Here is a 72,089-nt window from a genome sequence, read left to right as displayed (position 1 = left end):
GAGTGGCAGAGGGTATTTGTTGCAAATTGAGATGGAATTTAACCCCCGATAGTCCGTACAGAGTCAAAGCATGCCATCTTTCTTTTCCCGGAAGAGCACAGATGCCCCAACTGGGGAATTTGCAGGTTCAATAAACCCCCTTGACAGATTTTTGTCAATAAAGTCCCGTAATGCCTCAAGCTCCTTCTGAGTCATTGGATAAATTTTTGGCTTGGGCAATTGAGCATTGGGAACCAACTCTATTGCACAATCAGTTTTCCGATGGGGGGGTAGCTGATCTGCTTCCATTTCCCCAAAGATGTCTGCAAAGTCTTGGTATCGATCAGGCAAGCCTTCTAAACGTGCCAAACTAGGGCGCGGCATGGCAATTGCAGCCCTTCCAACCCCCGCACTTGAAGCTCTCTCCGCGGTAGGGGCTTGGTAAAACCCATCCTTAAAAGTCAGAGTTCTGTGTTCCCAATTTATATGTGGGCTTCGATAGGTCAACCAGGGAATCCCCAGAATTACCAAGGGGTTGCCAACAGGTGCCACTACAAATTTTAAAGTCTCACGATGGCTGCCCATGTGCATTGCGACAATTCCAGTGAAATGGGTTGCCGCCCCCCCCCCCCGCCGTTGAACCATCCAACTGTGTGAAGATCAAAGGCTGCTAGAGGGGGAAGCTAGGCAGGTCCAAAGCAGCAACCAGATCAGGGTGAATCAGACACCTGGAACACCCAGAGTCAACTAAAGCCCAGACCTCTGTAGTCTTTGTGCGGGAGCCCAATTTCACTTTTACTGCTAAAGTGGGACAGTCAGCACTCAGCATAGCATCTTCGCGCCCATCCTCCTCCACCTGCCCGCAGGCACTCTTCATGGCAGGTGGCTAGCATTTCCCGCGGGCTCCTTAGAGTCATCTTCAGCCTCTCCCGAGAAGTAGAATACTTCCTCAGCATCGGCTGCGCCCTTGGCTGCTGTCATCCACCGCGAGGGGGACAGTGATTTGGCCGGCAGCTTGCCCACTCGATCTCCAGCCTTGGCTTTTGGGCAATCAGCTGCTCGATGCCCTTCCTTTCTGCATCGGAGACACTGACCCTTTGCATAGCGCCGATCTCTCTCCTCTTCCCAGGCTCTATAGCCTGGCCGGGTAGCAGTTGCAGCACTTCGGGGTCCCCTCATGGTGGCTGGTTGTTTTTCAGGTCGTTTGGTTTGCATGAAGGTATGCTGGGCATGCTCAGCCTTGCCGGCCAGACAGATCCATTCATACAATGTCTCTGGGTCGTCTCTACACAACGCCCACCGCAGGACGTCCCGGTTGAGTCCCTCTTTAAACCGTTCTATTAAGGTTGACTGAGACCAGTCGGGGATTTTCCCAGCTAAAGCCTTAAACTCCAGGGCGTAATCAGCTACAGACAGTTGGACCTGGGTAAGATCCTTCAGTGCCTTTTTAGCTCTTGCCTTGGCTAGAGGATCCTCAAAATGCAGCTTTAATGCCCACATGAAGTCCTCAAAATACTCAAGCTCAGGGGAGTCAGCCTCACTTAATTGAACATACCAGTCAGCCGCTTGTCCCTTCAACTTGGTGGCAATGGCAGTTGTTTTAGCCTCTTTGGAAGGGAAGTATGGTCCAGACTGCCTCATGTAACTTTTAGCATTAGTGAGGAAGAAAGATAACTTGGTTGGATCCCCATCAAACTTGACAGAAAAGTCTTTCACCCCCACTCCTGTTGGAGCTGAATCAGCGGCTGCTTGAGTGGTTGGGCCCCAGGTTACAGTAGTTCTCCCTCCTCGGGGTGGGGACACTGGTGGTCAAACTCTGCAGGGTGGAGATTCATCCCAGCGCCGTCTCCAGCCCCGCTCCACCGGCGGTCCAGGTGGGGGGATGGAGGATGATTGCGTGGAGCTGGAATCTCCTTCGCGCCTCGGCTGCTCCCCCCCATGATAGAGACAAGTTTCTTAATATGTACTCCATTGATTCTATTTTGGCCTCCACCACTCTTAGTCTTTCAGGGGTTTGAGATTCCTCCCTCCCTCGCATGTTAGGATGTCTCCCTGTTGATACCGTGGTAGATTCTATGTTTGGGGTCAGCAGGAACCAATACTTCCAGGACGCCTGAGACATCCCTGGCTGGGGTTCTCCCATTTCCTTCCAGGTGATCAACTCTGCGGGTGATTCGCTGGGTGCCGGTTGCTCTGGTTCTCTCCCATCGTCGGATTCCTCCACCTCAGGGCTAGAACTCGAATCCTGCCAGAAACCTGAAGGTTCCAGGGTGAGGCTCAGTTCTCCGCTCTTGACCGTTGACTCGGGCATCAAGCCAGTCGGTTCCTCAAGTCCCCCGATCGTGAGCTTGGACTCGGCCATTGTTAACTATTTTCCCTCACAAGAAACTAATCTTGGTAGGAGCTAACGGTACAACTTTTTTCATTCTCAGCTTTATGTAATGGTTGCCTATTCTAGAACACCATCAGACTCATGAGCAGGATCACAAAGATATCTGATTTATTAAAGAATAGTATGCAGGATCACAAAGAAAGGTTTCACAGCAGCTCCCTTCCAAACAGAAACGCGCATCAGCACCATGGCATGTGAAATGTTACGATGTACAGTGCACATTGAAACAGTGAACATGACACTTTTATTATAAGGAAGCAGAACTTCTTAGCAATATTCATGGAACTTCCCACCACTAGGAAAAACATATAACAATGGATTATTGGAAGATTTCTTGTATGAAGTTAAAAAATGGGCCTGACCTGAGACAATAAATTAAAGGATCATGGACTATAGCCCAAGACTGCACAATAAACAAAGCACTCTGCTACATAAACATTAAGCAGCATATTTGTTTTCAAGCACTTCTATGAATGGTTGGTTTTACAGCCAGAAACTGTAAGTGTAACACAGAAAATATATTAAAAAACAAACAAAATATTGTAATGTCATTTTATATCCTTACAAAAGGACTCTCTACCCTTATGAATTCAAGGGCATGATAGAAGTGTAGCACGTCAATTGGTTAAAATTGAGTCCACTCCTTTGTATAAATAGAAGTTGTTTTCCACTAGCACAAAATCACCATGGCATATGATAGCAAAATGGTAAATATAATGATAAATTTATTGGGAATGAGGAAACTGCAATCATAATTTCCTGACAGATGACACTTTCTCACATTCTAAACAGATACACAAATACCAGTTTGGTCATTTCCAGGATATAAAGCATAAAATAATTCCTGATTCCAGCACTTAGAGCACATTGATTCCATTCATTATTTAATCCTTCTACTGTATTATTTAGTAAAATTAAAACCATCAAATTGTATTTGATGCTGATGGACCACTGGTGGAACAGAAGCTGCAGGTGGAATGGATTTTCTTCTTCCTTCTGTAGCCCATATCTCACCAAAATCTGTTCCAGATGGGTGGGGAGAAATTCTCTGTAACAGATTGGGTACCATTCAGGGGGAGGAGATCAGGAAAAAACTGATCATATAACACTGAACACAGTGCAACAGAATTAAAATATATTTGCCACAAGAAGATACTGTAAGAATTGCCAATATTCCCTGTCCCTTCTGTTTTCCTTCCTGCTTAACAGATCTCTAACGTTCTCTGCCATTCATTCTTTACCTTCCTGTGTGCCACATTCAACCTCTTGTGGCTACTTCCATTCATTTTTAAAGCAGTCGTTCTTAGGCTGGAAATAGTGCTGTTCAGGCCAAAATGGCTCTAGGTTTTCTTTCAGTGTCCATTTATTTTCAGGTTGGCTTCAGCAACCCAGTCGCATCTCACTGGGCTGCTTGGTTTAAATCTCAGATGGTGCATCAGAAACGTTAGTTATATATGCTTCCAGCTAGGATCAATTATGCACAATTCCTCTTATCAGTTTCCCCATCTCTCTCCCCCATTTTCCTGGCATCTCTGATTCTTAAAGGCTCCTGCTTATGCTGACGTTGTTGTAAGACGAACCGGTGCCTTTTGTATAACTGCTGTTTCCTAGAGCTGCAACAGCACCCAGCAACCTCTTATCACACAATAGTACAGGGTAGTTCCAGATTGTTATCTGCATCAGTTAAAAATGGAGCAGCGAAAGCAATCCAGCCTGGATCATGTTATGACTCACCAGTTAACTTCCCCAAATAAGAAACTTACAAGGACATGCATTATACCTGAGGCAGCTTCAATCAAGGCAGGGTTGCTGCTTTTGGGTGAGTGCATCCCATGTCTTTCTACCAATGTGGGGTGCTTTCAGATGGAGAACCTATCTATCTAGAAGCGTGAAAAGGCATTGTGCAGTTTCTGGTTTAGTCTCTGTAATGGATTTTCTGTGGGGAAAAAACGGTGGCAAATAATGGGAGGCTTACAAAGAGAAGCCGGCATCAATTCCTCCACTCAACTAAATGAATGAATGAGGCTGCATAAGCTCCTACAAAAACCATTTTCACAAAGCACAAATGAGATAGCAGGGGACGAGCAGATAATGCAAAACAATTATTGGTTTGTAATTTGACCTACCCAATAGTCACCGACTGGATCATTATTCTTAAAACTGAAGATCTTTGAAAATAAAAGTACCTGATTCGATACCACAGATCCCTGGTTGCAAAATCTAAAAAAAAGAAAATACACTGCCTGCAGACAACATTCCAATTTTTTTCTTTGCCCAGCCTCCTTTGGGCATTTATTTCACATCTGAAATCAATTGTATTCTGCAGAGATCCTTGCATTAATATAAGATCCCCAGTGAAAGTCTGGTTGGTTCTTCTAGGCCAGAATTGGTGATTTAAATGCTTCTAGGAAGGAAGAGCAGAAGACAATCACTCTTGTTTACTCCCAGGAACTAACAGGTCATACTAGAGGTTTTATTTAATGTGATAGCTAGTTATTATTGATAGATCTATCGCACTGTGCATATGTGTGTGTTGCAGATTGGTATCTACTGAGCACACAGTGAGATAAAATATACATTTTATGTATATTTGACACTTTGATATTTGGGGAAACCCTCCTTCTAATATGTGCCACCTTGAGATCTTTAATAGATCCTTCTTTAAGGGTCCTCAGCTAAAGTCAGTACAGGTGAAGAAGCACTTTTGGTGGTTAATGGAATATTCTTAGCAGAATGGACTCCTCTGGAACCTACTTATATGTCTTTTCAGCAGCAAAGACGTTTTCATTCTCCTAAGCCTTTCATACAGTGATGTTATTTTGTTGACCTTTTTTCTTTGCTTTAACAAATTTTTGATATTACTTTCTGCTTTTCATCCTGTGATTTATTTTATTATAATGTTATTGCATTTCTTAATATTTTAACCCTGTGAAGTGCTCTTATCATATTTTGTCATATGGGAATATTTTTGTGAAAGAAGAGATTTACTGTAATCTAAGTATTTGTTTACTAAAGCTTAATTCATCAGGTGCATTTGATGATCACTATGGAAAACCTAAAATCTTCCAGCCCCAACCAGCATGGAAAATGGTGAAGAAACCTGAGAGATGTAGTTTAGCAACAACTGCAGGCCCACACAGTTTTCATCCCACTCTAGTCCATAGGATGTTTATGCTATAATAAATCTTCTATCATTTAAGATATAATTAGACATTCTTCTAATTTTGCTGGGTGACACATTTACTAATCTAGGTGCTGTTTCAGATAATGGATCTTCCAATTCTTAAAAACTTTCTGCAGGATTACTTGGCAAAATTATATGTAGTACAGGTCTTTTCTTGTTTTACTTAATTTGATTTCCAGTTTGTGCTGGGCCAAAACAAACAAAAATACACACAAACAGAAGCTTTCTTTGTCACATGAAAAGTTTCCCTGATAGTTCAAGTGTAAACTATTGATCTGCCTTTGATGCCGTTAAATGAGAAGGTTAGTATCTTGCTCCCTTGCAGCCATGCATTTAAAAAACCCTGTTCCTGGCTCATTAAAGGGCAGCAATCATCTTCAGTATAACAGCTGTATCCAGAATAAAACCTAGAGATCCCAAAGGAGGAGAAGGGGAGGGAGTACCCTGCAACTGCAAGGGACTATTGTCAACAAAGTCAGTGACTGAAATATTATGTGCTGGTTAAAAAAAAAGTCAATAAATCAAGACTATGGCACTTCACATTTAGGTAGGACTGTAATTTTATGGGACCAATAGTCAAAATTAGCCAGTATGATGTCATCTAACTTACCCTCCACTATTGCTGAATAAAGAAACTTGGCTGGTTCCCTACTAAAGGAGTTGGCTGAGATGTCCATTTAGCATGAATGGGACAAAGGTCATCAACCACTGTTGCAAGGTGGCAAGAAGGTAGAAACAATCTATAAGAGATTTTCAGGCACAGAGTAATGGGAAAATGGTCACTTTCAGGTTGACTGACAATTACAAACTTACATAGATAAGGGATTAAACTGAGAGATCCCAGCATAGTCTACCAGGGAAGGCTTGGTGCCAGCCCAGTGGGTATATTCAGCTGAGTAATCATCACTAGTAGACACATTTAAAATTACCGAATTCAGTTTTGTGAAAGTTCGAACAAGGCACAGCTGTCTATAGTCCATTTCTTTTTTCCTTTTATGAGTTGCATAGATCTTTTTTAAAAAAGAAAAGTTAAATAAAGTAAAACTTGATGAAGATTTAACACACTTACTTTACTTGCTCTTTTTAAAAGGAAAATTGTGCTGCCAAATTCTGTTGGTTTGCTGCCAAATTTCAGCTAAGGAAGTTGAATCTGTAAGGTGACCTACAGATGTGGCTATGACAAACCACCCAGAATTTTAGCAGCCAAGCTATGTAATAGTTGGAGCTTTCAAATGGTTCTCAAGGACTGTTATTCCATGTTATAAATCCCAAATGGCCCCCAACTTGGAGGTTAATGGAGTAGATCATGAATTCCTGTAACTTGGCTATCTCAATCCAGCCATTGAATCTCAAAAATGAATAGCAAACTTAATCCCCTCTCCATCTTAAATATGCTTGATCCATCAGCCCCTGAACGTAACTATATACAGGGCATTCCCAAAATAAATTTCATTGGGGAACTTTGCGATATCATCTTTAATACTGTTGAAATTATCTCCATGAACACAAAGCCAAACAAGAATGAGGTACCAGAAAATAAAACAATGGAAGCTGATGAAGAACAATACTTGGCCCCTGAAGCAATACAGGTGCTCAGCAAGCTAAGATGAGATCATTTGAGAAGTGCCAGCTGGTGACAGGATAGCATGACAGTTGGTGTAAACATTAATGAGCAACATTCAAGACCAAAAACAGAAGCCAAGTTCCAAGCACCGCCCAGTTGCTTCCAGATGCTGAAAGGACAGAGGCTAAGGGTTTTGCAAATAACAGACTCTTAAATCATAATCTGAGTTTGAAATTGTGGAGCATTTCGAAAGATATTTTTCCCACACAGAGTATTATAACAACAAAAGATTGCTGCCTGATGGGAAAAAATAACCACAGCAATGCAACTTGAGTGTTCGCAAGTCCCTTTCCAAATATTGCAAGATAAAGTTGGAGTCAAAGCAACCTATCAGCATATGGCTTCCTTAGGACCTGCAGGAACTAATAGTGATGCTTCTGATGATACAGCTGAGTGTGCCCTCAAATGCAGTAAAGTATAGATAGTTAACTTCCAGTCCTGCCACTTTTTGTACATGGAATGGAGGAAAAACAGGCAGAGTTTGATCACACCATCACAGCTACCATCTTGACTTTTTTTTAATCACATCCTCTAGACACTCCTGGATAGCAAAATATTGTAGGCCAACCCTACTTAGTTTTGCCTTCGCACTTCTTTGGGTGCTTTCAGATCTTTGAAATTAAGACCTCTGTACTTCACAAAGAATGTTTTTTCACTGATGTTCTTATTCCTATTGTTCTTCATTTCACTGGTGGGGATAGACAGCTGTACAGTAATACAAAATGCAACAAGGCACAACAATGCTAGTTGGGTCTGTGACAGTCATTATTTATACAAGAGAGCAAAGCTTCTTTGTTCATACATGGTGTAGCCTGGGCAGTTGTGTATAAGTGAAAAAATGCAGAACACAGTGAGGATGGAAGGAAGGGCAATACAATTTGAAATAGAATTGGGACCACGGTCACCTCACCTCACACATGAAGACAACTTCAGGCAACTTTACTAATATTGCAGCACAGACTCCCTCTTGTGGCAAAGATGTGTCAATGAAACTCTGTATTACAATACTGTATTAATTAAAATCAGGACCTCTTCAAGTTAATCGGTTTCAATAACATTTACCAGGTAAAGAACATTCCAGAGATTCTGTACACCCAATTATTTCTCAGGTTTCAAAATGTGCCCTTAGGCCCCAAAAGCTTGTTAACAATTTTTGGAGAGATCTGATTAAGTATAGATCCCTGGCATGTCAACTGTTCATTTAGAGACTATAACATTTTCCCCATGTTATATTTTTAATGATGAAAACATCAGTATTACTGGGCCGTACATAATTGATAACTGGTTCCTCAATATATCTAAGTCACATTAGTGACTTGTTTACATTGGCCTTGGTGAACCAATACTATTATTTAAATATGAGTTCACCTCTGTTAAAGGAATTGCAAGGGACTTTACTTCCTGGTTAGACCACATGAAGTTCGTTTAACCACGCAGCTACCAGGCTACAATAGACATGTTCATAATTCTTGCTGTTTCTTCAAGAGAAATATACTGGCCTACAGCATTTGACAGAGGGCAGCGTGAGAAAAAATAAAAACCAAAAGCATGAGAGACGTAAAAGTGGAAGAATCAGAAGGTGTCTGGTAGCACTTTTTCAGACTAACAAGTTTTATTAAATGGCCTAAATAAAATGTGTTAGTCTGAAAAGGTCCTATCAGATGCTTTCTGATTTTTGGCTGCCATAGATGAGCATGGCACTCCTTGTACAGCAAAAGTGGAAAGGAATTGGAACATAATCAGAGAAGCTAAATTATTAAAACAACTTTTTAAAATATTGAATTTCATAGCAAGTTATCTCTTGCTTTGCCGAATGCACCAAGGTGTGCTGGAAATAGAGAAAAAACAGTGTGCAAGTTACTGAAGTTGGACTAATGTGTTTAATTGCAAAGTGTCAGTTTTTCCGGTGGTTTGGTTCCATTAAGGAGAGAAGGTCTCTTTTGCTTGTGATAGCCTTTATAATGTAGTACACGCAGTCATACAAATAAATCATGGTCTCTAGTGCTAGATATAATTTTTTTTAATTTAGGGAGTATCTTTAAAAGAGCACAGATCTCATGTCTTTAAATCATTTCATTCTCACTCTTAGTTTCTCTAGCCACCATTTAATTGCTTTTATTTATTTTATTTGCATTTATTTGAGATATCAATGTGCCATTTTTATGTTAAAACAGACAGCATGACTCAAAGCATTAAGATAAAAATGATAAAAGATGAATATGTTCATAAAATATAATAAAATCATGGCAAAGTAGTAGTAGATAAAAATTCAGGAAACCACAACAAAAAATAGAGGATGGATCAGTAAAAACATCTGCTGAAGAATTAAGTGAATATAAACACTTGTGCCAGGTCATCATCCAAACACAAATTTAATTTCAACTTAAAAATTTCATAAAATAGAAAAAGAAATTCGGTACTTTTCTAAATAGTTCTCATTCAATTCACATGTATGTGTATAGTAATGTGTATGTCTGTGTATGTATATACACGTGTAAGTACTTACATTATGTATTAAACATGCACACACACACTCTATATTATACTGTATATACTGTATAATAGAACTGTGCATGTGTGTGTGTGTCAGAAAGAGTGTAAGAGGGAATGTGTACACCTACACACACACTTCTATTCCTCCCACCTGCAAAATGGTCTATGGGGCATTCACCAGAAAACAATTCCTCTCCCGGTAGTAAATACAGTTAATGAACAAGGGAAGATGGCAGCTATGCCAAGCAGCTTCAAAGAATCTACTGTGTTGTTGTGCACTGAGCTGTGAAAAGGCAGGGTTTGATCAATAACAGAAAAGAAATATTTTAGCCTCCAAACCCACTGAAGTAAATAAATATTCTCACTTTATTTCCATTCCATATAGCCTCAAAGGGAAGATGCAGGTTAAATCATTTCAGGGTCAGTTTCAGAAATTTTCCACTTTGTCCACTAAAATAACAGAAAATGAGATGATATCTCGGAGATGGTTTGAACATACGCCATCTCAGTCATTCGCTGTAGCTCTCTTTCAATTATAAGAAGTCACCAATTTTGTATAATGCCATGTACAAAGAAAGCAAGGGGTACCAAAAACCACTGTTAATTTCATTAAGTTTGAAACTGCGTCTAACTGGAATTAAGAAACACACTGGCAGAATCTACACATTCCAAAATTGTATTGAAAATATTCTTCCATCTGGCCTTATTGCACAAATGCAGATTTCCAGAACCCCTTGCCTCCCAATTTTAAAAGTGTATGGGTAGTCCTCATTTAGTGACCACAATCAAGATCAGCAACTTGGTCATTAAGTGAAGTGGTCACTAAGTGAAACCATGACTGTGCTTAACAATCTTACTTCACCTTCCTTTGCTCTACAGATCTGCAAAGGTCATAAATGTGAGGATTGGTCATGAAGTTACTTTTTCATCAGTGTTGTAACTGTGAACGGTTGCTAAACGAGGCTGTCACTAAACAAGGACTATCTATATTTGTATTAACTACTATAAAAAGCAATGGCAGTCCTGTGGCCATGAGAAAAAAATTATCAACATTTGTTATGCCAAAGAAGTTGTGCAAAATTGGTCAAGCTTTTGAGTTTGAAGATCTTTATCAAGAAAGCTGGTTGAGAGAATGAAATGTCTCATGTTTATACCAGATTAGCTATTATTTTTCTTCCCCTTCCTTCTTTTTTAATCAGCTTGCTTGACGAACAGTTCTTAAAACCTGAGAGCTTACAGCAATTCTGTACTGTATATGTTTTGTTAGCTTACAAAGGTACAGCTCCAATATAGATTTGGAACTTTTGAGATGTGTGGACTTCAACTCCCAGAATTCCTCAGCAAGCTAACTCCATTCAGGGAGCTGAAGTCCACACATCTCAAAGTTGCCAAGTTTGAAAAACACTTGTTTATACTGACTCGTTTAATTTATGCTGAAATATACAAAAGCTACTTTTAGATTGGCTATTTGCTTCCCAAGTTCTGTCCATATTTCAAGAATCAGCCATCTAAGTACACATTCATATTTTCACATGAAAGAACCTAGAACATTTCCCCAGTCCCTACATCAATATGTTGGCTTTTTGTTTTTCAATATTTAAGCTATCCTGAATTAATATGAAACCCCAGATTCAATAATATAGGCTAAGTTGTGGAATTTTGCCAAAGTAAGGAGCACAACACTGAGGAGAAGTACCAGGTTTTATTGCAATGATTGTTGGGTGCCTGCCTTAGAAGAAAGAGGGACCCTGAACAATAATGGAAAAGCAAATATTTTTATAAAAGTTGAGGGCTACAAGGCAGGAAATCCTAGGGATCTGATTGGCTGGGCAGTTTGGGGAAGCTACACAGGTCCTTGTCAGTGTACCTGGGGCAATCGTTGATGAAAGAAAGATTTAACTACACTCTTAAGAATTTAAAGAATTTTTAAAAAAATAAACAGCAAAAGTTGATTAAAATTTTGATTTTAAAAAGCTACAAATGGACTACGGGTTGAGAGAAATTTGAAATAAGATTTTGGAATTAATTGTAAAGAATCCTTCCTGTGGGAAAATGCTTTTGTTTTGATTTTTTTTTTTAAAAAAACAACGTAAGATAAGATTTTAAAAATTGGACACTAGAGGGAATTCTTCAGCAAAGGATCGTTACCTTGTCGTGGTGCTGGAGCTTGAGCACCTCAATGATGCCATGAGCTAAACCGTGAAGGGCCACCCAAGACGGGAAGGTCATGACAGAGAGATCAGACTAAATGCGATCCCTGGGGAAGGTAATGGCAACCCACCCCAGTATTCTTGCCGTGAAAACTAAATGGATCAGTACAACCAGAGATATGTCGGTATACCATCGGAAGATGAGACCCCCAGGTCGGAAGATGGTCAAAATGCTACTGGGGAGGAACAGAGGATGAGCTCAACTAGCCCCAGACGTGATGACGCAGCTAGCTCAAAGCCGAAAGGACGGCTAGCGGCCGACGGTGCTGGTGGTGAACGGCAAATCCGATGTTCTAAGGATCAACACACCATTGGAACCTGGAATGTAAGATCTATGAGCCAGGGCAAATTGGATGTGGTTATTGGTGAGATGTCAAGATTAAAGATAGACATCCTGGGCGTCAGTGAACTGAAATGGACTGGAATGGGCCACTTCACATCAAATGACCACCAGATCTACTACTGTGGACAAGAGGACCACAGAAGAAATGGAGTAGCCTTCATAATTAATAGTAAAGTGGCTAAAGCAGTGCTTGGATACAACCCAAAAAACGACAGAATGATCTCAATTCGAATTCAGGGCAAGCCATCTAACATCACAGTGATCCAAATATACGCCCCAACCACAAATGCTGAAGAAGCTGAAGTAGAGCAGTTCTATGAGGATCTGCAGCACCTACTGGACAACACGCCTAAAAGAGATGTTATTTTCATCACAGGAGACTGGAATGCTAAGGTGGGCAGTCAAATGACACCTCGAATTACAGGAAAGTATGGCCTGGGAGAACAAAATGAAGCAGGACATAGGCTGATAGAATTTTGCCAAGACAATTCGCTCTGCATAACAAACACTCTCTTCCAACAACCTAAGAGACGGCTTTATACATGGACTTCACCAGATGGACAACACCGAAATCAGATTGATTACATCCTTTGCAGCCAAAGGTGGCGGACATCTGTACAGTCGGTAAAAACAAGGCCTGGAGCTGACTGTAGTTCAGATCACGAACTTCTTCTTGCACAATTTAGGATCAGACTAAAGAGATTACGGAAGACCCACAGATCAGCTAGATATGAGCTCACTAATATTCCTAAGGAATATGCAGTGGAGGTGAGGAATCGATTTAAGGGACTGGACTTAGTAGATAGGGTCCCGGAAGAATTATGGACAGAAGTTGGCAGCATTGTTCAGGAGGCGGCAACAAAATACATCCCAAAGAAAGAGAAAACCAAGAAGGCAAAATGGCTGTCTGCTGAGACACTAGAAGTAGCCCAAGAAAGAAGGAAAGCAAAAGGCAACAGTGATAGGGGGAGATATGCCCAATTAAATGCAAAATTCCAGAGGTTAGCCAGAAGAGATAAGGAATTATTTTTAAACAAGCAATGCGCGGAAGTGGAAGAAGACAATAGAATAGGAAGGACAAGAGACCTCTTCCAGAAAATTAGAAACATTGGAGGTAAATTCCAGGCCAAAATGGGTATGATCAAAAACAAACATGGCAAGGACCTAACAGAAGAAGAAGAGATCAAGAAAAGGTGGCAAGAATATACAGAAGACCTGTATAGGAAGGATAACAATATCGGGGATAGCTTTGACGGTGTGGTCAGTGAGCTAGAGCCAGACATCCTGAAGAGTGAGGTTGAGTGGGCCTTAAGAAGCATTGCTAATAACAAGGCAGCAGGAGACGACGGCATCCCAGCTGAACTGTTCAAAATCTTGCAAGATGATGCTGTCAAGGTAATGCATGCTATATGCCAGCAAATTTGGAAAACACAAGAATGGCCATCAGATTGGAAAAAATCAACTTATATCCCCATACCAAAAAAGGGAAACACTAAAGAATGTTCAAACTATCGAACAGTGGCACTCATTTCACATGCCAGTAAGGTAATGCTCAAGATCCTGCAAGGTAGACTTCAGCAATTCATGGAGCGAGAATTGCCAGATGTACAAGCTGGGTTTAGAAAAGGCAGAGGAACTAGGGACCAAATTGCCAATATCCGCTGGATAATGGAAAAAGCCAGGGAGTTTCAGAAAAACATCTATTTCTGTTTTATTGACTATTCTAAAGCCTTTGACTGTGTGGACCATAACAAATTGTGGCAAGTTCTTAGTGGTATGGGGATACCAAGTCATCTTGTCTGCCTCCTGAAGAATCTGTATAACGACCAAGTAGCAACAGTAAGAACAGACCACGGAACAACGGACTGGTTTAAGATTGGGCAAGGAGTACGGCAGGGCTGTATACTCTCACCCTACCTATTCAACTTGTATGCAGAACACATCATGCGACAAGCTGGGCTTGAGGAATCCAAGGCTGGAGTTAAAATCTCTGGAAGAAACATTAACAATCTCAGATATGCAGATGATACCACTTTGATGGCTGAAAGCGAAGAGGAACTGAGGAGCCTTATGATGAAGGTGAAAGAAGAAAGTGCAAAAGTTGGCTTGCAGCTAAACCTCAAAAAAACCAAGATTATGGCAACCAGCTTGATTGATAACTGGCAAATAGAGGGAGAAAATGTAGAAGCAGTGAAAGACTTTGTATTCCTAGGTGCAAAGATTACTGCAGATGCTGTCTGCAGTCAGGAAATCAGAAGACGCTTAATCCTTGGGAGAAGAGCAATGACAAATCTCGATAAAATAGTTAAGAGCAGAGACATCACACTGACAACAAAGGCCCGCATAGTTAAAGCAATGGTGTTCCCTGTAGTAACATATGGCTGTGAGAGCTGGACCATAAGGAAGGCTGAGCGAAGGAAGATCGATGCTTTTGAACTGTGGTGTTGGAGGAAAATTCTGAGAGTGCCTTGGACTGCAAGAAGATCCAACCAGTCCATCCTCCAGGAAATAAAGCCAGACTGCTCACTTGAGGGAATGATATTAAAGGCAAAACTGAAATACTTTGGCCACATAATGAGAAGACAGGACACCCTGGAGAAGATGCTGATGCTAGGGAGAGTGGAAGGCAAAAGGAAGAGGGGCCGACCAAGGGCAAGATGGATGGATGATATTCTAGAGGTGACGGACTCGTCCCTGGGAGAGCTGGGGGTGTTGACGACCGACAGGAAGCTCTGGCGTGGGCTGGTCCATGAAGTCATGAAGAGTCGGAAGCGACTAAACGAATAAACAACAACAGAGGGAATTAATGATTTCAGTTAAAGGAGAAGAATGCATAAATTTGACTAACAGTTACAGAATGGTGCAACATATTGTAACAGTGGAAATACTGAAGGATACTTTCAGAAAATGTAGTCAGAAATTAATATTGTCAACAGTGATATCTGCCCCTATGGATAGACTATGTCTAAAAGATGTTATGGAAAAGGAACAAGTTTTACCTGACAAGACAGAGACTGAGTTGAAAGTGGACCTACAGATGACAGGCTATAAGAATGTCATGGAAAAAGATGATACACTGGACATACAAAAGAAACTGGCTAATGTTTTAATAATTAAAAGGGACAAACAATAAACAAAGGAAGTGACCTGGATACTTTTTCTATACTAGATTGCAAAGAGACTTGTTAAAGCTTTGAAGAATCTTGTGAGAAGGGACAAAGAAGAAATGAAAAGAAATCAAGTTCTACAACATTATTTGAATGGACTAAAGATTAAGATTGTGATTGTTAGAAGTAAAAGGAAGGAATATAAAGTTGGTTTATTTGATCAAGGTTAAAATAGATACATTGTTATTTCTGGTAACCCTTAATGGACTTTTGCTGACACCAGGACTGAAATGATGATGCTTTGTGGATTTGTTTATAGATAAGAGATGGGATATAAGATGAAGAGATAAATGTTTGTAACCTTAGAGAGGATGAAGAGTCACTTGATTTGTTTATACTTGGAGCAGGGCCACAACTAGGGGGGGGTAAGCGGGGCATGTGCCCCGGGCACCATGTGGGGGGGGGGGCATGCCAGAATGACAAAATAGTATTTGTATACTGGATGGGGGGTGCAGAATCCATGTTTGCCTCAGGTGACACAGACCCTAGTTGCGGGCCTGACTTGGAGTCACTTCTTTATATATTTCTTTTCTTTTTCTTTACTATATTCTTTTTTTTTCTATTTCTTTTCTTTTTTTCTTTCTATTCCTTATGTCTTTCCTATTTTTTCCCTTTGCAACTTTTACTCCTTTCTATTTTTCTATCTTTCTCTTAGTTTATATTAGTTTTTACTATTGTAATTATAATATTGAATAAAATTACTTGGAAAAAAAAGAAAAAATAAAGGACAAACCTGAAAAAGGAGCAAATCTGAAAAAGTTTCATAAGGATAAAAAGACCAATTTTTTATGTTTATAACTTTGCTTTACAAAGGAAAATTCAAGAGTAAAACTAAGAAAAACTTTATAAAAATACATAATAAAAGCATTCTAATAAAAGCATACAAAATCAAACAGTATATATAAATTTATTTTAAAAAGAATTCAAGTTCCATATTTTTCACATGAATATGAAAGGCTGTGCATTAAGTGTTACCATTTGTACAGTAAAAATTAATGACTAAAATAAAGGACAAAAGTGAGTTTCTGAAAAATAAATAAATCTGATGGACAGCTTTCTGAAATAAAGGACTGTCCTTTATGATAAAAGACATATGGTCACTGTAGGATTCTTTTTTTTTTTCCTGAAGTTGACATTTTAAAATGGAAAGCAACTTCACCTTAGCCCCCGTTTTCCTATAATTCTACAAAACAGTGATTTCTAATTAATGGTCTTTGCAGCCTCTATCCTAACTGGAGTGAAGGGGACACTTTGCAAGATCTCTTTCAATCCATAGAATTTATTTACACTACCCTTTTCATGCTGGGCAAGGAAATATATAATTTGTAAATGAGGCACCAGCTCAGTTTACTTAGAATCTGTGACCTCTGACTAAAGGGTTCTCCTCTTGAATCCCAGATGCTTGAGAACTAGCCAAGAGTGCTTGCAACTAATAAAGGAGAAGGAGATGGTTACAGCCACCATCTTGACTATATATACTGTATAAAGAGAGTGTGCCACCCCCTCCCCCCGGCACCCCAGAACTAACTTTAGCTTCGTAGGTAAAGACAGCTAGCATGCCCATGTTTAGTGGCAAACTTTAGAATATAAATAAATAATCCCTTTATCCACACATTATTAAAAATGGAGAATTTGGTAATGGCAACGCTGCTAATAATGAAATCAGTCTTTAAGTATGATTTGGCTGGTCTGAAAACATTTTGATTCCTGAAAGAGAGCAACAGAGTACAGTATCCTCCCCCACTGAAGGTACAAATTACTCGGAGCTGACCTAATTTTTTTGGCCCATGAAGCAGAAAATTCCACAAGTACTTCTCCCACTACCTAGCAGTAAAAATGCAATAAAAATAAATTAACAATTTGTTGCTTTTTATGACATTGAGAATCTGCTGCAAAACAGCTATTTCACTCTCTCTAACGATAGGGTCAGTTCTGCAAATGACCTTTTACATCATTATGATTATTTAACTGCTATCACAATAATGACCCAGCTCTCAAAATGCAAGTAGTGAACAAATATTTCCATAAAGTACACAAACATTGCATGGTCTTTTAAACACATAAGAATAGTATTTTCTTCCAGAGTAAATTGCTGTCACGTAAACAGTACTTTCTTCAACTTGCCCATGTGTATAAAGCAGAGAAACTGTAAAATCCAGTACTGCTAGAACATAATTACCAATCAACTAAAACCTAAACAAAGGGGCTGAAACTATTTCTCCAGACTGTGTGTGTGTGCGTGCGCGTGCCTTTGAGTTGATTCCTGGCGACTGCCTGGACTAGTTCCTGCAGTTTTCTTGGCAAGGTTTTTTTCAGAAGTGGTTTGCCATTGCCTGCTTCCTAGGGCTGAGAGAGAGTGACTGGCCCAAGGTCACCCAGCTGGTTTTGTGTCTATGTTCTCCAGACTGTACATGCTATTATTGAAGGAAAATATTTCAAAACTAGGTAAAGTCTTCTTCAAGTTCTGTTCATGACTTCATGGACACATATATGTAGTTTTCTTGATAGGAATCCTGAAGTGGTTTGCTACTGTCTTCCAGGATGTTTTTTCAACTACCTAGTCTGTACTATATCCTGGTATCCTCTGGGGCTGGCCATCCAAATACAGGCTACTTCCAAGACTCTTCTACACTGAGACAAGGTTGGCCAGATACTGCCCACCTAGAGACAGTTCAAAGCCAGGGATCCCCCCAAATGTTTTTATCACAGTACAGTACTGGAAAAGTTACAGTTATTTTACCAAGGTGAAAGGGACCTTGAGCAAAAGGCCTCTGAGGAATTACCCACCCATCCATTCATCTATATACACATGCTTCTGGATGTTCTATGCCTTGTTTCTGTCCCACAACTTTATTTCCCTCTCCTAGTACTTACTTTTTCTTCCCTCCCCAATACACTGTCTCTTTTATTTCCTTTCCCCACATCTTTACCAGGTGGTGCCGCTGGTATCTTTCTCTTTCTTTAACTATGCATTGGTCCATTTTGTGTACTAGTTGCCCCATTCCTAGAAGTAGATGGCATTGGGAAAGGCCTTGAAGGACAGGAAGAAGAGCCGCTACCAAGGCAACAGTCAGATAAGAGGCGCATGAGCCTGGGCCAGGAAAATTACTTGAGAAAAGTCTCAGACAAGGCCCTCCCTAGTTCATACAAGATAAATGAGGGAGGGGGAAGCACATTCAGACTTGCAAGATTTTGTTACTATAGCTGTTAGAATAAATCCTGATCTATATGGCATTGGTTTCTTAATCTTGTCTATCTTTTTGGACTGACACTAGAATGGGAGGCCCTTCAGATAGTCATTGAAGCCCTAGTCAGCTCATGACTGGACTACTGTAATGTCTACATAGGGCTGCCCTTGAAGACCACATAGAAGCTACAGTTGGTATAAAATGCACCAAGGTGAGCAGTAATGGGTGTACTTAAATACACCCATGTGTCATTAATGCTCCGCTAGTTGCATTGTTTGCCATTTATTTATTTATTTATTTATTTATTTTTCAAATTTCTACCACTGCCCATCTCCCCCTACAGGGTGCAATTAGCATCTGGGTGCAATTTAAGGTGCCAGTTGTCACCTATAAAGCTCTTCGTGGCATAGGATCTTGAGGGACCACTTGTCTGCAGTTATTTCTCCCTATCCAATAAGATAGAATAGGGACACCCTGGATGCTTTCAATGAAACAATGCCACCTAGTAGCATCGAGAAGCACACCTTCTCTGCCACAGTACCTGCCCTCTGGCACAGCATCTCCCTGGAGGTTTGCATAGCTCCCCCCCAAAAGGTTCTGTAAGTCTTTGAAAATGTGCCTTTTCTCCCAGGCCTGAGGTTTGGTTGATTGTTGAGCCCATGGCAGTTCTCTTTTGCAATGCCACGGGTGGTTTTGTCTGGGCATACATGTTCTTTCTTTTTCTTTTTTTCTTCTTTGAACTATGTAAGCTGCCCAGAGTCATTTGGGAGCTGGGTGTCCTTCTAAATCTAAATAAATATCTTCATTTCTCTCAACCTTAGAACACTGCTGAGAATAAAGCTACAGTATGGCAACTGAACATCTATGGGAACAGGGAGAGAAAAGAGCTACAAGATGGAATGAGGCAAATTCTCACCTAAAAGCTCTGCAGATTTCATGTAAACAAATCAATAAATCACTTTTGTTGCAATTTTGGATGTACTAAATAAGTACATTTTTTCCTTTTTAAAAAAATTTTTAGAAATAAATTGGCTCGGTCTTAGACACAACCAACACTGTGATATTGGACAAGTCCAGAACTGATTCAGAACTGGTGCAAAGATCTCTTACGGAAATTCATGGAAGAAATTCCATATTTTCAAAATCCTGACCTTAATCCAACTGGAATGTTGTGGCATGACCTATAGTTCTTGCAAGAGAGACCCCAAATAAGTTGTTCTCTGTGAACAAATCAACAGGAAATGTTTGGTTGAAGTCATTGCTGCTAAAGTAAGGGCCATCAGTTGCAAAATCCAAAGCTTCACATACAGGTACTCCTCATTCAGTGACAGTAATTGGGACTGGAATTTCCATCACTGAAAAAACTACCACTATTTTTAATTACTGTTTCGTCCTCTACACTATTTCTTTGCAGCTCACCCATGATTGCTGGTTAATTCTGCTATAGCTATGGCAGCCTCTCGTGGCCAAAAGAAGCAATTGGAACAAAAAGTCTACGAATTCAGGGAATTCTTCTTAACACTACAGGTTGTTGTTGTTAGCTGCCGTCGAGTCATTTATGACTCATGGTGACCCTATGTATAACAGAACGAAATGCTATTCGGTCTTGCGCCATATGCCTGACTGTTCCAATGTTTGCATCCATCGTTGCGGTAATTGTATCAATCCATCGCATTGAAGGTCTTCCTCTTTTCTGCTGGCCCTCGACTTTACCAAACATGATGTCCTTTTCAAGAGATCAGTCCTTCCTGACGATGTGTCCAAAGTATGAGAGTCTAAGCCTAGTTATCTTCGCCTCTAGGGAACATTCTGGTTGTATTTCTTCTAAAACTGATTTATTTGTTCTTCTGGCAGTCCATGGTATTTTCCATAATCTTTGCCAACACCACAATTTGAATGCATCAATTCTTCTTCCATCTTCCTTTTTTAATGTCCAACTTTCACAGGCATCTTGAAAAAGCTTCTCTCCCTTAATGTCCAGACTGGCTGGCAAAACTTTAATCTCTTAAGGGAGTCTGAAGAATAAAGAGTTTTCTTGCAGGGCTTTGGCTTTGATTGTTTGGCACTACAGGTCAGAGAATGTGCAGTGTAACCAACCAATGAATATTCTTAATGCTGGGAATTACGAGAAATAAAATATGAGATATATAGAGATATGGTGACAGCTTTATATAATTAAGTTTTCTATTAAATATAAAATAGGAGAGTCAATTTGGTGTAGTGATTAAGGCACCAGGCTAGAAACTGGGAGATGGTGAGTTGTAGTCCCATGTTAGGACCAAAGCCTGCTGAGTGACCTTGGCCAGTCACTCTCCCTGACCTAGGAAAAAGGCAATGGCAAACCCCTTCTGCAGATCTTGCCAAGAAAACTATAGGGACTAGTCCAGGTGGTTCACCAGCAGTCAACTTTAATATAAAAGATAAGATGTAAAAGCAAATTAAATCACAAGGAAGAATAGTAAAATATAAGGATATGGGTTTTTTTTAAAAAACTGGTCAAAAATATATACAAGCTTTTGACAAGTGATTGCAATACTATTTTAATAATTTATTATAAAACTATTTAGGGGGAGAAAGAAAAAAATGAAAGCATCTAAAGCAGTGTTTTTGAAACTTGGCGACTTTAAGATGTGTGGACTTCAACTCCCAGAATTCCCCAGCAAGTGCGAAAAACACAGCTTTAAAAGGAATTGTCAGTTGAATTTCCTTTTGTAGAGAATGACATTAAGTCCAGCCGTGTCCGACTCTAGGGGGTGGTGCTCATCGCCGTTTCAAAGCCAAAGAGCCGGTGTTTGTCCGTAGACACTTCCGTGGTCATGTGGCCGGCATGACTACACGGAACGCCGTTACCTGCCTGCCGAAGCGGTACCTATTAATCTACTCACATTGGCATGTTTTCGAACTGCTAGGTTGGCAGGAGCTGGGACTAGCAACGGGAGCTCACCCCATCATGCGGATTCGAACCGCCCACCTTCTGATTGGCTCAGCGGTTTAACCCTCAGCGCACTCATAAAATTGCGCACGGGTTCTTTAAGACAAAGCACGTGATGCTCCGTGCCTCAGAAGCGGAAGACGATGGGGGAAGATGTGGAATTGCTAATGTAACTTTCTCTCTTGTGCTTTTAAAAGGACAGAGATTGCTTTTCGTAACGCTGTTGTTGTCGAGAGCACTCAATAAACGTGAGGACTTATTGAAAGTAAGTTGGATGGATTAAAACTGTTTACAATTTGGAAAATCTTGCCGGGAAGGGTAAGTAGTTGGAAAGGCAATCCAAGCTAAATCCAGGCAAAATTGGCGGGAATGGAAACGCTGAATTCCAAAAACTTTTTGCAAATCTCATTGGCTTGTCCTAAAAGTAAAGTCTAAAAGGAGACAAAAGGCAGCATGGCTTAGCTTGTGTGAAGCCAACCACAGATTCTCTTTCCCTCCCCCTTAGCTTAAAAAATGTTTAAATAGTTGGGAATCATTTTCTCTTTCACTGCAGCAACCGCCCCGCCCCCCAACAACGTTAGGCAGGAAAGGGGAAGGTTTCTTACAAACATAAAGCATTGAATTCCCAGTGTAATTGAAGCGGGGGGGGGGGATCTTAGCAAATGCACGCATATCTTTAAGACAAACAAGGTTTTACATTATTTTCAAGGTTAAATTGAACTAGTGCACGTGGAGCAGAGCCCACTCCCAATAACGGCTTACCATTTCAAGCTCACAGATAGGAAGCAGCAAGAGAACCTGGGACCCTTATACAGTGGATTAATACAGCAGTGATGCTTACAGGTGTATGCAGGACAATGAGACAAACTCAGTCTACTGTGTAGTATGTTATTTGTCAATGTTGTGGTCTTCACCTTTGGAGTACAATCTTCAACTCCTTTTTTCAAAGGATTGTTCAATTCCTTTAGTTTTATTGTATCTCTAGAAGTGTTCTTCGTAATTGGGTGGGGTGGGGTGGTGGGGTGGGGGGGTGGGAGAGAACATGAAGATCCTTTTATTGTATTACTATGAAAATAGTAAGCTTAGTAAAGTGTCTTTTGCTGTTGGGCAAAAGTGAACTCTGACATGACGTACAAGTTCTCTGACTGCAGCCTTAGATGCTTTCCAAGATATCCCATACTATCCATGAAATCTCCAAGTGTAAAAAGTGTTACTGTCTTTTGTGCAATTAATAAGTGGCCCACAAAGGAGGACTGAGAAAATAAGGCAGTTCCATGTACTGCATTTATTGGTTACACCCTCCAAAATCAAATTGTGCAAAAGCAAGTCATGTTCCTTTGACTTATATAGGAATACTACTGCTACTTGCATATATTTTTCTCAAACTTCATGGCCTTTTTCAAGAAGTAGCTTTTCTAGTAGTATTAGTTATTAAATAGTGTTATTTTTGTAAATCATACTTGGACAGTAAATAAAATTTTGATGATTTGATTTGTAAATCTTCTGTAGCACTCAAGGTTTTAGACATAGATAAGTTAGATCATAAATAGTAACTCACAAGCTCTTTTCCTCCCAATAGGATGACCAAAAAAACTGAAAAACCAAGACCTTGCTACAGTGGGTATCTTACATCACTTGTACACATGAAACAAGATACTTAACAAGGTATCCTTCCAACATATCCTTTACAGAGCAGTTTTCTAAACATCAAAGTCTGGATTCTTGCTAAACCAAGGTTATACAACTTTTTCAGATTATAGTTAATGTACTTCCATACCATATATTTAACATTTTCCACATTACTACATTGTGGCAAACTTTGAAAGGGATCTACAGCCTCAGTTGTGTACCCCTACACTAAACCAAAACCAAACAAATCCCATTATAGTTTAGTTTGATATATGAACCCAGTATATTTATGTTTCTACAGTACTTTCCACATATTATGTGAACCTACTTAAATGTCCTTCAGTTCAAATATATTGTAATTAAATAATACATGATCCTCTGGGCCTAATTCCACTAATGCTTAAAAACATAACTTGCTTTGAGAATTGTTTTGTTTTTGTATGAAACTGTTCAGTTTAAAGTTTCACTTCTAAAATCTTGTAATCTGTAAAATGTATTATCTCTAAAATCTTGTAATTAAAATTATTACCACTGTCATTTTGTTGTTCTGCTCTGAGACTAATCAAATAAAGGCAGTTGAAAAAAGCTTGCAAAAAACGTGTCTGTTCTGGAAGCAATGCTGTCTGGGGATGACAGAACTATGACTGGTATTAGCTTTATTGTGTTACAGATATTTCAATACAATTTTTCATTAGTTGTCTGAGAGCCAAGGGAGAAGACATGTTTAAGCCATAGTAAGTGCCACTTAGAGAATCGAAGACATTTTGGATTAGTTAAGAATAAACATGCTATTCTCAATAATAAAATCTGAAAGGGGCTTAAGATTTTTGAAACTAAGGCTATCAACCAGTTTCCTTTCCTAGATGGTTAAGTAGTGATATTTGGATGAAATCTGGGCTGAATGATCTTTTCAGGTCACTGGACTTTGATGTAAGAATTCTAGCATCACCTTAAAAAATCAAAAATAAAACCAAGTATTGATCCACTAAGCACTTTTAGCAATTGTTCAAGTCAGTTACTCACAATGCAGATTATTCTATCTAAGTACAAGTGGCATAAATACAAATGAAATTTGATCGAATTCTTCTGTTTATCTCTTTTGTGAGTTAAAAATTCACAGCACATCCTTTGAAAGCATGGTTTATTAACATTTCAATAAATAAATGTTCAGTCTCTGCCCTGGAGGAAAATGGAGGGAAAAACAATCCAGCCTAAATTCCATTGCCAGCAATGGATAAAGGTTAATAAATAGTGCTTGTCTATTAAAAATCTGAAGGTGTATGGCAGTACAGACTGAAGACAGAAGTTTACTTCCTAGGGCTAATCTATACTTTTAAGACTAGTTTACGGTGCCAAAGTCCTAGATTGTGTCACTTCCAAATCTATGATTGCATTTCCTACCTCAGAATTCCTTGCATATTGAAAAAGCTAAACTGGAGTAGAATCATCCTTGCATGGTCATCAAAAGCAATCCTTGAATCCAGGAAGATTCTGAATTCTGTAGTAGTTCAGCCCTCGAACTGTGTAATGCAATTATTAATGTACAGAAGAGCTGAGTATCATATCAGTTCCTAAGCATGCTACCTCAATGGAATACTAGAAGCTTAATGTACAACCCTCAAAATTCTTCACAGAAGAAAATAAGGCCCTCTGTGTGGCTTTTTGTATATAGTTTTCTCACCAAAAATAGTGATACTGCATTTAAAATAGAATTGTGTCTAACATTAGAAAATCTAGTGATTTCATATTATATGAAAGTGAGATGCATCAGTATTGCTTCTCTTTTGGCTCTTGTTTGCTTGTTTTCTGTTGCATTGGGCCACAAACTCCTATGAGATCCATGAAGAGTCCGAAAAGTGATAGAAATTAATTATTTCAACATGGTGGAATAAAAAAAAATAATCCTGAATTACCCTCATACTCACTTCCAAAATTCTTCAAAAAGAACTGGGCCATTTCAATTTGTGCACATCTTATGCTTAAAATTGGTGTTAGAGAAACAAATCAGCATATAAATCTGACAATGCTTCGCAATTAAGTGAGCATATACAGCAGTCTAATATACAACAAATAAACTTCCAACTTTAAAGAAAAAAAAGAAACCTCATAATTACATAAACAAGCTAAAGTTAATGAATTTAATTCTGCAGCTTCTCTAACTCAGGTTAGATCCTTCGGTGCATTTTTTCAGCGTTTTAGAATCCTGGAAGTTTTCTGCAAATCTCTCTCTTGCTTTTTCCCAGTTCCTTTTGTTTTTGGTATTGATGATCTGAACCTCTTCAGCAGAAATAGGCATACTTGCACCTAAGCCTGCGTGCTTTCTGTGCAGCTGAAGTTTGATCTGTTAGACATTGAATTTTTACAAATTAAATTCAATAAACATGCATTCTGTAATTTTAATTATTTTGTTAGACTTGGAAAAACAGCTGTGTGCAGAACTTGGAAATAATGTTATTACTTTGCTAAAATATTATTAAGGCACTGGTGATGTGTATTAGTGCTTTGCAGATACAATTCCACCCTTCCTTTGTGGCACTAAGCCACCCAAAATGGCTAATAGCAAAATATAATAACATATAGAAATATATTGCCTCATTTACTTTGTTCCTCTCCCAGCCACACCCTCAAAATATACTCTAAAAGAGAGACAGGCTACAGAGAGAGGAGAGGGTGATTGGGAGTCCCACTGCATAGCAGAGTTAGATTTTACCAAGTATATTACACGATCAGATATTAATTGAGAAATTTCCTGTACTTTGAAGTGTCTTTAAGACTAATTTGTTTTACCAAAACCAGTAAATATGTTCAGTAGTTATGCCTTCAATTAGTTTTGCAATGTCAATTTTCAAGTGTATGTTTCAGTCAGGCGAACTGCTAGTTCACACTTTAATTTTATCATACATTCCGATTTTATTAGACAACTTAATTAAACCTAAAGTCAGTTTAGCAGTGACCCTTCAGACACAGGTACAATTTCCAGTTTTCCTCATAAATGACCAATCTAAGGCTCCGGGGAGTTCCAATATGGCAGCATCTGAAATACCAAACATGCCACCCCTGAGAAAAGCTCTTACAGTTTGAAAGACTTTTTCAAAGTTTAATCATCCTTGCAGTTTGAATTATTGCAAGCCTTATTGCCGTTTCAGAGCAGATTTCTTAATTTCTTAACCCTGTTGTATATAATGTTAGTATGACAGCCATGCATATCACGCATGCATATCATGTTTCTTAGGCTTGTTAGCAAGCAGTAAAAATGAAAAGATCACTGAGAAATTTGAATTTGTTTGCTTTATCAGTTCCAGTAAATTTAATACAGTGCACCACCTATATCCTTGCCAATACAATTTCATATGACATCTATGCACAGAACCCTTTGCTTTTAAAGCAAAACTCCATTCTGTCAAAGTAGAATGGCAGTTACAGCTCCAATGTTCATATGCCTATACTGTAGGATTGTGCAAAACATTTGAAATAGATTTTTTACAATGCACACAAGCAAGAATGAATCCCATTTTTCAATTAATTGAAACAGCCACATATTTTACAAGGTTCACATAGCTGCCTCTTTATGTATATGCATGCACAGCTACTTTACTCCAGCTGTTCCTAGACAGAGATTGTTGAGAAACAGCTGCAGAAAACCTTATAAAAGATGCTTTTGCTTCAATGATTTGAAGAGATGCTTTGTTAGTGTTCTTGCATGTTGTAAAGCATCTCATTGGAATAGTTTGCTCATCCCTACTATGCTGTCAGAACAGTTCCCAATCACAGGTATCTTAATACTGAGTAATAGGGATTACAAAACATTGCATGCATGGAACAGGCAATACTTTTCCAAAGCATGCGTGTTACGTTCAGGCACGGACTCAGAACACACATTCTGGGTCTGAGCCTGGACATAATGCATACATTCTGAGCAGAGGTGTTCTGGTGTGGGAGACAGATGGGAAAATGCAAAACCATCCATGTTTGCACAGAGCTGCAGCCAAGTGCAGGTAGTGGAAAGTAAGGTGATGAAAAGGTTGGCAGGGAGGCCAAGTGGGCTGGCTGGGTATGCCGTGCTTTCAAGCACAGCAGCAGTAGCAGGGAAGTAAGGGAACAAAAGCCATTGGGATTAGCCATTAGGGGAGGGGCAGATGGGCTGTGGCAGCTACAGGGGGAGGAGGGTGCTGGGAGATCATGAAGGGTGTGGGGGAGGGCCAGCCAGGGATCTTACACTTGAATTCATGTGTGGCAGCAGAAAAGAGATAACCTAACCAGGTTGGCACACAGGCATAGGGAGGAGGATGGGCAAGGCCCATCTTATCTTACTTGCTTATAAGACCCTTGCAGATTTTTCCCACATGAAACCAGAAACAACCAAAATGTTTAGAGTTTCAGTCTAGTTAAATCATGACCCACGCAGAACAGCCCAGATGAATTTCTGAACCACAATGTGTTTGCTTCATACATGGAACATACATTTTCCATTTCATGTGTGCTCCGACTTTATAGTTTCCCATTTCCATACACAAATACTTGTTGGCAAGTATAAGTGGCTTAGCAGTGCCCGAATAAGCAGCAACAAATCTTACGCTTTTCTCCAAGGGAATTGAGGTGGCAGAAAATATCTGCCTCTGATGACCCTTGGTTAACTAACCAGAGGATTGTATGCCCAAGGTTCTTTTGGGCTAAAATATAGTTTGCATTATGCCTCACTTAATGACCCTAACTGGGACTGGCAACTCTGCTTAGACCCTAATTGGGACTAAGCAAAGCAATTGCTAAGTGGGAAATCACTTGACCCTGACTGTGCTTTCCAGCTGGAAAGAGACAAGATTAGTCAATTTCACTCCTTCAGCTTTTGTTTGCCTCCTAACCACTCCTCTGCCCTTTGGAACACTGGAGTGCCTGCTTACTGTCTTGTACACATCGAAAGCAATGCAATGGTGCATTCTGGGGCTGGGAGCCACGGGTATGCTACACAGACAGCTTACAGTACTCTCTTGAAATCCCTTCTCCAATCTCTCTGGGTGGGGGGGTAGAGGAAGCAAGCGATTTCTGTAGGCAATCTCTCCTTTGCCTGACCCTTTCCCGCTGCCAGTGTGATCACATTGCTTTCAATGTGTAGAAGAGCAAATAGCTTGCTCTCTTGAAATCCCTCTCCAATCTCTCCACAATACAGAGTGGTGGGGGGGGCGGGGAGAAAAAGCAAGCGATTTCTGTAGGCAATCTCTCTTTGCCAGACCCTTCCCCCCACACACAGAGCAGAGATTGGAGAAGGGATTTCAAGAGAGTACTGTAAGCTGTTTGCGTAGTGCACCTGCAGCTCCCAGCCCTGGGCTGCTGGCACAATCACATTGCTTTCAGTGTGTAGAAGAGCAAACCACTCAGTCTCTTGCAATCTCTTTCTCTCTATCTGCTCTGCAAGGTGGGGGGGGGAACCACAGGTCAGGCACAGGACAACATCTACTGACTCTAATGGCAATCATGTGACTGAGGGACTCTTGAAGGTCGTAAATGGTTGTAAATTGGCCGTAAAGTTATTTTTTCAGCACTGTTGTAACTTCAAACAGTTGCTGAACAAGTGGTTGGTAAGTGAGGACTAACTGTATTGACTTTCTTTTTCTGTAATTCCAAATGCCTGAAAACAAATTTATCAGTCAAATTATATATCTAGTATCCACTAAACAGGAACCTATTATCCTAATTTTAAAATGTTTTTAGCATAAGTATATTAATTCTATTATTTATTTTTTATCAAATTTTAAAACCAGGAGGGTATATAATGCACGCTTCAAGTATGATCTGAAAGAGGTGCTTTGTAATATGCAGGGCATGACTATAGCACCTCTTTTAAAAAAATGACCACTTCCTTCTTCATTTCTGCAAAAAATGTGGAAAGAAAAAAACTGCTGCTTTAATAATATGCATTCAAGATGTTGCTGCTTTAATTTTGGTTCGCTGAAACAGCACTGTCTTTTTTCAGGCTTATATGAAAGCGTGAAATTGCAGGCTTGTTGAAACATGATCCTAACTAATAGGGTGGTAGAGGTGTGAAAGTGACCATTTCATTGTGGAGTTCAGGATGCTACAGAAAAAGAAACTGGAGATTAGTCGTGCATGCATGTTAGGCTTCAGGAGAGCCAATTTCAATAAGCTGAGAGAAGTTACAGGTAAGACCCAGTGGCCAGAAATCCTCAGGTCAAAAGATGACCAGGAAGGTTGGAAGCTTCCCAAAAATAAGGTACTGGAAATACAATTGCACACTATTTCAATGAGGGAAAAAATGGAAGCTTAGGTAATTTTTGTGGATGTGCAGGGAGTTTTCAAGTTTTCAAGTATTTGTATGGGAAATGGAAAAGCAAGGATGTATATGAACAAATAGCTAATATCTTCAGAAATGGTTAGGCTAAAATGAGAAATGAATTTAGGCTTTCAAAGCTACAAAAAGCCCGTTTTTTACTGTTATCAGGAGATAAAGGAAGGAGGAGGAGAGGATGTCAGGTTATTAACAGGTGATGGGGAGAAGCAGACCTCAACACCTATTTTGCTTTGAACTTCTCCACAAAGGATATTAATCTAACTAAGACAATTAACAAAAGTTAGGAGTGGTAATGCGAGGTAAGTAAAAAGATGTTAGAGAGTGCCTGACTACCAACAAAATGTGTTGAAAACACCAGGACCAGACCAATTACATCCAATTACATCTAAAAGGATCTTGTGGATGTCATCTCAGAGCCTCCTGTATTTCTGTATTCTTTGCTATTTCATGGAAGACTGGTGGAATGCCAGAGGACAGGAGCAAGACAAATGTTGTTGCTATCTTCAAAAAGGGGAATTGATCAGTTTGACTGATACTGGGCAAAATTCTTAAGCAGTTGGTTTGTGAACATTTAGAAAAAATGCACTGCTTGGCAGGTTCCAGCATGAGTTTGTATCAAATCAATCTGATCTCCTTTTTTTGATAGAGTGCCTGGTTTAGCTGACTATGAGAATGCAAAGCATTTAACAAACTCTCACATGAAATTCTAATACAGATAATGACAAACGTGGGTTGGACTATGCTAACATTAGATGCATACGAAGTTGGTTGAACAATTGTATCTGACACACGTGTCAGTAGCATCATGTGAAGTGAATTGCAGGCTCTGCTTTAGATCTTGTGCTGTTCAACATGACTGGATGAGAGATTAGAAAATATTACTATCAATTTTGTGGATGACATTAGATGGAAAACAAATCCCTTCAAGGATAATATAAATATTTATTTATTGGAATGAATTTAGCAAATTTTAGAGAATCTTGGTAAGATAGAACACTGGGCAAAAACTAGCAAGATTAATTTCAGCAGAGAAAAATGCCAAATCAAAGCAATGATAATAAGATGGGGGGGAGGATACTGAATTGCAATCCTAAATAAAGATTTAGGTATTTTGGTGGATCACAAGCGGAGTATGAACCAACAGTGTGATGCAGCTGCAAAAAAAATTAATGCAATCCTAGTAGCCTGCATAAACAGAACCATGGTGTCATCATGAACAGAAGTCATTGTTTTTCCTCTCTATTCTGTGCTGGTCAACCACACCTAACATACTTTGTCTAGCTGTGGACACATCATTTTAGGAAGGACACTGAGAAACTGGAGCATGTCCATAGGACAATAACTAAGATGATAAGAGACCTGGAAGGAAAAAAATGAGGAACAGGTGGAGGCATTGGGTGTGTTTCCCTCCAGGATTCCAGAAGAGAAACCTGGAGGGATACATGATAGCTGTCTCGAAGTATCTATCTCGAAGTATCTAAGTATCTTCATGTAGATGAGGCAGAATTGTTCAGAGTTGTTCCAGAAAACAGTATAAAAACAATAGCTTTAAATTACAAGGAAGTAGATTTCATTGGACACCAGGAAAAAAGTCCTAATGGTAAGAGCTACTTAACATGGAACAGGCTGCCTCAGGAGACAATGAGTTCTCCTTTACTGGAGGTATTTAAATAGAGGCAGGATGGCCATTTGCTGTTGGGGATGTGACAGTACTGGATTCTTGCACTGGGGAGGGGGCTGGATAGGGTGATTGCCAAGGTCCTTTCCAACTCCAATGATTCCATGCACAGCCCCAATATCCAGCTTTTCTGGCCTTGCCACTTTTCATACCACACTGAGTACCTCTACCTATTCCACATAATAAGTTTGCACAGGTTTGCAAGACAAGTGCATTCTATAGCACAAGTATACCTAAAAATAAGTTCTACTGATTTTAACAGGGCTCATGCTTGATAAATAATACAGAACTAAAAATGTATTGTTATTTAGGTGGAATTCTTCACTAAAAAAAAAAACCTACCGGATCTTTTATTCCACCACCACTCTTTCCAAGTCCTTCTCCTTTCTTCCATCCCATCTTCTCCAACATTTTGTGACCTCTGTTATTCTCACTAATTTCCCTACAAAAACAAAACAGCAAACATGAGAAGGGGGAGGGGGAGTTAGAACTGCAGTTTCAAAAATGGAAGATACTGGGGTCATGTTTTAAGATTTGTTTTGAAAATATATATAAAATATGCCTTATGCAAGGAAATATCTGAACTTTCTGAAGGGAACATACAACTATAATATTTTACAGTGCCCATTTTTCTGATCATACTATACCAGTCTTGACTTCCAATTAGTGCAGATATCAAAATCTTATCAGACTCAATTTAAAGTGCTAGTTGATACCTGCAAAATTTCAGACTCAGAACCGAGTTATCTACTCTCAAGGTAGATAATGCCCAGAATACAAAACACCTTTTTGGTACAAGCAGCCTTACTTCCCCAAAAGGGAAGTTAGACCATCTGCCTAAAAGAGAGGAAAGAGACCAACTAAAATCTTGTCTCTGCCAAACCAATATTTGTACATGTACCAAATTATTTCAGATTTTTGATTTAGAGAACTGAGTCTATGCAGTATTGTACATTAGTGTAACACACAGCTATATCTGCAACTTCTAATTATGTAATATAAAAAAACAACAACCACCAACTTACATATGTATAGAGGCTGGAGTATCATCTCTATAAAAATTCCCTTCACTTCCAACAGTCTCACGGCGCTTTCCTGCTCTGTCTTTATAATTCGGATTTTTCACAACCTTATCAACTTCATATTCTGTATTCTTTTAAAAACACAAAGGAACCTCATAAACTTAGTGTAATCTTTTCTTTTTAAAAAAGCACTACATATAATTTTAAATTCATATTAGATATACTGAAAGCAATTTACTAAAAAAGGTTCTGTATTTTGTAATTCTGAAAATACTTGTCTCCTTAAAATCTTAGTTACATATACAGCTACAGAAAAGTGCAGTCAAAATAATGGGACATGAAACAGAATGAATTATTTATGTATTTTTAATTTAGAAAAGATGACTAGGAGGGATAGAACATGGCACAGGCTCATAAAATATGCATAATAAAGAGGAAACAGAAATATGTTTTTCTTCTCTTTATCCCTGATTCACAAATGGCATGCTGGGGAATATAGCAACAGAGTTCTTGCCTTCAAGCCTTATCTGTGGACTTTTCAGAAGTACCTGGTTACCTGCAATAGGAAGCTAGGTGTTGAATTAGATAGGTCTCTGATCTTGTCCAGCAGGTCCGCTCTTACATTTGTAAGTTACTATAAAAATGGACCACTTTAAAAGGCAGTATTGTGTTTACAATGGTGATGCGGACACTGTCAGAGCCTTTGCCTATGCTAATCTGGCAAAAAACACTCACAGATAGAGCTACTATAAATTTGTCTTAAATGCTCACGTAATCATAAATGGGGTATAATTTATGCATTTATACTCCACCTTTTCTTTGTGAGTGCAGGGCAGCGTACATGGGGCTCTCCCTTATTTTATTCCCATGACACACAAAACAGGTTGGGCTGAGAGAGAATGACTTAACTCAAAATCACTATATGAGCTCCATGGTTGAATAAGGACTTGAACTGCTGTCTCCACAGTTTCAATCGAACATTGTATCCTGGTTCTTATTTATCATAAGACATCTCATTCTATATTACAAACTTTAATAACTGTCACAACTGAGGCAGATGGGATTAGACTACAGTCCAAATGTTTAAAAAAAGACAGGTTCCAAAATTAATTACCAGTTAAAAATAAATTTATAAATATATCTACCTGTAAGCCATATTTTACACGTATTTGTTTTAATTTTTTTCTTCTAACTAATTCCTTTTCTTCTTTTGTCAGTGCAGGGCCAACTGAAATACAAAGGATTTCATCAAATAAGAAAACCAGTAAATTACTGTATGTAGATAGGAATCAGGTTAGAAAGGACTGCTTCAAGCCATGTTAGTTTACACCTATACTAATGTATTGATCTACCTCATAGTACCTTCAAGACTAACCAACATTATTAGTGCATCAACATTTGTGAGCAGTAGCTCACTCCATCAGATGTTCAGAATGGGCAGGATTTTAAACACTGTGGAAGGGGAAAGGGCTGGGGAAAAATAACTTAGGAAAATGGGTGTATACAGTTGTAGAGACTAAGAGGAAGAGGCTGAGTATTACATTAGCAATTAGCAAATGGAATAGGATAAGAACATTTGCTATTTGCTAACACACTCACTGTATTTAAAGTCCTGTAAGAGCAAGCCACTCTATGCATCTGATGAACTGTTGCTCACAAAGGCGTATGCCCTAATGAAGTTGGTTAGTCCTGAAGATGCTTCCAGACTGCATGGGTTGTGCAGACTAACACAGCTTCCGCTCTATTATGAAACCTGAGCAGGGGCTTAAGTTATTTACCATTTCTAAACTAATTTATTTCTGAGTTGATGAAAGGCATCATTTTACATTTTATGTTAAACTGTTTTGAGATGAGCAGGATACAAGTGTATATCCTTTAATTGTCACATGGCTATACATTAGGAGAACAACATCCTATTTTCACTAACATTTGATACTTTTTAGTTTTACTTTTAACTAAAGGAGTTCAATAAAACAGAGTAATTGCTCATTCAACAGGCACTCTGTAGAAAATGAAAAGAGTGTCCTCTAGTGAATCTCAGATCCCTTGTAAATTGTTTTCAAGTGTATGGGCAAATGCAGGAAATTAGGATGAGGTCAGATACAGCGTAAGAGCTGTCAGCTGACTAAAGAACATGAATATCTGCTTATACATTCTGCATCCTGAATCGAGAGTCAATCTGAGAATCTAACTGAAAACAGACTTCTCGTTGGGAAATGGCGGGCTGAGCAGGCAATGCTGACAACGCAGCAATTTTTTTCAGGCTCAGGCAGGTTTTCCTGAAGCCCAGAAATGTTCTCTGGATAAAGGAGAACACCTGGAATCATCCCATCTGTCCTTTGGATGGCTGTTTGCAGCCAGAAGATCGCAAACAGCATTTCGCGTTCGACTGGTAAGAGCTAGCTGGGATGTCATCATCTTCCAGGCTACCCTGTAGCCTTAAAGAGATACTAAGACTGGCCACCCCATTTCTAAATCACCAATGCATACCCTAAGAGAGGCTTTCTACAGTGAGGAGAAGCTGGCTCTCTTGGTGCTTATCATTATTTTTGGGATTAATTCTTCTTTAAGTTTTGGACTTCATTTTCCTTCCAAATATAAAGGAGGATTGAGTAAACAATTATCTTCCTGTTATTATTTTTGTACTAAATTTGAAGATATTAGCGTTTTCCTATACATTGAATCAGCTGATTCGAACCTTCAGCTTTGTTTCTATTTTCCCTTCAGAACTGTCTGCCTATCTCAATCTTGCTTGCGTATACACATTCTGGAACTTTTCCATATCTTCGACTTTCGCTGGTTAAGCTCCTAGGGGTCATTATAATCTACTGCATGAGACGTGGAAGATTTTAAACATATTTTTTCTGACTTCTACCAAGCTTTTATACAAGCTATTCAGGACATCACAGAAAATATGAGGTCTAAAATGTTCCATCAGGTTGGGGGTGTGGTGGATGAAACTGAGGAATTCAACAGTGATAGATACGTTTCTTCTAAGAGTGAGACTGGGATTTCTATTGAGATGCTGGATGAAGATCGGATAGTGGAGTTGGAGAAATTTAATGGAGAGAGAGATCTGCAAGCAATAAGTAAAACTATTATTTTCAGTATAATATTTTGATTTAACTTTTCCCTAGAAGTTACCAATAGCATTTCATTACTTACTAGAAGATTCATGTTTCTTATCAAGGCGAAGATGGGCTCTAACTTGTCCTGGTTCACACCCATCACAGGTTTCACTACCAGGGTGTATGTGAAAGGATAGTACAGTTTCTCCAATCTTCACTTCATCGCCGTGTTCCAGAACATGGGGCTCACTCTTTGTTTTAGGCTGTAGACAAATGACATAGAAGCTAGAAAGCAGAAAACTAAGTGCTAACGAAAGCGTTTGGAACCATTACTTCAGAGAGAAAGATACAGCGAGTGTGGTATATGACATAGCAAACACATGCACTTAACAGTATTACAGCTGAGCAGAAAGGATAGAGAAGTGGCAATTCCAAGAGGGCACAAAGGCAGGGGCTGATAAAATCAGCCAGGAGCATGTCTCATTGTTATACTCACCTGCAGAATTTGGTTTCCATTAACCACAGTACCATTCTGACTGCCTTGATCCACAAGAACATAACTTTGCAATTCATGATCAAAGTATACTTCTGCGTGGAACTAACAAAAAAATAAAATATTTTGCTGGCAAGGTCATAAATATTGTAAAAAGTTTAAAATGTAATAAATCAGATTTTTTAAATTCTGTAATAATCTCTCCAATTATATAACAAGCCTTAAAGAATTAATTACCTTACTGACAGAGGCCTCTGGAATCTGTAGAGTGTGTTCCATCCCTTTCTCTCTGTAAAAAAAAAAAGCAACTGTTTAAAGTCTGGGGAGACATGCTTTAAAACCTACTGTACGTAAGTCCACTCAGGAGCAAGGCTAGCCTCAGCAGCCCATTGCAGCTGCTGGGGTCCAACTTCATTGGCAGAATCCCACACTAATTATTACGTCAGAGTCTTCCTTTAATTACATGCTGGAAGCCTTTGTGTAACCACGGGCACACTTTTTAAAAATAACCTTTTCAGCTTCTGAGAGCCATAGGGTGCACCAGAGATACACCTCTTTGAATTTTGAGGTTTAATTGTTTTTAGTAAAATACTGTAGAACATTCCACATAACAGAAGTTGAATGCTGACCTTTTAGTGCTTTTTTATTTGGTTAAGTAATGAATGACACTTTCTGGTCCCACAAAAATGGGCTTAGAGGAGGTCCTATAAGGTTTGCCCATCCCAGGTACAAACTGATTTTTTTTTCCAGTTCACTGCTAAAAAAATTAAGTCCTGAGCATTAGAGTCTAGTCATTTTTGCAACTTTCCACAAACCCTTAGTGTAAAGCTAAGTTAAACAGTAATTTCACCCAGCACTGTTTGGAGTGCCCAACAGGTCACAGCTATTGCCAGTATTGTCCACAGACACCAGGTAAGTCCATCAATGGAATAGGAAACTCAGTTAGAAGGAAGCTGGGTTCAGATAGTCACCTGCACACAAATGGCAAGTGCTGATTTCCCTGTATCCTGCAGACCAGGTCCAAGAGTCCAACAAAATGCTCTATAGTGGGAGGATAAACTAAGAGAGAAGGTGGAATTTGGGGGAAAAAAAAAACCTCCAACCCCAAAACAGATGCAAATGCCTTTTATGCAAGGCTAGGAGCCTCCACTTAAGTAGCAATGAGGAAAGGAAAAAGACAGAGGAAATCTGGACAAAACTTGAAGAAATTTGTCTTCATCTGAATCTCTTTGGTGCATTTCCTACATGTACATATAGATATACATCTCTGTGTGTGTGTGTGCTTTAATGAAAAAAAACAAATGAGCTGTTGTAAGAATAACAGTAAATCACTACATTAATTATAATCAATACTTATACAAGAAAACAGGTTCACTAGAAATGGGAGTAATATTTTGGGAGTAAATAATAATTAAAAATATTCGAAATATAATGAGTAAAGACTTCTCTCAACAATTGTGTGGTACCTTCCAATAGTGGCGGGTTTCACAGCTGTGATGATATACAGAGATCCCATCTGCAGTACTGGTGACCGAATTACAATCACTCTGATACAAGGTGGCCAGATCTTGTCTTCGTCTAAATGAAATAAATAAATCAGTATCAGGCTAAGGAAGAGAAATCTTCCTGTATTATGCAATCTGCAGCCACCTTCTTGCCCAAAGACAATTAGACAACACATTTGATTCTCAGCCATTATATATGTTGAAGCAATATATAAAATGTACACAAACTCTGTAAAAATTAAAATATGAACTATGCAACCATATCTGCAAGGAAGTAATTGGCAAGCTTATTTTCCAAGTCGTAGCCATTAAAGACCAATGCTATACATCTTGGTTACATGCATATATGGGAAAAGAAGGTAGCATCAGTCAGTTACAATAATTTCTGGGAGCAACTAAAGCCAACAGACAGAACTTCTACCACTTCTGAGAGCAGAGAGACAGCTTATGTTAGTCCTAAAATGATACAATCACAACTTTGCCAAACTAAGTGAAAGGAGCACTGAAGAGAGCCGCTGTATTTGAGAGGACAAATCTCTTACGGGAAATGCACTTGCAGGGGCCACACTTCTAGCTAATTTTAACATTCAACTACAGTTGTAATCGAAATTATTCAACCCCCATTGCAAATCAGGTTGATTGTCAAAATGTACAAACTTTCAGCTGTTTGCAATGAACAGATCAAATAAAAGCAACTGAAATAGCTCAACACAACAAATGCTTCAAGTGGTGTCCCCAAAGTCAACTGAAAATGCAACTTATAATGACTTCTCCAGTCTCAAAATTATTCAACCCGCTGAATAGAATCCGTCACAACAGCACACATACAGTATGCAAAACAGGTGTTGCCTCAAGCGCACCTGATGCAACTAATCAAGGGCTTCATTAGTTGCACCAGGTGTGCTTGAGCTGGAACACATGAAATACCTGAACTGGCTAGGGGTTTGTTGAGTGTCATGTTTGACTGGATGTTAGAAATACAGTATGGCTAAGTCAAAAGAATGGTCCAAAAAGGTAAGAGAAGAGATCATCGCCCTTCACAAACAAGGAACAGGATACAAAAAGATAGCGAAGGCACTGAATGTTCCTAGAGACACCGCTGGAAGCACAGTTCGCAAGTTCAAAGTTAAAGGAACAGCGGTGACACTACCTGGACAGGGCAGAAAAAGGAAGCTGTCAATGGCTGCAACCAGATTTCTGAGAAGGCAGGTGGAGAGAAACCCTCGAGTGACTGCAAAAGACCTGCAGCAAGACTTGGTGGCAACAGGCACTGAGGTTTCAGTGAGCACTAGTAAGGTGTGTACTAAACACAGGTTTCCATGCCAGAACTCCAAGACGTACACCACTACTGACCAAAAGCACAAGAAAAGTCGGCTCCAATATGTTCAAAATCATTTAAATAAGCCACAGATGTTTTGGGATTCTGTTCTGTGGAGCTATGAAACAAAACTGGAACTTTTCGGCCCAATGGATCAGCAGTATGTCTGGAGGAGGAAGAACGAAGCGTACACTGAAAAGAACACTCTGCCTACAGTTAAGCATGGTGGTGGCTCGGTGATGTTCTGGGGCTGCTTTGCATTGTCTGGCACTGGAAACCTGCAGTGTGTGGACGGCAAGATGGATTCATTGAAGGATCAGGAAATCCTAGGAGAAAACGTCATGCCATCTGTAAGGAAGCTGAAGCTTGGGCGTCATTGGACCTTCCAACAGGACATTGATCCCAAGTATACCTCAAATTCCACTAAGGCTTGGATGCAGAAGAAGTCCTGGAAGATTCTACAGTGGCCATCACAGTCACCTGACTTGAACCCCATAGAAAATCTCTGGTGGGATTTGAAGAAGGCAGCTGCAGCACGCAAACCCAAGAATATTACTGAACTGGAGGCCACTGCTCATGGGCTAAGATTCCTCAGGAACGCTGCCAGAAGCTTTTGTCTGGCTATGCATCTTGTTTGCAGCAGGTGATAACAGCAAAAGGTGCTCTACTAAGTACTGAAGATGCTTGTCATGAAAAGGTTGAATAATTTTGAGACTGGAGAAGTCATTATAAGTTGCATTTTCAGTTGATTTGGGGACACCACTTGAAGCATTTTTGTGTCGAGCTATTTCAATTGCTTTTGTTTGATTTGTTCATTGCAAACAGCTGAAAGTCTGTACATTTTGACAATCAACCTGATTTGCAATGAGAGTTGAATAATTTCGATTACAACTGTACATGCTTAATTGGGGGTTATGTTTTCTATCCTTTACCTTACACAGCCAGACTATTAGCCAATATGTCTCTCAATAGCAGTTGCTGGAGAACATGAGTGAGATGATGCCATCACATTCATGTGGGTTTCCCTTAAGCATCTTTAATTAGCCACAGAAGGAATAGCATTCCTAATTACATAGGCCTAACGTTACTGTATGTTTGCTACTTACTGAGTTACATTTAATAGTAGTAACTGAAAAATGGATGATCCCTAGGTGCCTATGTTTTAGAAGCCAACAAACTAAAAAATGCTGTATTGTTCAGACTCTGAAGCATGTCTGGGACAAAACAGAATTGATACTTTTTTCAGCAGCAAAGCTAAGTTATTGAACTCTTTTTGTTGTTGTTCTTTTAAAAGTACTTTTTAAAGAGGAGTATTTTTATTTATTTTATTATTAAATTTATACATCGCCCATCTCACTATAAAAGTGACTCTGGGTGGCTTACAAATAAAAATTATAAAACCATTATAAAAGTAGAAAAAGTACAAAAAAATAGAAGATAAAAGAGGGAAACTAAAAGGCAGAGAGAGCGTCTTAAGCCACCAACCATCCCCAGGGCCATTATCATCTTAATAACTAATTTCTATCAATAAGCATTTTTATATCCACATGTATAAGTTTTTCTGAACATGTATTTGTCAAGTCCACATATACTTTTTTCTATCAATATCCATATATAGAACATGTACAGTAAGTTTTCATTTGATCCATCTTTATAATTATGTATCATATTTAACTGCAATATTCATAAGCAAGACAACCGAGAGCACATTGGGTTACTTTAAATACTTCACTATGAACCTGATTTTGACAGCTTTGCATTCAAATTTGTATGTTTCAATTTTATGACAATTATTGTTTATTGTTCCCAATCTGCAAATATTTAGAAATACTTTATAAAAACCTGTAATTCACCTTCACTGTCAACATCTTCTGAATTTACAGTTTCTTCACTTGTCACTTCATTTTCACTGCTATATTCCTCTTGTTCAGAGTCTGTGATTTCACCTTCTTCTGGCTCACTTTCTGTGTCTGTTTTACTATCTTCGATAAGAGCAGGGAACTCTGTGTCTACACTGCTTCCATTGGCAGTAACGGATTCTTTGGCCTTTTGAGTGTTTCTTGTATCAATATCCACTTTAGCCTTTTTCACATCTGGAAATTCTTCCTCTCCTGGAGAACTTAGTTCATTAGTGATAGAAAGGCAATTCAGACTGCTAGATGATTTTTGCTCATCTGTGTTCAGATCCTGGAGATTTATAGAAAAGTAAAACTTGAGGAATTTAGTTAAGTTTTAAAATTAGTGGATATATTTTAAGATAATTAATGCTAATCTTAAAATGGCATGCATATCTATCTATCTATCTCAAGATAATCAGAAATAACTGTTGATCAATTTAACCATTATGGCAAAATATCCTTTTCACAGCTAGGATTCTGTTAGCCTTTAGATCCCTTTACTACTCTCAACACTTTTTTTTTTTAACAAATTGTGCCTTGTACTTGGAGATTTCACTGTTGTTCTTTCCTCCTAGCCTTTTGCCCCCAACTGCATTTCCTATATTTTCCTTTACTCCAATAGTCTTTAGAATAAGCAGCTGACCAACTAAGCATTATTTCCAAGTTCTGTTAGGAAACACAGGGGAAACAGTTAAAATTTGCCTTTGCCTCAACAATAGCTTTTAATTTATTTTCTTAGAAAAAACCATATGCCTGCTTGAAGCTCCAACTGAATTACTTGACCAGAGAGAAGAGCAGGGAAGACCAACTGTTTCTTTTACAGAAGTGGGTCTACTGGAGAATTTCCTCAGGATAGTGTTTTGTGGGAGAAAGACTGTCAACCATTGTTCTGTTAATTATTTGTTACTTTTCAGCTTACTTGTATATATTACTTGAATTCTTTCAAGTTGATAAAACTTCGTGAACTTCCCTTATCTCAATGTAGGACTGTGTTTAGGGATAATTTGCTCCTAGGCTGGAAAACTAGATCATACAATGTAATTTTGGCACATAGGGTCCAGTGACTTATCAAATGCAGCTACAGACATCTAGGCATTAGACATCTATCTATCTATCTATCTATCTATCTATCTATCTATCTATCTAGAATGGGGTACTATGTAACATCTGCAACATTCTTGTACTAGGCTTCCTTATTTTAAAACAGGCACAATTTAATTCTAAATGCCCTTTATGGGAAGCAAATCCACATAGCATTCATTCCCACTTCAAACAACACTCCATATATAACTTTTAGTTGATGTAATTCCTTGTTGGAGTAAAATTATATATAATAAGATTTTCTTTGTTGCCGCCCAGAGTCATTGAGAATTGGGCAACATACAAGTTTAATAAATTATCAACATCATCAAAAATTATTTTCACAACCCCAGCCATCTTATGTGAAAGGACAGATTCACACATAGAGGTAACAGAATTATAAAGAAAGCTACCATAGTGTTAAAGAAAAACATACATAATACATATCCAGTGTTCCCCCTCAACCCATTATCAGTAGTCTTGCCCTGATTTAAAACCAAATTATTTTCAGATATGAGTACAGTATAACAAATCCTAATAATCAGCATATGTTCTAATAAGCATTTATGCTAATAGATATTTTATTATTCTCATCCAATAAAACCTTACCACACCATTCAAGGAGCCCATTCATCCTTATCAAATACAACTGCGCTCTCTGTTCCACAAAGCTACTCCTTGTATTTGCACCTAATTTATCTATATGTGGTATCTTCTTTTCAGCAAAGCAAGGTTGAAAAGTTATTCAGGATTATAGCTGATAGCATAACTTCATAAATATTCAACCACAGGAAATAATTTTTCATGCCCTCTCCATACACCTCTATAATTCTGATCTGGAAAGTTAGGAAACCCCTTTGCAAACATATTTAAGCTAAGTATAACTGGATGGAGGAAAGTCTAATTGCATGAGCAGATTTCCACTTACATAACACAGAAGGAGGCTAGATAAATATCGAAGCAACAACCCATGTTTCACTTTATCAGATTATTAATTTATTAGTAAGTTTTACTCAGGAGGACATCTTTTAAATAACTGAAACTTTTTTTTTGCCAAAATTATATATCTGAAATCACTCATCAGTGATCCAGTAATCCATGCTCCAACTTACTCGTACATAAAACTCTGAATGTCTAATATACAATTTTTTTTAAAAAAAAAAAAAAAGGAGGGGGAGCCATTAACAATTAGGCCTTCTTATAAACGTTTAATTTACTTCATTCTTAGAAAGTTGGAATTACATATTTTAATAATATTCGAACAGAAGATATAAGTTCCACCAAAAAATAACAACTGTGCATGTACTTATAGAGTCATATAACTGATCTTCTGGCAATGTGACATGTGTTAACTTAAAGCTTCTGGAGAAAAATCTATCAAAATAATTCTCAAAGATGGACTAGCTCAGCTGACAAATTTGCTACAAATTATGGTTACTATGTTCAATGTAAAAGGGACGCGGTGGCGCTGCGGGTTAAACCGCTGAGCTGTCGATCGGAAGGTCGGCGGTTCGAAACCGCGCGGCGGGGTGAGCTCCCGTTGTTCGTCCCAGCTCCTGCACACCAAGCAGTTCGAAAACATGCAAATGTGAGTAGATTAATTGGTACCGCTTCGGCGGGAAGGTAACGGCGTTCCGTGAGTCATGCTGGCCACATGACCCGGAAGTGTCCTATGGACAACGCCGGCTCCAAGGCTTTGAAACGGAGATGAGCACCGCCCCCTAGAGTCGGACACGACTGGACTTTACGTCAAGGGAAACCTTTACCTTTTATGTTCAATGTAATTTACCATTTGTCCTCTCCTCATGACAGGCACACAAGACAATGTCATGTGACCTCCATCCTCCTCTACCTATTATGCTTGCTACTTCAATATCCACTATTTTGTATATTTTCTACTTCAGGTGCTGTAGCTGTTTCCATTTAGATTGAACAAAGCCTATACTAAGAGATTGAGTACCCATTACAGAATGGTATTCCATTTGTTCAGAATAGCAGAAATATAAATAAAACTGCACATAAGCTAGGAACTAGGACTATAGCAGCTGGGAAAGAAAAATAAAAAAATAAAAAAGCGAAGTGTAAGGTCCCCTCAATGTTATTTCAAGCAGATTGAACTGATTTAGATCATTTAAATCCATAACTAAAAAGGTCAACCATAATTACCACTGATCTAATTTAAACTTATTGTCTTGAAATTTTCTGTATATACTTCCCAGTAAGCATACATTCAAACTGACTAAGCTTTCAATTATATTTGAATGTTTATATGCAACCAAATAGAGATGAAAAGTGAATATTCAATTTTGTTGATAACAGTAAAATATTAATAAATGTAAGTTGCTTGGTATAAAAAAGAAGTACAAGTTCATAAGAGTGCATTGATTCATCATGTTTAAATAAGGTGTATGACTTCTAGCACTTACGATGAGTTACTGCCCCTGCCCCACTTAATATATGAAACTAAAAAATATATTTTACTACCTTTCAAGGAAGATGCTTTCTTGAAGCTTTCTTTACAAAAAAGCAGCTCTTCTATACAATCATAAATTCAGTGTTAAAGTATTGTGTTTCTGTTCATTTTCAACAGTTATTTTTAAAATGTGAACTTACTGTACCTGAAACTAATTTTAGTTGTGCTTTTTAAAAAAACTTGATCGTAAAAAAAAGATTTTTGTCCATGTTTTCATGCTTCATTTTCTTAATCATACCAAATTAGGTAAACTAGGGTTTGTTATTTTAGCTAATCAATGAAACCTATCAAGACTAACTGTAAATATCCACAGTCTAATGTGTTTGGTGTCAAAACACTACCTTCACCAGAAGTTGCCAATCCAGAAGATGAAATCTTCAGATTAGCCATGGTTTCTGTCAACTGATGTACCTAAAGATGAACAGCAGCAAAGAGTGAATACTGGAATGCAATCTAAAAATTAAGTCAATTTCAAGAGTACTAAGGAAAACAGTGTTTCAAGACTGGATTGTTTTCCAAATGCTTAATGTTTCCATTTCATTTAATGCAAGAACAATCAAAATTAATCTTATCACAAACCTCTCTCACCTACAAAAAGGTACACAGAGATATGCTTGTTCTGCAGCCAAAATACTCTCAATCTTCTAAGTCTCAGGGAGTCCCAGAGGGACAAAAGCAGAAATCATAAATCCAAACATAGCTCTGAGAGTGTCATTAAATTCAGTGTGGGACCCTTCCAGTATCTTTTTACATTCTCAATATACCAGCTGATCTTGGTAGTAGAAGTAGTAGTAATAGTAGTAGTAGTAGTTATCATCATCATCATCATCATCATCAATTTATTATGCTTTTATCCCACCTTTTTGATCCCTGTTTAAGCGTGTAGGTAATATGGCCTTACAGGGTATCCTCCAGGCTAGGCATATGCAACTTTTGCAGTCCTGAGGGTCATTCCCCCCCCACACACACACTCCTCTATTACACTTGTTACCTTTCCATGAATCCTGAGTAGGAAGGGAAAGTCTGGCTTGCATATTAGACTCAAGACCTCAAGGCAAGTTACACAGGAATTTCCCTTCCTTCTCTCCCCAGAACAGCAACCTTGTGAGGTAAGTGGGCCAAGAGAGGGTGACTGGCCCGAGCCTCCCAGTGAATTTCCACGGCTGAGGATGGACTTGAACTTGGGTCTCAAAGATTATGACAGTATGGCAAAGAGATACAACTCATCTTTTTTGATGCAGCAGATCACACATTCATGACTTCTAATTCAGTTTTATTATAGTCGCTAGCCAATTCTCAAATCATATACACTCAACAGATAACATAAACATTTACATATATAAAAGTCAAATAAAATGAGGCAATATAACTTTAGAGAGCCAGTATGGTATAGTAGTTGAGGCATCAGGCTAGAAACCAGGAGACCATGAGTTCCAGGCCTGCCTAGGAACGAAGCCAGCTGGATGACTTTGGGCCAGTCACTCCCTTTGAGCCCTAGGAAGAAGGCAATGGCAAACCACTTCCAAAAATTTTGCTAAAAATCTGCAGGATTTTGTCCAGGCAGTTGCCAGGAGTCAACACTGACTCAAAGACACCAAAACAAAAACAAAACCACCCTTAATAAGCATATGAATCCTTATTCTATCTGAGTACACTTCACTTTTTCCTAAACAGAGATACTGAATTCAATAAGTAACTAGGGTAAATATTGTAACTTGCCATCTAATGCAAGCATCAAGCAAATAAAGGACTAGTTCTAAGCAAGGTGAGCTGGAGCAGCGCAGAGCAGGGCAGCAGGGGTCTTGGAGTGCAGGTTGGTGAGGGCAGCTGTGGCTGGGCCTAGGCTGCGGCAGCTGCAGCTTCCTGGAGTGTGGCAAGCAGGCCCAGAGCCACTCGGTTCTGGGGCTGCTTACTGCCCCGCAGGGCAGGGTGCAGGGCGGCCAGAAGGGCAGAGATGGGGGGAGATAGGTGGGTGGGGGGAGTTGGAGGCAGTCCCTTACCTTACTGAGGTTCGGGGCTGGGAGGGACCAAGCCTGGAATGGCTTGGATTCAGGTGGGTGCTCAGCTAATGACTGGTAAAATTCGTATAACAATGGCAAGGGGAATTGCTGGGATTGCCGTTGCTAAGCAATGAGGTCATGTGACATCTTGCTTTACAATCACATTGCTTAGCAACAGAAGTTCCAGTCCCAATTGTGGTCGTAAGTCGAGGAGTACCTGTACCTAGCAGAATGATAGTTTCTCCTGCACTTAGGCCTCTGTATAATCCTTTGCTCTCCTAATTGTACTCAACCCTTTTGATCCCCAAGACTTATGCGGAGGTTTATCAGCCTTCTTTCAACAGCTGCACTTACTGGGAGCATTTTTGGGCTGGTTATTTCCCCTCCATCACCATTACTTACACATTAGAATATTTATGAAGATTATATAATATCATGACAGCTAATTCAAACACAAGGAAGAAGACTTTTCAGGCAACTACTGCATTTTATAACTGTATTGATAAATATTTTACAAATTCTTGAATGCTCCAAGTACAGGCAGTCTTCACTTAATGATCACAATTGAACCCAGATTTTCGATTGTAAGTCATAATGGTTGTTGAGTCCAGAGACGTTTTTACAACCTTTTTTAGCGTTGTTAAGCAAGTCACAGCAGTCATTAAGTGATTCAAAATTGGGGCTTGGTTGTTAAGTGAATGGCGCAGTTGGTAAGCAAACCAGGAGTTACTTTGCAGTACTGTGGGGGGCGGAGTGTGATAGTCATACGTTTTCCACCAAAACGTGACTATGGAAATGCTTCTGTGGCTACAGTAGTATTATTTTTAGTTAATATCACTGTTATTTTCAACTAATATTACCGGTCGATTATTGAAAACTTTTACTGTAAGGTCTTCACTGGAATCTTTGTTCTACAGTACAGTACTAAACAGGTTTAAAGGTACTGTACAGTACTGTAACTTTTTTTCCTGCTGTAGTAAACTTTGCAGCTTTTGTTACTGTACAGTACTGTATATAAATTCGATTTTTATAAAACAACTGTTTTAAAAACAGTAAACCAGCATTCAGTATTGTTAAATACAATGAAAAATTAGACAGGCAGAGGATGGAACATGCATGCCACCATACAAATCTCTACTTAAGTTAAATGAAAACTTAATGGAAAAAATTAAAGGCAAGCTTAAGTACAGTACTGTATGGAAGAAGTACTTACTTTTCCTGTACAGTAAGACATATACAAGCCTCCCTCAGCCAGCTGCTAAATCACAGGAAGTAGTGTGACCATGTGACCAGGCCTACTGGCTCAGAAATCCAGCATCATAAGCCTGGAGGACTTCCTGGTACCAAAGGGCAGTCATATGACCCAAAATGGCCACCGCTTTTGGGATGGCTGAACTGGGTAATGTGATCGCAGAGGCCTTGTGAGGGTTGTAATTTCGGGCCCCAGTCGGAACTTTTGGGGCACCATTGTAACTTTGAACGGCCTTTAAGCGGCCAGTCAGTTAGTGAAGACTACCTGTAAAGCCATCAGAAAAGAACTCCAATCCAGAAAAATAGGATAAACAGAGAGGCTTGGAAAGTGACCATTTATCTTCCCTCCTAAGAAAAGGAAATTTTTAAAAATGTTTCTATAATTTTTTTCTCTGTGCATATGCTCTTTTACACATGTTCATTTCCTTCCTCTCTATTCAGCTTGCTTTCAGAGGAATTCTGAAAAGGAAATACCTTGCACAGGCAACGTATTTTAGAATTTACAGTTCCTATGAATTCTGCCTCCATCTCTCTTAAGAACCTTTTATTTAACTATATATAGGCTTGATGGTTATCTGATATTCTTTGATACATCAATTCTTATCAACATTTTCTTACTGAAATAGTCCATGAGTATAAGCAGGCACACTGGGGATTTTTAGAATTTATTTGCTCTAGAAGTATCATTTGCTTTTCTATATAAAGTATTTTTTGTTCAGATCAAATCCAGTTGATCCATTGTTATGTAAACCCCATATTTTTAAAAGTATTTTATAGAGTACTATTCAAATCAATAAAAACAGATTAAATTAAAATAAAATCAGCCATGCAGTCCCTCTAATTAAGTATATGCATGCCAAAATAAATGGACTAGATAGAACACTTAGAAGAAACTCCACAAAATAATATCTCACACTATAATAAATATCTGCTATTTACTGTTGCCAAATTAAAAGACTTGTACCTCTTTGTTGGTTGGATGTGGGCAACAGCATGTTGGTTTGCAGCCAGGTTTCTAGATTAGAGATCTTAGCTTGCATAGAAAAACATAAGCATACCTGAGATAGATTAAGGTTTTGGCATATTATCCAAAATGTGCCAAAACTGACCAGTACAAATTGTATCATTAGTTACTATATACTTAACTTTGACACCACTATACAGATAGTCCTCACTTAATGATCACAATTGGACTGGCAACTCCATTGCTAAGCAACACAGTCGTTAAGCAAGACACCACATGACCGCGATGGACTCACAACCTCACTTCCCCTGCAGTGGTTAAGTGAGTCACCTGCGGTTGTTAAGCGAAACGTCACATGACCGTGACTTGAGATTTAACTGCTGGCTTCTCCATTGACTGTTGGAAGCCCACTATGAAGCATGCAAATAGCAATCACATGACTGCAGGACACTGTGACTGTCATAAACACCTGCCAGTTGCGAAGCACCTTAATCTCGATCATGTGATCACAGAGACGCTGTGCAGTCATTAAGTATAAGAACTGGTCATAAAGCTACTTTTTCAGCACTGTTGTAACTTTGAACAGTCACTAAACAGGGTGGTCATTAAGTGAGGACTACCTGTATCTAGATCAGGGACTGGAAATATCAAGGCCCATGGCCTTAATCTGGTTTGTAAAATGGCCTAGAAAGAGCTCAAGTAAGGGCAGCCCCTTTCATCATAAGCAGGAGAAAAAAGGTGAGGTGGAAGCAAACTACAATCTCATCTGCTCTGTTTTAGGCAGAATCCCAGTTCTACATCAGCTGATCATAGTTCTTCCCTTTGGAGGAGACTCAGAGCAGCTGAACAAAGCTGCACTTCTGTTCCTTCACTTTGGACACCTTGTCTCATCTGCAAAAGTATGTGATTTGAAACATCAATTATCAGCATTTTGGATGTTGGAATGCAATCAATGTGACTTTGAGCCGAGACTTTTACTCAGCAGGACACAGGAGTATCTAGCCACATCAGGGGAGTTGTGAGCCAGAATCCTGACTCTGCGCAATCCTATTCTAGATTTCTCAGTATACTGTCAGGTAGATGCTAGTTTATTTTATATTCCACCTTAAGGATGCAAATCCTTACAATTAAGCTATAAGCAATGAAGGTAAGTCTAAAGTTCCTTTTTTTATCTACCACTTTTTTCATTTATAGTTAAGGCCAAAAAAATTACTTATCTCAAAGCAGGACAAGCAACTTCATGCATAATTTAGGACAAAGTGTAACATATATAGAGAACCTTAAAAATGTATTTTGAAATTATCTGCAGGAACAGATTTCTGATGACCTAGACCTAAATGAGCTATCATAATCTACCCAGAGGCAAAGAAGCAAGTTATCAGTCAATGGGAAACTTCCTCTCAATGATCAGTACAAAATTTTAACAATCATCAAAGTAAGTCTGTACATTTTGACAATCAACCTGATTTGCAGTGGGGGTTGAATATTATTGGGAAGTACGGCTTATTGGGGGGCATAGTCCAATTGTAGCAGCCCAGCGTTCCAAAAAGAAAAATCCTTGTCAGTTCCAATTGGCCCTGAGATAATCAGAAGAAAAGCCACAAAATACACTTCACTGAATTATCAAGTTATCAAATAGAGCTGTTACCATAACTGCTCTGCATTTCAAATTATCATATCACACAAGTTTTTTCTCAAATAATTACCTGTGGGAGGGCAAGCTCAGTTGAGTACATAGTAACAGACCCTGAAGTAAGAGCCACTGAATTCAGTGGATCTTACTAAATAGTAAGCATAGGATTTCTTATGCTTTCAGTTTAGAAGGCCTCTATTGATCCAGTTCAATAACACAAGGATCTCTTTCCCGGTTTCCATCCAAAATTAAATGGGTATAAGCATCCAGCCTGAGCATAACAGCAATCTACATGTACTCACCTAGGAAGAAGAGTCATAGAATTCAATGGAACTTACTAAACATGCATAGATTTATGCCTGCTGAGCACAAATATCTACAGTCTCTCTGTCAGAGCATGCGTGCCTGTCTGTGTGATCAAGACAATTGTTAGGGTTTATATTCGCACACAGGAGGTCAATCGATTTTTGCCGACAGGGCACTTTATTTTACAGCACTTAATTTATCATTTGATTATTACTAATTTTTTGTCACAGCACACTCTATTTTAAAATGTTCCTTTGGCCTGTGCGTACCTAGATATGTGCAAAAGCATCTCACCTTCTGATGAAAAAAAAGATTCCAAGGATGGTTTCAACACCAATTGGTATTGCTGATGGATCCAGGGCAGTTTATAGGCTTTTTATCTTCTTCTTTTTTTTGATCTAAGGGGATCATCTTAAATTCAGGGACATCTTTATTTTGGGTAAATATGGTATCTCTCTGTTCCTAACACTTATCTTTGTAATAATCACTTCCAGCTTAAACAATTGCTTATGAATTAAACAATAATTTTATAGCAATATTTTATATTCTGAATCTTATGGGTTTAATACCTAATTGCTTCAAATCTTACATTAAAGTCTGTTTCCCCACCCTTGTTCCCATTTGCACAAGCCTCACATTTGATCTGTTTACAGCCTAATCTCTAACTGAATAGCCAGTATATGTATTCAGAACTTATACCACATAATGCATCTTTGAAAAATAACATCTACTTACCAGATACCAGAAAGAAGCTAATCTAAATATGAATGCACCACAAGCCACCTTTTTATTAACTAAAAATCATTTGCTAAGTAAATACCTTGTGTTCACTTGTCCTAGACCATTCTGCATCTTTTCGTTTCTTTTTGCCTTTTCTGTCTCTGCTGCACCGAACAGTTTCAGTTCTGTAAGAGTGTAGATCCACTCGGGAGTGGAACTGGTATCGGCCACTTTCAATATCACAGTAATAATAAATTCCAGTGGTTGGATCATAGTACAGCTGATTTTCCTTTAATATAGTTAAAAGAACAATACAAACATACATCACATCTCTCCGTTTGGTGTTTTACACGTTACTACATAGTTTGGCAGATACATACTATAACATTTTATTTATAACAGAGTCACTCTTTGAGAGAGATGGGTGGTGACGGAATTCAAAATATAAATAAAATAAATAAAAAATAACAACACTTCACAATTCCTTTGAAAGAAACACTTGGCAAAGGATATAATCCACAGAAGTATTTGATACTTAAGTAATATCATTTGGCTGAAAAGAGATTCTTCCCCTCCCCTTCACTGTATACATCCCAATTCCTTTCTGGACAATTGGGGACACTCTGGAACAACTTCTGCAATATGCAATATGTGTGGTGGAGGGGGAGGCAGGCAAGACATAAATCTGGTATATGTGCAAAAACCCACTTATGTAAGGTTGAATGTAGTCCATGGCTTAACTTTTGATTCCAGCAGTGCAAGTAAAATTGCAACATTCCTACTTTTGTTATGTGTAACAGATGTCACCACTGCCCTTGCCACCTACTGTATGGATTACTGTAATTCACTTTACATAAGGCTGTCCTTCAAGACCTTTTGTAAACAATTACTGTTTATTATACTGTATATTATAGAGGACTGGTGAACTAGTAAGGTGGTTCCATTATGATTAACGCCACTTCACCCACTACATCTTCTTTTTTAGCTCTGTTTTTATACTTTTAATATAATAGTAGTAGTAGCTCTTGTTGTTTTAGGTATTAACTGTTTTAGCTCTGTTGTATGCCGCCCAGAGTCACTTGTTTTGTGAGATAGGCAGCTATATAAATTTAACAAATAAATAAATAAACAAATGAATAATTATATAGTAATCTCACTACTGTCCTATATCAGCATATTTCTTAGAGGAATTCAAGGTGCTGGTTTTCATATATAAAGCCCTATGTGGCTCAAATATCTACAAGACTGTTTATCTCAGACAGATTCTTCCTGCCCAATCTGAGTGAATGCCTGCTGAAGGTTCTCACATACTAAGAGGTATGGCTGAAGGGATCCAACAGGGAACACTCTGCATGGGGGTTTCTGTTCTCTGGAATAGCTTGCTCCCTGAGGCAAGGGCAGTTTCTATTCTCATGGGCTTTGGGAAGCTTGTAAAAAGTTGGAAATTTCAGAAGGCCTCTGAGACCTACTGGGTATGGAGTTGCAGGCACCAAATGTGTAACTGTTAAGTAAGATACAATCCTTCTTGGGTTTTATTGTATTTTTTATTGTTTACATTGGCTGTGTCAGTATGTAGCGTACATGTCTTTGTACACTTCTTAGAATCCTTCAAGACAGAAGTGGTTTATAATCTTCATAAATAAATGAAGTGTTACTATTAAAACAAGTCTGATTTTATTACCTCTATTCAGTACTCTTGGATGAATTAACTTTTCAGCTAAATGCATGTACCATAATTTTGGATGCCATATTTCAATATTTTAGTTTCTGTACTTTCCAGACTTTTGCTATTATTGATAATACAACAAAACTGTTCAGTACCTTAGTTGTTTTGTCATTGTTAGGTTAATCTTAAAATAGCAGTTTTTGGCTGTTGGCTTGACACCAACACATTAAACTGTTCACAGCTCTCATTCCAGAATATGGATACAGAATGGGATCATACTACTATAATTAAACACCCCTCTGTCCAAAAGCATTCCAATATACAATTTAAGGGGGACAGATCATGAACTATGCATTTATAGATGACCTTGAAAAAGTTATCTAGTGTGTGCCGAAACAAATTTCAGAGGCATGTCATTCCATATGTATTCCACTGTTACTTTTACATTCCCTCCTTTCCACAAACCAGTTTGAGACACACAAGCTCTTTGTTTTCAGTCAACCCATTTGTTACGCAGAACTGCCTATTACTTTCAAAACAATTCATAAACAAAATGTTTATCTGATCTGCTATCAAATTCCTGTTAGTTGCTTAGATTTGTTCATAAAAATGTACTTTAGGTAAACAAAACTTCAGTGTAAAAAGTCTTTACCGAGTTATAATAGAATCCAGTGCTGTGGTCATAATATAATCCGGTATTTTCATCATATATAAATCCTGTTTGTGATACAGCAGCTTCTGCAGCAGCTCGCAAACTTTCTGCTAATGTACCTTCTGTTAACGAAACATCTTTTGGTTTCTAAGATTAAGTACAATATAATATAAAAATTATGTTATATAGCATTTTACAACAATCGTTATTTTGCAAAGTTTATTTTATAGTAACTTTCTGAAGGGTCCACCAAATCTCAAACTAAGTTTAGATTTAATTCCAAATCCAACACATTACTTGCTAAATGTCTTAGTTTACAAGATCAACCAATCCCACTTTTTTATTATAAATTATTTGTGTGTGAATCTTTAACATAATAATGTAAGTATGAATTGCATCTCGTTTGTCTTTTTTAAAAAATAAATGTTCCATATAAAATATTAGAAAATCATACTAACAAAAGAGGTGTACAAACTTTGTACAAAAGAACACTGTAATTTTCCAGAAGATACATTTATTATACAGAATAAAGTATTTTGTATGCAGTTCTTCATTACAAGCTATTAACATAAATTGCATGAGACTCCAAACTTTCCTTTTTGTAATTCTTAGAAGTCTCCAGAATCATGCAAATGAAATTCAGTGACAGATCACCAAGTATCTGCATCATAGTTTTCTGCCAGTTTCCAACAAGAATACAAAATAGTGAATGATGCTAAAATTAACTTTATCCACTTGTGAAATATGCTATGTAATTGCCATGGTCACTAAAAATAGTATTTTTAAAAAATACTATTTAAAATACTATTTAGTCTCTTTGCTACAAAGTATTGCCAACACTTGACACAATCCTTCTACAATTAAAATAGATCGGCTGTTAAACCATAAGACTCTCTAAAGGTTATAACAAGAGAGATCAATATGGAGGAAAGCTGCTGAAGAATAGAGAAGCATTTTAGTGGCAAGGAATGATGAAACCCAGCTACACAGTTAAAGAGTTCTGAGTTTATCTGGAGAGGTATGTTTCTTTCTTCGCACATCATTCTATATAGGTAATTCAGAATAATACCTCAAGCATCAACAGCCAGTATATTGGCAGATATAGTTACTATTTGACCTGGAAGATTTATCTCAGTACCCATTCAGTACGGTTTATTAGTGAACTTCCAGCATCTCTCAACCTAAACTAATGTAAAAGCTGTTAGGGCAATGAAATGGAATAATGAAATATGCCACAAACAACTTCTGGATGAAAAAAGATATAAATTTGACAAAGAAAGTAATCTTACCTGCACATTACTTATTATGTTGTCCTGTTCTTCAAGCTCATCCTGCTGTGTGCCTTTAATATCTAGATGATCGTCTAACTGTAAATGGTCTGTACAATTTGGGTTCAATACTTCATTATCATTATTTGGCTGCACTGGAGCACTGGATAATTCCGAACAGTTGTAATAATTATGAGGGTAGTAATAATCTGTTAAAAATTAGAGTGAAGAATTAGAAAAGCTATTTTATATTTATTTATTTATTTATCCAATTTGTCCCCGCCCATCTCCTCCCTTCAGGGGACTCTGGACAGTTTACAGTAATCAATTAAAACAACAATCATAAAATCCACAAATATACTAGAAAATCCACAATATACTAGAAAATATTCATTTTAGTGCTCATGCATTAAAAGTTCACAACTTTTTAAATCCCAAAGTAAGAATCTATTGATTTCTAGGAAGGTGGCTTTTAGTTCTTAATTTAAGGATTTTATTTCTGCTGTGTTATTTATCACAAAATCATTATATACAGTAATTCAGTTTTTGTACGCCTGCTTGAAAGTCCTTCTAGCTTCAGAAGACAGTACAGATACATACACACACACACACACATTCGGCATATATGTAAATAGCATCAAAACATGCAAAAATACAAAGAACACTGTTGTTAATCCGGCTATGCTAGGGCTCTGAATAGTACTGAGACTATCTGTCCTGACAAGCAGGAACCACGCTGAGATGAGGAAAAAGTCTCTAGTGTTTTATTACTGCTTACAGCAGACAGAAAATCCTACCAAACTGGAGAAGCGTGAGAAAACCCATACAGATAAACCCCAAAAGTCAAGGCAGGTCTGTTCTGTGTCTCTTTGAATGACGGCTCAAACTCTCTACTACGCATGCGTTTCCCCCCCTGGATAGGGGCCCCCTCCTGCTCACCATCAGTGCTCATGACACTATCAGCCCTAGGTTCTACAGTAATTCAAAGAAGCACTCTTAAGACAACTACACAGACATTCCAATTATTATGTACACATAAAGACATGCTTTTCCTCAGGGGATTTGCCTTGGGGAGTAGCCTTAACCCAAACATGTATTTTGGTAGCAACTAAGTCATTTCAGTTTTTCCTCATACATGGAAGCTAGGGCTATGCAAGTAGGAATAAATTAGATTTGCTACATATTTAGTTTTTCCCTTTAAAAGTATATTCACTAAGAATCTCTAGTGTTGGACAAAATATAAAACCCAAAGATAAATCAAGGATTAATAATAATGAAGTTATATATAAATAACCAAATACATACTTGGAAAAAGCAGGGTTGGCTTTGGTCCAAATTGTATTGTCTCGAGTTACCTGACTGAACATCTGTTGCTACAGCTGGTCATGATATGAACTATAATTTTAAGCACTGCTACATTAAACTTGCTTTTATCTTCTCCTCCCCACCATCCCTTTTTTCTTTTCAAATAATGTATTTCAGTCTATAATGGGAAGGAATTATCTAATCATTACTATTTTTAAGTTGCACTTGGAAGCCTGTTTTCTAAGTAATTTTGGTAATGATATTTTTAATAATGGAAGAATGTAACAATGCAGTCAGTATTTAATATTTTCCACCTGTTGGGACAAAATATTTTATCAGCAAGGCAAATACAAGAGACATGGATCAGGTATCCACAAGATTATTTTAAATCTTCACAGGATTTGCATCATTTCCTATTACCTGCATATAACCATGCAGCAGAGTCTTCAGTTTGCACTTCAATAGTAGATGTTGTCTTTTCATTTCTTTCACCATTGTTGACTTTACCAAGTTTTTCAACCTACAAAAGAAAACAAGCATTAACAAATTAAACCCACAACATAGATTTCAGATTATGACTTATTCAACAAAAAAATATTTCAAATTTGGCAGACCCTCCTTTGTATAAAAAAGAAAAAACACCATGCTGCTGGAAATGCATTATTAATTTGCCTGTGAGGTAGAATTTAATACTTTCAGATGCCTACATTCTTTTGAACTACATAGTTAGCATATGGAAATTGACACCTGAACAACAGAAATGGATTCTCCATGCTCTGCTTAATGGAATCAATTAATATTAAGAGGGTTGTCCTTCAACACTGGAAATATTTATGGCCCATGGCTCTGATGTTACTTGCAATTCATGAATGAGTTGCTTACAGAGGTGGATTATGTATAGACAATTATAGTCATCCTTTACTGAAACTGTTGTATAAAACTTTATATACATATATGTATGGAAGCCATAGTATACATAATATTTTTATTGTCGGTTTCCTTCTTTTTTGCTTTTGTTTCTTCTGTTCTTTAATTAAAGAGAAAAAAAATAAAACAAAACTGAACCCACAACAAAATCTTGTAGGACATGCTCAGCTTAAACAGGCATGCCAGCCAGCCAGATCTTCCTTTAGCACACCAATAGTTGTAAATGGGTCATGCACCTAATTCATTCTTCATCCCTCACTCTGGCTTGCTTTCCTTTTTCTTTTTAATTGACTCTCATTGCCCCATGGCTTTGGAAGGCTACTTGGTCATATGAGCATACTTGGTCATCTTCAGAATCATTTGAGAGAGCCTGTGTCTAAGCCTACCTTCCTCTGGAATACAGCAAATAATAATAAAGATGACTCCGAAAAGAGCTTTCCTTCACCATCACTTCCAATGTTAACTTCAATAACTTCAGCAGAATATAAGCTTCACTCTGTCAGCCCAACCCACCTCACAGGATTTGTTGGGAAATAGGATGCAGGAGTATTAAGTATGGTCTCCGCCCTGAGTTATATGTTTTAAAAAGGCAGGATAAAAATATAATGATAACGATAATAAAAAAATCCATTTGCATTTGTGTACAGGGCAACTCAGGCTCAAATTACCCTATTTTGGACATGTATAATGTGAAGATCTAGCTCTCTGGAGAAGGCTGTAATGCTGGGAAAGGTGGAAGGGAAGAAAAGAAGAGGACGACCAGCAGCAAGGTGGATAGACTCAGGCACAGTGGCAATGTGTCCACCCTTGGCAGTCCTGAAAGAACAGGTTAGGGACAGACTGTCATGGAGAAAGCTATCTATGTGGTCGCTAGGGGTTGAAAATGATTTGATGGCACATAATCAATCGATCAATCACTCAACAGGGCAACTGCAAGCCTGAAATAAATACCGGGCAGCTGCCATGTTGACAGAGGAATGGCTGATGTTAAGCCAGAATCTACATAACATAAAGGTTAGGGAGCGCTGGACCAGGACCACGCAGGTCAAACCCAACACCTTTTCCAGTCTCTACTCCCTGGCAGGGCACTAGTAGAGCTAGCTGGGGCACAGGGTTGACTCCTGCCCCTATCCAAGGCCAGATATAAACACGGGCCAGCGGGGAGAGGATCTTACCCCTTCAACAGAGGCCACAGGGAGCCAGCTCCGCAGATTTCCCAGGGGCGTGACTAAAGAGTGCAGCCCCGGTTGAACTACTGCCTGTCCCCGAGGAGCCGGCTTGCGTGAAAAGGCGCAAGACCCGCGGGGTCCCCCGAGAGCTCCCGCCAGCTCCTACCTGCCTCCGTAACTTGGCCGCGCAGGCCTGGGCTTGGAGGCGCCGCTTCTTTTCCCGCTCGAGCCGGCTGCGGCTTGCGCTCAGCTCCACTTCCAGCGCAGCCACCCTTTCCCGCAGGGCCCTCGCCGGCGACTCGCCGGCCGCTTCGGCCATCCTCTCGCTCAGCGATCCGGGCAGGCCAGAGAGCAGCGGCCCCCGCGGCTGTTCAGCGCCACCGCCGCCCCCATGGTATCCCTCGCGCCCATCGCAGCCGCGGTAGCACCCGACGCCAATCCCACCCCTCGGCGCCAAGGAAGCGCCGCCCCCTTCCGTTTCTCCCCCTTGGCTCCTCGTGGGTCTTCCACCGCCGAGAAAACGTTCCCGTAACAAAGTTTGTCAGAGACGTCGGGCGGGCCCAACGCTCTTCCTGGGAGGGGAGGAAGTGACGCCTTGCTGAGCAAAAGGGGATCGGATCTGCCAGGTTCGCTCACCGCTTGCATTTTCGTGGCTGGGCAGGGAATGGCAGGTTTCTGTCCGCGCCTCTCCCGGACCTCCCTGGACGCTGGCTTGGGGCTGGAGGTTCAAACGCTGAGAACGCCCTTACCAGCAGGACGGGCACTCCGAGTTGAAACACGCCACCCATGCCCATGAGACACGGTGTAACAGAAAGTGGTTTTCTCCCACTTTAGATTTCCTTTTGTATTTACACTTAACGGTGTTTCCGACGTCCGTTGATGAATTTTTCCGACCCATTCGATGCGTTTTGAAGCTATTTTTCTAATATTTTGATTTATATTAGAAGCTTGCCTAGTTTCCCTCGAGGCTTAGTATGTCGAGCTATGCTGTCAGAGAACAGTTTATTTATTTATTTATTAAATAAATAAATAATATCTTGCCTTTATTATTTTTATAAATAACTCAAGGCGGTGAACATACCTAATACTCCTTATTATTTTCTGCACGTAAATAAATACAATTACAAATACATAGAACTACTTGTACACTGGCAATAAGTCAATGTTAGATACTTTTTCAACAAATTGCCTTCCCCTCTCAACAGCAGCAGTAATAATTTATTTTCACACTGGAACATGGATTCAAATATAATTATTGGATATACTGTGAAAAAGCAGTTTTCCAGTGTATCTTGTGTTTTACCAAATTCCCAAGACAATGAGGCCCTTTTGTATACATGTGAAGCAAAGCAGGTTTCCCTCAGTAGCAACAAAGGACTGAACCTAGAAGTTCCTAATGATTTGGTAGGAATTTTGGATGTTGGAATAATGCAAAAAGCAGTCAGCAGGTTCACAGAATAGGCTACTTTGTTTTCATTCTTCTATAAAAGGCCAGGATGAGGAGAGCTGAAAGAAAATTCCTGAGTTACTGAAATATCTATGTCAAATCATATGAATGTTAACAAGAGGTCTCCATAATAATACTTGGAGATTGGGTCATACACATTGCTGTACTCTCTCTCTTTTTTAGTTTCAACTGAGCAGGGACATTGAAACAGCTTTTTGAGCATTAAATAAATTTGTATACTTCCTTGGGCTGTTTATCTTTCTAGCCACTTCTTGTATCAACCTCCAGGGTATTTTTTTCTAAATTCTTTTCCAGTTCAATTTTTTCATTCACAATCCTCAGAGATCCTTTCTCTAGAACAGCAGTTCCCATCGTGTAGTTTGGGGACCCTGGGGGTCCCTAAGACCCTTTCAGGGGGTCTGCTAAGTCAAATATTTTAAAATTTCTCAGTTTTAATTTTTATTTATTTATTTATCATTCAAATTTTGTTACTAATTTATGGTGTAACATCCATAGATATAACCCACATAAACCAAAGCTCTTCAGGGTCCTGAGTAATTTTTAAGAATGTAAAGGGGTCCTGCGACCAAATGTTTGGGAACCGTTGCTCTAGAAGATCATTTTCACTATTCTTCCTATGTTTATATTTGTCTACCTCTGATGACAAGTGAATACTAAGTAATGTGCTATATCCATGAATGGAAAAAGTGAATCTCTAATAGCTTCCATCTTAATCCTCAATTTAACTTTTATGCCACTTAGCACAAAATCCTCAATATCTATTACATTACGATAAACTTGGCAGGTTACTTACCAAGGAGCACATCTACAATTTATGTTTTCACAGAAATTGGCCTCTGAATAATAAGGCTTGAGAAGATTTATTTATTTTCTCTGAAAACTGTGATGACTCCCCTAGTGAAAACATTCATGCAACTGTCTGGAATTTGGCATTCTTTATCTTCACAAAAAGAACAAGTATGAGCTGTCCACTTTCATCCCACGCCCAACAATCCCCAAGCCTCCAGAGTCATTCTCACAACAGCCTGCAATTGTACATATTGCAATTGTATCCATCATAGTTATTGCAAGAAAAGCCAGAGGTGATCTGCATTCCTTCTGGTTGACCAATAAGGGAGTGCAAAATCAGCTTCTGGCAGCATCACCAGCACCACCTTGGCCATCCCCATGGCAAGGGAAAAAAATAAAATCAGTCTTAATGCAAAATGCCCTGAAGTGCAAAAGGCGTTATAGCAAAGAGGCTTGAGAAGACCCTGTGAACCAGGAGGCAGAAAATAGGAGTTCTTGCCAGAAAGAAAGCTGCCCAGCTTGAAGCTTTGTGGCAGTGTGTCTTAAAACAAAAAAGTGGAAATTAAGTTTGTATTTTGAGAATTTGGGCAGCCAAGGCTCTCAGGAAGCTTTCCAGATGGTCACTCATGCCCTAGTCACCTTATGGCTGAATTATTGTAATGCACTCAACATGCGGCTGCCCTTGAAGACCACTCAGAAGCTATAGCTGGTCCAAAATTCAACTGTGCAGGCAGTGTTGGGCAAGCCTTGGTGTGCCCATGTGACACCACTGCTCTGTGAGCTGCACTGGTTGTCAGTAAGCTTCTGGGTGCAATTCAAGGTGCTGGTTATCACCCATAAAGCCCTTAGTTACCTAGGGCCAGCTTATCTGAGGGACAGCTTATCTCTCATGGTTTCAGCCTGTCTGGTAAGGTCAGTCAATGCACTTTGGTCCCTTCAATCAAACAATGCCATCTTTCAGGACCCAGAAAGCATGTCTTCTCTTTTGCAGCTCCTGCCCTCTGGAATGATATCCCCCCCGAGATTTGGATGGGTCCTTCACTGATAACATTCCAAAAGTCTTTAAGAACTTGACTATTCTCCCAAGCACTGGAGTATGGTGTTTGTGAATCCCTGTTTGTTCTGTTTTTGGAATCCTGTTTGTTATGTTAGTTCATTTTATTATTTCTTACAGAGTCATTTTGGGGTTGGTGGCCCTACATTTTGTAAATAAATAAATAAACACACACACAAAAGGTGGCTCAATTGCTGAAAGACAACACCAGCTTGAGAATAAGGACATGGTGTTGTTCACTGGAGCCAACCCCCCTGTGATAGAACCTTAAGCCTATCACCTTCATCCAATTTTGCCCTCAAATTTTAAAAAGTATAGGAACTTCCTTAAAAAAAGTCAAAATGTAAAATGTAAACATGACAGGCTCTATCTACTCAGAGCTGTTATGTTTGCTACTTTCATCCAATTCTATTAAAAAGTTTTTTAAGAAATTATAATAATTTGCCATTTTCAATTATAACAAATAAGAAACATGAAAATCTGGTTTTACTGAATCTCATTGTGGATTCAGACCTGTGTTTAAATAGGTAGTCTCTGACTTACTCAGAGAAGAACTGGACTGTTTTCAGAACTGGAATCTGAACCAAATCATGTGGTTACTGCACAACTGCACATAATGTGTTTTTGTCCCTATGGTTTGTTGTGCTGAATCTTGCAATTTCTACCTTCATCTGGCTAGATGCTTTCATTAGAATCCAGTAGATGGTGTTGGTGTACTGTTAACACAGTAGTATATTTTGCCACATGTTGCCAAAGCAGTTCTGTTCCTATTTACTACCATTCTTTATGAAGAACCAGTATCACACTTGCAAACCATATTTTAATTAGTACATGAGAAAGAAATGGATTCTACTTGTTTCTCTAATCCTTTCATAACCTGCAGTTGCATATAGAACCTTGTGTTTAATGGGAATATGCTAGACAAAAGCCCAATTCAACTTCTAAAAAGAAGTATACAACTTATTGTACAAGTACTGGTGAGCAGTTCTTCCTTTCTATAAAGTCACATTGTGATGTTAATGAAGATCCAGTGCAATGTGATTGCCTTTGAATGTACAGGATTTAATGCACATACAAGTCTTCCCATGAACAGTTCTACACACAGAGTGCCTTCACTGCTCTAGAGAGCATGACCTTAATGGAGAGAAGGAAGATCCACTACCAAAGCAACAAAGAGGGAAACATAGTGGAATCCAGACAATGAGGGTGGATTACAAAAATGTCTTGGTCTGGTCTGCTTTGTAGGGCTGACAACTGCAGACCCTGAACTGCTCTCATAGAAACCAGCTCTTGATTGGTGACACAGTGTGACTCTACAGAGGGGAACTGATCGTACAGCAGGACTACTGGCACCAGATTAGGCAACACTCAAGTTTCCTTGGCTTGATTGATAAACTTCATGCACATTTTTTGGCTTCCTGAAAAGATTCTGCCATCACAATTTTGTTCAGATATTAACATATTTGAACTCAAATGCATTATATTTGAGAAAATCTATGAAGTAATGCTTTTTGCTGTCTTGCCTCCTCTAACTTTTATCTATCTATCTATCTATCTATCTATCTATCAATCAATCAATCATAATACAATGGAGCATTTCCTGGAATGACAAAATTCCCTGAAACATTTAGAGAAAAGTTTGATGCAGGTAGATGAACCTTCATCTACCTGCATCAAACTTTTCTCTAAATGTTTCAGGGAATTTTTCTGTGGATATTTAAGTTAAAGAACACATAGGTAAAAAAATGGACCAGAAACCTGTCCTGAAAAGAATGGGCAGGTAAATAAAACAAACTTTACCCAGTTCAGCTTATTTCTAGCTATGATTGGGCTGTACATGAAAATCCTAAACTGTTCTAAAACATTACATTACAGGTCAGTTTAGCCAGTTTCCTGGATAAGATACTTGAATTAATGCTTCAGGTCTAGTTTTGAAGCAGAACATGTCTTGGTCATTTTGTAGGGTGAGCTGTGCTAGGAAAGGGATGGGAAGAATGCAGCCATCTTTTATTTATTTATTTATCTTGGCTCTCATAGCAGCTTTCGGGGGGGGGCGGGTAGAAATAGTAAATTTTTAAATTAGTTTCTTTATATTTTTAAAAAGCATTTATTTCCCTGTTATTAGTTAGTAGTCACTCAACCCCATCCACATCTGACAAAAGTGCTAATTTGTTTTGAAAAGAAGAGTTTTGATGCTAAGCATCGTTAGCTGCTCTTAGGCCAAATATGTATATCTCTCAATTGTCAGCCTAGATGAATTATGATTTGCATTCTGATCAAAACGAACCTCTTACAAAGTTATCTGTTCACCATGCTTTGTGCTTAGTAGTTCTGCTGAGTCCCTTCTTAGTTTGTGGAAGCAATCAATCAACAGGTCACCATGCTGACTTATCTTTTGATATATCTGGTAATAACAGAAAAAAGGAACACAGCTATGAATACTTTTATCATCCATTATAGGTTAAACCCATTCTGTGAAAGAGCTAATTTATCAGGAGATAGAAGATTTGCTGTACTTTTAGTTTTGTCATAAGAATAAACACTTGTGTCTTGAAGATATAACTGCCTTAAAAAAACAATTATTAATAGTGAATTGTTATTTATATTATAGTCCTTAAAAAAAGAACTATTATTACCCAAAAGGTTAGCAAATTATGAAACTTAATCCATTCTTTGCTAATTAATGTACAAGTTTAGAAAAGTAGTATCATGTTAGTAAATAGGCATGAAGGGGGAGATAATGTAATTTACATGTCCAAATGAAAATCCATACCTAGAAAGCAAAGCAGCTGGAATCCATCTCCCAGCCCTCACCCCCATTTGAATGGGAGACGTGGCACCACCATTGCAGAAGGTGCATTCATGTTCTGTATGTTTCCCTGCTCTAATCTAGGAGGGCTAGCAAATGGATCTCTCTCCTCCTTTCCAAGGTTGTCAAACCATGACCCATTGAAGCACTTGCAGATAACAAAGGAAGCTCCCCAAATATGGAACTTCATCATTTCTGTTTTCTCTGGGCTTATGAGATCTTGTTTATAGGCAATCAGGGACATAAAGTGATATCTAAAGCAAATTTTGTCACCAAGTACATTAAATTGGAAAGCCTGTTTAGCTGCTTAGTGGGCAGCTCTGAGGGGTGCTTGCTTCACCTCTGACACAGACAGGGCTGTCTTGATAGGGTTGCTCCTGAGCAGCCTCCCCTTGGCCTACCAGGAAATTCCAGGAGATGAGGTGCCAAAGGAGATGCCTAGAATGATGTGGCAAAAGACAAGGAAGATGACCAAAGTCACATATGTTCAGGAGTGAAACAGACTGAGACTGAAGCATAACAAGACAGATGTATTATGACTACAGAAACTCTGTGGTTCTATCTGTTATTCTAAATGGGACTGCACTTCACCTGAAGGAGCTGGTATGCCATTTGTGGGTTTTCCTGGAGTCACAACTCCTGCTGGAACAGCTGGTGGATGTCTTTGGTAGTCAAACTAGGGGTTGGTGAAAACAGTGACTCATCAGTTAGATTTGCTTTAAGTGGGGCTGCCCTTGAAGACAACTTGGAAGCTGCAGCTGGTACAGAATGCAGTTGCCTGCTTGCTGTCCAGCACCAGCCAGTTTTGCAGAGTAATACATTTATGTGGAGGTGTATTTGTGGACACAATTCAAGGTGTTGATGTCTACTTATAAAGACCTATATGCCTTTAGCCTTTGTTACATTCAGGACCATTGTCTCTAAGTAAAATCCACCCTTACCCCCACATGATCTAACAAAGAAAGAATGTTCTGATTGCTCATTATGCTTTGACTAAATCATCACTTTGAGAATGTATATCAGAACTGGAATTTTGCAAATACTATTTTGGAAATGTTCTTACCTCTTACAGTTAAGGTGTCCTGTCTAGGCCAATACAGCAAGAGGGAAAAAACTTTTAGGTGCAGAAACAGTTAAGCTGATCCATTTCTTCACCTTCCTCTGGCTCACTCAGCATAGAACAGAGCATTCTGCACTGCTGTCTAAGCCAACACCTCTCTTCTCCTGGCCATGCGCTAAACACACTGCCCCAGTTTGAGGATGCCATGATGCTTTGGCCTGCCAAGGGGAATTCCCTGCCAAAACTGGGGCCCTGGAGGCTGCTGCTCCTGCTGCTGCTAGGATAAGAGCATCTGGTGGATGGCCCAGCCTAAATTTGCAATCTTCTGACAGTCTTCTGGGCTACTTACACAACCAGAAGCTCTCTCCTCCAGAGGAGGTTATCAGCACAAATGATAGTCCCATTCATGCTTTGGTCATACAGTTGGCAAGCACAGATGTTTGCTTGAAATCCAAGAGCTTCAAGCACTGGGTGACTTCAGTGTGAAATCCAAGGAATCCAGGCTTTGTTGTTGTTGAATTCCAGCTATTCCAGGAGTTTGCTCAAGGACTTTTTATGAGAAGAACCAAAGGCATAACCTGGTTTGGCATAGGTGCCCCTGCACTTAAGAGATTACTCCCTCCAACTGTATTGGCCCAGATAGAAAAATTCCAAAAATAACACCCCAACTGCAAGAAATAAGACAATCTCCAGTTACAACAGAATGGAATACCTGAAACACTTATATCCAGAACAACCATATTTTGGTCCTATCCTGAAACAAAACAGCCCCATTTCAGTCCATGTTTGAAAACCTCTGAATCACATGTTTTAGTTCGGGCACAAACTACCAAAAACAGTTCTATGTAGAGAACAGTTCATGCACAGAACTGTACAACCAGTATAACCAATACAACTAATTCCCTGTGTGTAAACATGCTCCATCTTCATAACATTCCAAGTTCAAAATATTCTGAAATGATTTTAAAAAACTCAGAAAATTACTGATGGGATGTACACTGAAATTGTAAGACCTTGTAAATGGAAATGTTCCAATGTGCTTGTGGTTTTGTTCTCACATCAGTTCTAGTATGTCCTAAGATGAAATGTGTAATGTATGCATACAGGGTGCTGCAGAAACTTTATTTTTCAAAAAAGTAAAATGTTATTTGCAATACTAGAGTTTTCTTGATCTTCATATCTACAAAAATGACAAAAATTGACTTTGTTTCAGGCAAGGAGCCTCCACACCATAACATCTTTTTCTAGGCCTTGTCTGTAAATGTACTCATTTTCAATTGTTAGTGGAAGTAACTGGGAAAATATTTTTAGCAGTGTTTATTAATGGAAATGACAGGGCTTAAGTACCACATAGAGGGAATTAGATTAACTGCATAAAAGTCATTTTATGTTATGAAAAGGGATTAATTATGCCTTTGCAGTTATGTATACAGTTTACTTTTAGTATGTGACAATCACAAGCGGGCAACATTAGTTTAAGGAATGCAGATACAATTGGCATATGAAGAGGCAGATTGGGGTGCGTCATACAAATTTGGTGGGAGTGAAACGCTATCATTGTTGGGAAACGTCAGGTATTTAAGTCAAATGGAATTTGGATTACAAAAAAGGTAACGTTTCCTTTCCACTGATCTTGTTTACAGCAAGATAAGAGGCAATCTTTTTGAGTTGGTGAGCCATGTTGAACCCTACCAAAATTCTTTGGGGTGGGGAAGTGATATCACACATGTATACATGTACCATACATACATACTCACTTATTAAGAGAGGGAAAAAATCAGTTTACTTTGGAAGGAGATAGAGAATAATGTTTTTAAACTGCTTGTTTATAAGGAAATATAAAGTAAGAGAGAAGTGACCCTGTCATTAGCATTTTCTGCCAGAGCCCAAAAAGGCCTTAAGACAAAGACATCCTTCAGTCAAACTCAGCTCCTGGTGAATCCACAGACTCAGTCATACAGGAGTTTGGGCAGCAGTCTAGCTAACAGCCCTGGCATTCTCTTGTACAAGTACTAATCAACCCAACCCTGCTAAGTTTCTGAGCTCCATCAGGTGGCCAGGTGCTGCTACCTACTGAATTGTTGTTTGCTACTTCCCATTGTCATCTGAATTGAGCAATGGCTGTTTTGTTCCTTTGCCCAGGACAAAGTGCAATGTAAATATAAGGAGATCTTGTGCTCTGCTGTGCATTACCTGGAAGAAGTGGGTAAATTACCAACCCTGTTGAAAACAGCAGACAATCAAGTGTTTGTTGTAAGATCTATGTAGATATGAGATGGACCTGCTAGGATGAAAGGTGAAGGGGTCTCTACCCTCAGCTCCCTTTTACACACTTACAGTCGTTCTTGCCTTGCTATTGCTTCTTGGTAGTTTATTGCTCCCACCATCTATTTCCAGGAAGAGGGAATGACCAGACCTAGCTTCCTCACTGTTAGCACTAGCTATACATAAGAGGAAAAGGATATCTCACAAGCTGGGCACTTACTTGCCAGTAAACTAGGCATAATAATAATCACTTTATCACTCCGTAGTCAAGTATTCATCCGGACAGTGTTGATATCCAAAGCAGTGACTTCAACAGATGTTTCATTTGGTCTTATGTTATGATGTTCCACTTGGGACCAAGATCCTTTCGTAGTCCATTTCTCCATCTTGTAGGTCATCCAAGTGGGCATATATAGTTAATAGTGATAGATAGGATTTTCTCTGGGTTCTCAGTATTTGATAGAAGCTCAGTGCAGCACACCATTTCAAGTGTTTTCAAATTTATTCAAATGACCAGACAAAAAAGCAAGCCTTTATTCAACATTTACAGTAGGTTCAATTTCCCAGTCCTTAGCAAGTTATTTACAGCTACAGCTGCAAAGCTCTCCCACCTCCTTCTTCCTGTTTTGAGAGAAGGCACAGCCACTTGGGATTCTAAGCTGAAGAATGACTAAATTTTTTCCCCCTGTACTTCTGAGTATTATATCCTTTAGGTGTTTCCTACCTGGATAGATATGCACTCTGTAATGTTAGTTTCATGTATACATGCATCACTCTATTTCTACACCCTATTTTCTAATAAAAAGTTAACGAAGGGCTTATATATACATGACTCAGGCTGCTTGCTGGCTTTTGGGGGGTAGTAAAATCCCTGATCTTCTGTCATCTTTGACCTCTACCAGGGCCATCTGCATATGGCCCACAGGCCCCATGGCACCTCCTCCTCTTTGGCATACTTGTCCAGATCACATCCTGCTTTGCTTCATGGACTTTGAACCACTTTTGGAGTGAAAGGTTTTCAGCAATGTAAACATGGCCCAATCAAACTCAGGTTTACCAGCCCACATTTTTCTTTATTAAAGCCAGAACTGTCAAGATCCATCTTAGCTGGCAGCCATTATCTCAGTTCCAATTCTTTCCAATTCTTCCCTGAGTTTTTCCAGTAATTTAAGACTCTCGTTCTAAGCATCTGCAGCCCCTCCTCTTTCCTATGGGAACACTTCCTATCAGAAACTATGCTTTACATCCAGCGTCTTCTTACCAGCAAAAGTAGCACAAAGCACTTGTTTGGATTCTTATGTGGATACATGAATAGCCAGCAGGAAGCCATAGCTGAATATAGATCATCATCATCATCATGATCATCATCATCCCGATAGGTGGACAAAAATGCCAAATCCAGTCTAAACATCTGGCTGACTGTGCAGCTAACCATAATAATAGACTCTGTAGTGTCACTTCCTGGTCCTTGCAACATTGAGGCATGTGTCTAGAGGAAAACAGCCTATCCTTGCTTTCTAGGAGTTGGAAAAAGCAAAAAGTATAGTTTAAAAATCTTAGAGACATGAAAGCATTTAACTATGAGACACATTAAAATAAAGCATAAAATCCTGATTGAGAGTTCTAGCTGAACTTTTCTACTGGTAACTTGGAGACAAATGGATTCTTGCAGTAAATGTTTCTTCCGCCTTTCCAGGATCCTGCAGATTCTAAATAGATTCCAAACTTTAGTCAGAGATTTAGGATTAAGTACTTACTGCTCTTGTTCCCACAAAGACATTTCCCTGTGATCTGCCTCCATCCCTCTTTCTTCCAGGGGCTCTCCCACTGAGATCTCTTTCCCAGAGTAGAGACCTCACAGCAAGTTTACTTTAGCTCCCATTCTAGTCTCCCTCTTTGTCCCACTGAGATTTACGGGAGAGCAACCTCCCTCTCTGTTTCCCCTTGAGATCCCTCTGCGCTGGATCTTCCTCAGACTTCTCCCAGGTCATCCCGTGGTGACGGATGATCTCACCCAGTGGTTTCATGTAGAAACCACTTCATTTATTGTATTTTTGTTATCATTGAGTAGATTGTTTTTTGTCTGACCCTATCTTTATGATGGTTCTCATTAGCTACAATGTAAGAGATGTTTCTTTGAACTTCAGATCCCTGTGACTATGTCATTTAATTTATCCATCTTCGTTACCACATTTTATTAAATTATTACTCATGTTATGACAATTCTACAGCTCCCCACTGCCCCCCCCCAATTCTTTGCACTGTTCTTGTACAGAATGAATCTTTTGGATTTTACCAGCTGACAGGTCACTGACAATCAGATATGTCGCAGTCAAGATGCTTCAGTGGACTGTGAATCACTGCAAAACAGCCATATTCTAAGGGTAGATATTTACAGCCTAATACTATCTATTCAGAAGGAAACCTCACTTAAGTACAATATTTCATTCCCTGACATGTATGTATAGGATTGCAGTCTCAGTCTTTTTAAGTATCCACTTGCATTTTATACCCTTTAAAGATAGGTCATAGCACTTAGGAGTAGAGAATAAGTGAAGTGCTAAGAGGAAAAGGATGACTTAAGTTCTACTTTCTCTGAAAGTGTTCCTGGTTACAAAAGAATCCTTTAAAAATCTCTGTATCAAATGCACAGTTTGAAAGGAATAATTACTTGAACCAGAGCATTATTGAAATATACAGTTGAAAAGCTGAACTTTCCTGGTCAGTTTTTCAGTGGCTTGGTACCTGGTTACTCACAGGACAGCACTTCCCCATTAGAGTTGGCCCATCCACTTCAATTTTGCCAGGATAAGCATCCGGTTGTTCCCCATTTCTGGGAGGTCGGGTGGTGGGGGGCATTGCCCAGAAGCGCTGTTTTTTGCTGGTAGGGATGGCCTGTCATGAGCACTGATGGTGAGCAGGAGGGGGCCCCTATCCAGGGGGGAAAACGCATGCATAGTAGCAAGAATTTGAGCTGTCATTCAAAGAGACACAGAACAGACCCACTTTGACTTTTGGGGTTTATCTGTCTGGGTTTTCTCACGCTTCTTCAGTTGGTTAGGATTTTCTGTCTAATGTAGCAGTAATAAAACACTAGAGACCTATTCCTCATCTCGGCATGGTTCCTGCTTGTTAGGACATGGCCCTCTGGAATGACTTCCTGTTGGAGATTTGTTTGTCCTCAACATTGTCTACCTTCCAGAAAAAGCTAACGATCTTTTCCAGAGGGCTTCTGACAGTTGACACCATATATTGTGCTGGATTTTATCTGCCTTATGTCTACGTTGTTTTATTTTACTGTATTTCTTTGTCTTGTGAGCCACCAAGAGTTTTGTGATTGCTGCAACATACATATTTGATTAATAAATTAATAAATAAATTTGGGTCATCAAGCCCAACCCACCTGCAGAATGCAGGAAGGAATCCAAATTGGGCATCACCAACAGATGGCTGTCTAGCCTTTCCTTGAACCCATCCAGCTAAAGAAAACCCACCACCTTTCTGGATAAATCACTGTTACTATTAGAAAGTTGTTCCTAATATTCAAGTAGAATCTGCCTTTCTGTGACATAAATCTATTATTCCCTTTCCCCCACTTTGGAATAAGAGAGAATAGAACTCTTGTTCTAGTTCTGAAGAAAGCAAGCTAGAAAGACAAAAGTGCAAAAGAATTTAGGCTTGCAAAGGAAACTAAAAACAACAAAAAGAGCTTTTTGACTATGTCAGTACTGAAGAAAAAGGAAGGGAAAGGGCCAGTTCTAGGAGAGGACAGTAGGGTATTGAGAGGTCCTCAATTCCTACTTCGCTTCAGTCTTCTTCCCAAAGGAGAACTTGGGCTTAAATACATCTAAGCAAAACAATTAACAAAAGGAGGGAATGAGGTCTCAAAGTAAATAAAAGGATGGTTAGGGAGCCCCTGGCTATGATGGAGTTTAAGTATCCAGGATCAGACTAATTACAACTGAGAGTCATTAGGAAGCCTGCAAATATTATCTTGGAGCCTCTTTCTGCGATCTTGGAAAAATTAGATTAGCTTAGGGCTAAGGATTGGAAAAGACCACATGTTGTTCTTATATTCAAAAGGGGAAAAAAAGAATTAGGATAAAAGACCTGTCAGCTTAATGCCAATACTGGGCAGAATTTTGAAAGAATTTAAACAGTTCATCTGTGAGCATTTAGAAAATAATTAATCATGCCAGACCAAACCTGATCTCATTTTTTGACAGATTGACCAGTTTAGTTGACAATGGGGATACAGTAGATATAATGTACCTTGACTTCGGCAAAGCATTTAACAGTCTCCCATGGAATTTTAGTAGAGAAGGTGACAAAATATGGGCTAAATAATGCTACTGTTAGGGATACCAAGATGGTTGAACAATTGTACCTATTGAGTGTATGTCAATGGCATTGCATCAAGCTGAAGGAAAGTTTCAATGGCTTACTACAGGTCTCCATTTTAGGCCCTGTGGTGTTCAAGTAATATATAAATGACTTGGATGAGGGGTTATAAAATATGATTATCAAATTAGAAGATGACACAAAGATAGGGAGAATAGCAGGATTGAATTAAGAAAAGAAAATCTTTACAAGTTGTAGCATTGGGCAAAACTCAGCAAGATAAATTTCAAGAGCAAATGCAAAGTCCTACATTTGTGAGAAAAAAAAATCAAAGGCATGAGTATAGGATATGGATACTATATTAGGCAGCAATACATGTGAAAACATTGTGAGTATCTTGGTAAAACACAATTAGAACATGGCCAATAGTAAGATGAAGCTGCAGAAAAAGTAAATAGAGAC

The 72,089-nt window shown here is 39.0% G+C and overlaps 1 protein-coding gene, 1 long non-coding RNA gene and 1 other non-coding gene across 3 annotated transcripts; 2 read left to right on the top strand and 1 right to left on the bottom strand.

Moving 5' to 3' along the window:
* Positions 1 to 21,589: 21,589 nt before the first annotated feature.
* LOC134491652 (uncharacterized) lies at positions 21,590 to 24,913 on the top strand. The gene is made up of 2 exons (XR_010067348.1): positions 21,590 to 21,830; positions 23,092 to 24,913. It is a non-coding gene; the product is annotated as an uncharacterized LOC134491652 (long non-coding RNA).
* On the top strand, positions 22,759 to 22,890 carry LOC134492620 (small nucleolar RNA SNORA47). Its single transcript, XR_010067496.1, has one exon. It is a non-coding gene; the product is annotated as a small nucleolar RNA SNORA47 (small nucleolar RNA).
* AGGF1 (angiogenic factor with G-patch and FHA domains 1) lies at positions 24,269 to 58,250 on the bottom strand. The gene is made up of 14 exons (XM_063295545.1): positions 58,008 to 58,250; positions 56,166 to 56,265; positions 54,462 to 54,649; positions 53,173 to 53,319; positions 50,955 to 51,143; positions 40,383 to 40,716; positions 37,173 to 37,284; positions 35,944 to 35,995; positions 35,710 to 35,811; positions 35,311 to 35,476; positions 33,291 to 33,373; positions 32,149 to 32,276; positions 31,466 to 31,565; positions 24,269 to 25,482 (listed from the first exon to the last, which is right to left on the bottom strand). Exons 1-14 carry the CDS (start codon positions 58,158 to 58,160, stop codon positions 25,297 to 25,299), a joined length of 2,040 nt encoding a protein of 679 aa, XP_063151615.1. The 5' UTR covers positions 58,161 to 58,250; the 3' UTR covers positions 24,269 to 25,296.
* Between the last annotated feature and the right edge of the window lie 13,839 nt (positions 58,251 to 72,089).

This window comes from Candoia aspera, chromosome 2 (genome assembly GCF_035149785.1).
Source record: "Candoia aspera isolate rCanAsp1 chromosome 2, rCanAsp1.hap2, whole genome shotgun sequence".
NCBI classification, from domain to species: domain Eukaryota; kingdom Metazoa; phylum Chordata; class Lepidosauria; order Squamata; family Boidae; genus Candoia; species Candoia aspera.
This window is presented reverse-complemented; position numbering and strand designations above follow the sequence as displayed.

What these genes read in the sequence shown, in the direction of transcription:
- AGGF1 (XM_063295545.1), bottom strand. Translation starts at nt 58,160, where the DNA reads ATGGCCGAAGCGGCCGGCGAGTCGCCGGCGAGGGCCCTGCGGGAAAGG. An exon ending in CGGCCAAGTTACGGAGGCAG is followed by an intron (nt 56,266 to 58,007) that starts GTAGGAGCTGGC and finishes TTTCTTTTGTAG; the next exon opens with GTTGAAAAACTTGGTAAAGT. An exon ending in AGAAGATGTTGACAGTGAAG is followed by an intron (nt 37,285 to 40,382) that starts GTGAATTACAGG and finishes TATTTCATTTAG; the next exon opens with ACGAAGACAAGATCTGGCCA.